The sequence below is a fragment of the Bidens hawaiensis genome, unplaced genomic scaffold (assembly GCF_021521415.1).
Source record: "Bidens hawaiensis isolate Kalapana, Puna unplaced genomic scaffold, B.hawaiensis_p1.1 tig00002338_1, whole genome shotgun sequence".
In the NCBI taxonomy this organism is placed as follows: Eukaryota; Viridiplantae; Streptophyta; class Magnoliopsida; order Asterales; family Asteraceae; genus Bidens; species Bidens hawaiensis.
The window spans coordinates 695,940-768,028 of NW_027491126.1; the positions used below are offsets into that span (position 1 = coordinate 695,940).

At 38.4% G+C, this 72,089-nt stretch overlaps 4 protein-coding genes and 1 pseudogene across 5 annotated transcripts in view; all 5 read right to left on the minus strand.

Moving 5' to 3' along the window:
* Window positions 1-12,750: 12,750 nt before the first annotated feature.
* Window positions 12,751-15,504, minus strand: LOC143618734 (laccase-2-like). Its single transcript, XM_077090831.1, has 5 exons — window positions 15,174-15,504; window positions 14,933-15,084; window positions 14,598-14,842; window positions 14,387-14,518; window positions 12,751-13,969 (listed from the first exon to the last, which is right to left on the minus strand). The coding sequence occupies exons 1-5, from the start codon at window positions 15,285-15,287 to the stop codon at window positions 12,885-12,887; spliced, it is 1,728 nt and encodes a 575-aa protein (XP_076946946.1). The 5' UTR covers window positions 15,288-15,504; the 3' UTR covers window positions 12,751-12,884.
* A 5,006-nt stretch (window positions 15,505-20,510) lies between these two features.
* LOC143618074 (transcription factor PCL1-like) lies at window positions 20,511-22,119 on the minus strand (annotated as a pseudogene).
* Window positions 22,120-35,747: 13,628 nt separating this feature from the next.
* Window positions 35,748-36,182, minus strand: LOC143618661 (uncharacterized). Its single transcript, XM_077090776.1, has one exon. The coding sequence runs from the start codon at window positions 36,180-36,182 to the stop codon at window positions 35,748-35,750; it is 435 nt and encodes a 144-aa protein (XP_076946891.1).
* A 17,951-nt stretch (window positions 36,183-54,133) lies between these two features.
* On the minus strand, window positions 54,134-56,091 carry LOC143618085 (putative protein phosphatase 2C 24). The gene is made up of 4 exons (XM_077090417.1): window positions 55,637-56,091; window positions 55,037-55,351; window positions 54,631-54,736; window positions 54,134-54,567 (listed from the first exon to the last, which is right to left on the minus strand). The coding sequence occupies exons 1-4, from the start codon at window positions 56,048-56,050 to the stop codon at window positions 54,245-54,247; spliced, it is 1,158 nt and encodes a 385-aa protein (XP_076946532.1). The 5' UTR covers window positions 56,051-56,091; the 3' UTR covers window positions 54,134-54,244.
* Window positions 56,092-66,184: 10,093 nt separating this feature from the next.
* LOC143618735 (methylsterol monooxygenase 2-2-like) overlaps window positions 66,185-72,089 on the minus strand; it is a 6,870-nt gene continuing 965 nt past the window's right edge. Inside the window, exons 2-7 of one of the 2 annotated variants that reach the window (XM_077090832.1) lie at window positions 71,975-72,089; window positions 69,715-69,860; window positions 69,504-69,623; window positions 68,258-68,470; window positions 68,084-68,164; window positions 66,185-66,473 (exon numbers count right to left, since the gene is read on the minus strand). The exon at window positions 71,975-72,089 is cut by the window's right edge and continues 23 nt beyond it. In XM_077090832.1, the coding sequence (XP_076946947.1) occupies window positions 66,395-66,473; window positions 68,084-68,164; window positions 68,258-68,470; window positions 69,504-69,623; window positions 69,715-69,860; window positions 71,975-72,089 (754 nt within the window). In that variant the 3' untranslated portion in view covers window positions 66,185-66,394. The remainder of the gene's footprint in view (window positions 66,474-68,083; window positions 68,165-68,257; window positions 68,471-69,503; window positions 69,624-69,714; window positions 69,861-71,974) is intronic. The other variant, XM_077090833.1, reaches the window with a different exon arrangement.

The window sequence follows — 72,089 nt, forward strand, 5'->3', positions numbered from 1 at the left end:
GTTATTTAGTTGAAGACTCACTATCTTGACATAGTTGGATTAAGAAAAACTGTAAAGTTCAGTACTTGATGTGCTTTGTGAAGAAGATGATCACTTCCTTTGAAGAGTAAGACGATTGTATTGGTGATCCCTACCATTTTAAGGAGATAACCGGTTAAAACAACTCTCGATCAATGTATCGGGAGAGGACCTAGACTAAATTACTTAACATTCACTTGAACCTCTATAAATCTAGGTTCTATCATCTCTAACTCTTAAACTTTTTACTTATTTATGTTTGTTTTTATAAGTTATAAAATAAGTTTAACAAAGTTATTAACTCACTAAAATTGTTTTAGAATCAATGAAAACCTACTAAATCCCTATGTAGTTTTCTATTTGCTTGATTCAATTTGACTTTCTTGAATATATATTAGGCGAAAATTAAGAATATTTTAATAAGAAAGGTTGATAATAAATATGATGGTGACAAGTCGGAAAATCCTAGATGAGTATATTAAAAGAAAAAAATTTATATGACACCCAAGTTACTTACTATTACAGGGCATGGGTTTGTGCAACCTTTCCCTTTTATGTCTCTCTTTTTTTACTTTATATATATATATATATATAATTAAGTTCAATGATAAATCATTTTGGTCTTCTAGTCTGATGGCTAAAGATGTCTTTTCTAACACTTGAGATGCTTATTAACTCACTAAAATTGATTCTAAAACAATTTGTTCAAGTCTCCTTGCCAACAAGTTGTTCAAGTCTCCTTGGCAACAAGTTATTTTGTGAGTTATCCTTCTATATGTGTTGTTTGATTGTGGCATTAGCTTTTCTTTTTTCCGTTTATTATTTTTAAGTATGTCTTATTTGTTTTAAATATGATAATTCGATGAATTTTTTTTAGGTTTAGCTTTCGTTCTTGTAATGAACCTAACTGATACCGACCGAATTCGTATCTAATTATTGTTGCAACGCCTTTTTTTTGTTTTTTTGGTTTTAATCATGTTAACTTGACGGAATTATTTTTGTGGTTTAGTTGTGCCACCATAACACACGTAGACGATACTGACGGAATTCGCGTACCGACTAAATAAACTATGTTTTAAGTATGTTATTTTTTTTGTATAATTGGCTATACGAGCATCACTACTATCTAGGCGTTTACAATTAACTTTTTGTGCTCAATGATTTACTGGTACGAACCTAACCGAGAGCGACCATATGCGTGTCACTTTGATTTTAAGACGTATGTGTATCGATACTGTTTTGGGTGTTTAAAATATATATATTTTTTTTTAATTTAGGGTTAGTGCCGTAACAAACTTAATTAATGCCAACCGAGTTCGTGTTAACGCGATGTGTTTGCTACCTAGTTTATATTTGAATCACATATACATACATAATTAATATACTTGTTGTAACATATTTTATTAGCAACGTTGTTTTAATTAGTGTGTTAAATATAAATCCAAAGTCAATCAAATACGTATATATATTTATTTATGCTAATAAAATAAAGGGTAGAAACGTGGAAAGTAAAATATTTGTGTCTGGTATATATATATGTGTGTGTTATTCAGAATATAAATATATATACACCCGACATATTTGAAAGTAGGTTGCAAATGTGGAGCACTTCAAGTGTACATTGTACACTCATGTAGCATCTTGTTAGTTTCTATCTATCTATATATATATCATTTTGTTACTGTCTATAAAAAACATCATGACATCTCACTCTCTGTCTCTCTAAAGAGTGAGTATGGAGAAGAAATGGAAGGTGTCAAAGGCTGCTGAATGCACCCATTCACCACCACCATCTTCATCTTCATCTTCATCTTCATCGCTCTTTCGAAGCTCATCACTGAAATCTTACCCAACCAAAACCTCTTCAAAATCATCATCGAAATCATCATCATCGCAATCTCTTCCCAGAGCTAAATCCGCAAACTTCACCAGCAAATGCAGCAGCTTCACCAAAGAACACAAGTCAAGGTTCTACATTCTCAAGCGTTGCATCACGATGCTTGTTTCCTGGAACAAGCATCACAACGATTCTTAGATCTTATTTGTTTTCGCGATATCATTTACATTAATTTCTTCAAAGGGGCTTTTGATTAGACTACTAGTTTCAGTGATGATAGGTTAATGTCGGGGCATAACGCATAAATCAAGAGGTCCCCGTTTTAAATCAAGACATTATGTCTCTAATCAATGGTTTACTTCATGACGGGACGGCTTGGTGGAGGCCCATAGGGTGAGTTACCCTTGATTCAAAACCTATCAGTTGATATCTATCTAGCTACTATGTTTAAAACTTTAAATTGCAAGTTCATACCTTTTTGAAGTTATTTAATAATTGTGGACCGTTGTAATATGTGGCCCACCCATATTCTTTTGTATGTTACTATGTGTAGGTGTGGTCGTGAAAAATTATTGATGTCAAGTTTGATACATTTTGATTTTTATGCAGAATAAAAATTAATATAAGTTTAAATTTAATGTTATTAAAAGGTAAGCGACTCCCTAACAAACCCAACCATCCTATGTGTGTCTTTTTAAGGACAGGAAAATCACATGGTGAGTAAACCAAAAAGATGAAAAATAATTAAGTAGGTGGATCGACAGTCTGCAAAATTCTACTATATAAGTTTTAACGGATTAAGAAAATACTGTCTTTAAAGGAATCCATATGTAAAAGAGGACATTCATGTGGAGTATAAGGAGACACATGGAATAACAGTGTAAAAAATAGCAATAATTTAAGGAGCCCTACTTTTATATCGACAAACATTTAAGAATTTTTTTTCACGTGATATAATTTAACAATAATTGATTTAACTCAAATGTTTATATATATATATATAGAGAGAGAGAGAGAGTGAGAGAGAGAGAGAGAGAGAGAGTCGGGCACATATACATGTACACTATATGTTTCCAAATGCGTGCATGTTTTGAATTAATACATGAGAAACCATGCACACATGTGGAAACAAATTTCATATAGCAGAACTCTTATGTATAATTTTGTGAACTAAATCACGAGCCCATGCAAACTTATTTAAGACAAATACTCTAATCTCTTCAATTCCAACAAATTAGTTGCCCACAAACACTTTATGAGAATTTATGGACGTTGAGGGGAAAAAGAAAACCAAGAGTATTTATAGGTATCAAACAAAATACTTATTTGAAAACAATTGACCATAATAGAAACTTAAACGATAACTTGAGAATTAGACTTAGAGCCCCAGATATAGGGCATAGTCATGTTGTGATTTTGATTCTATTAACACATTTATGAACCTAGGATATGGGTTGACCCATGTGCCTGCTTGCTATCAATATACAACGATCCGAATTTTTGAACTTTTATAAAATAAAAGAAAGAGAGGGGGGGGGGGGGGTGGCAGACTTATTTGTTAGATCCCAAACGCTAATGTTTTTAACCTAGAAAAGGGAGTAGCCTCCACCACCCTCCTCACACAACAAAATAATTGGCTAATGCAATATTTATTTTACAAAAATAGTTGCATTAGATGTAGTTGAATTAGACAAAAAATAATATTTTTGTCAAAAATTGGTTGGGCAGAGGTGGCTAGGATTAATATGACAGAGAAGAAAGATGAGGTGGTGGTGTGAGACTCACATTTATTTTATAATTAAATTAAAAAATGTCACGTCAACAATAAACGTATGGAGTTAGGGCCCTGATAGTTTGGGAGTTACAGAGGAAAATAACTTAAAAGTTGGAGGTGGTGTCAAACATTTTTGTTAGTTAATTATGAGTGTTCTCGGCCAACAAATAAAAGTTAAGAGTATTTAAATCTAATAAACTAAATGGATATTAAAACCAAAACGAACCCACACAAATCCGTTCGTAGACGTCCATGCACATGAATTTGTTGTCCAAACAGCATGTGACCACCAGGATCGTATAATTTGAGGTCCGTTGCAAACTTTTCGGTGAGTCCACCTATATACCCGTGAAATCGTCACAAACGCCAAGTGTCTTTAATATGATAAGAGACATTCAGTCTTATATGATAAGAGACATTCAGTAAGACTATTCATAATGCTATTGGTTTATGCCCCTTTAGGTGTCACATCATCTGCCACATTATATTCTTATAAATTCTTAAAAACCTTCATTTCATCCTCAACTTTACAAATATCCTTACCATTCTTAGTTTTGACATCATCAACTACACACTACACACAACATTTAAATAAAACATTCTCTTTACTTAATTGGGCTTACCTCATCTGCAAAAAGCAACAAAGGCTTGGTTGCTTCAAACACCTAAAAACATAATTTTCCAATAGTAAAGATTGGTAAGGACAACAAGGACATGCAATTATGTACTTTTAAGGATGCGTTAATGTGAATTCATGAAACAAACTAAAGTTACAAAATATCCTTTATATTATTCCATAAGAAACTTCAATATATATATTTATATATATTAAATTAAATGTGAAGTTCACCCATACCACGTCGATTTACCAATAGTTATTGAGAATCCAAGAAACAAATTATTGATCCATTTTCTGGAAGCTATCGACTGCATTCCTCAACGTCTTTCTACTTTTTAATAAAGATTTTAATGTCAAATCATTATCTTGTTCCTTATCTGATTAACATATATTATTGGGGAACTCATTAGATCTTTGTTGGATCATGCTCCACTCTTATACGTATACTTGGATATACTTCACCTATCCAACACATCAGTACATTAATCATATCATACCCGGTTCCATATCTCTTTTATACACGTATATCGAAAATCGAGCTGCCCTATAAGGCAGCTATACGTACCATACTACGTCTAATACAAATGCGTACACGTACTAACAGATCGTACTCACCTGTGTAGTAGTATAATATGAAATCAATAGAATGGTTGGTTGATAACGTAAACGGTGTGCATATAATCTCTCCATGTGTTATCCGTAAAATAACGTTATTTATTAGTTAGTATAACTAAGGGAAAATTCTGAAAATAGTCCAAAATAAGAGAGATAAACTGAAAATAGTCCAAAGTAGGTTCCATTCTGAAAATAGTCCTTCCAAATCTATCTCCCACGTGAGATTGGGATTCGTGACGTGAGATTTGGGTATCCTATCAAAAACTGACACATGTCCTTTCACAGATAAAGTTTCATAGAAATTTCACTTGGCCGATAGTTTTCAAGTGAAAATAGTTTTCTGAAAAACCATAGGTTTGGAATGAAAGTTGTCCGTCGCGTGAGGTTTCAAAGTCATCATTATCCGCGTTTTTTTGAAATGCATCTCCTCGGACGCATTTCAAATGAATTTCGTCAGCTACGTTAAATTTCAAAAAAGTTGAAAAAAAAAACGATACGTTTACAAAAAACATAGTATTTGTCCGACGATTTTTAATAAAGTAAAAAAAAACCCGATTAGTTTACAAAAAAGTTTAATAGAAACTGATTATTATTATTTATTGAATTTTATCTTCTTAGATAATTTTCAAAAAAATTTAAAAAAACGATAATTTCCCCACGAATTTAATCTCTTTAGATGATTTTTATAAAAATTTTAAAAATATGGCAAGTGTTAAGAATGTGGTGGGTGGTGGTGGATGATGGCGGTGGGTGGTGGTGGTTGATGATGGCGGTGGGTGGTGGTGGTTGATGATGGTGGTGGATGATGGCGGTGGGTGGTGGTGGTTGATGATGGCGGTGGGTGGTGGTGATGGTGGTGGATGATGGCGGTGGGTGTGGTGGTGGTTGATGATGATGACGGTGGGTGGTGGTGGTTATGATGGCGGTGGATGGATAAAAAAACTTTTTCTAATATATATTCTTTTTATGCAAAAACAGATAAGTTTCATCAAAAAACCATCGAATTAAAATACTTCGTAACATAATCTATCTTTTTTGACAACATGTCTTTTTATGCAAAAATAGACGAAATTCATTTGAAATGCATCCGAGGAGATGCATTTCAAAAAAACGCGAAAATCATCTTTTTCGAAACCTCACGCGACGGACAACTTTCATTCCAAACCTATGGTTTTTCAGAAAACTATTTTCACTTGAAAACTATCGGCCAAGTGAAATTTCTATGAAACTTTATCTGTGAAAGGACATGTGTCAGTTTTTGATAGGATACCCAAATCTCACGTCACGAATCCCAATCTCACGTGGGAGATAGATTTGGGAGGACTATTTTCAGAATGGAACCTACTTTGGACTATTTTCAGAAAACTATTTTCACTTGAAAACTATCGGCCAAGTGAAATTTCTATGAAACTTTATCTGTGAAAGGACATGTTGTCAGTTTTTGATAGGATACCCAAATCTCACGTCACGAATCCCAATCTCACATGGGAGATAGATTTGGGAGGACTATTTTCAGAATGGAACCTACTTTGGACTATTTTCAGTTTATCTCTCTTATTTTGGACTATTTTCAGAATTTTCCCTATAATTAATGTATAACGGCTAGCTAGGTTGAGGATGAAATATGATGTTTTGTAACTTCAATTTGTTTTAGGGACATATGTCAAACTCACCATATACTTATAAATTATAGTTGTACATATTCATTAAGAAAAGAAGTGTGAATTGTATTCACCCGATCCATTTTCACTCGACTTGTTTTGACCTTACTAATATTTTGCCACTACACATAAAAGTTCTAGATCCGTCACCAGATGCAATGACATGTTTGAATATGAAGTCCAAGAGATTAATGGGGAAGAATAAGAAGTTTAGGAAAAAAAAAACTAGAATGGAGTATAATGAAATAAATAATGGTTTGGCAGAGTTTTATGAAGAAGAGGGATAATAGAAAGAGGCATTAAGAAAATGAGAAAAGGAAAGAAGAAAAGATCGAGGTTGAATAAGATGAAAATGGCAAGAGAGATCGAACGAACAGAGGGCTAGGGCTTTTGAGGTACCCGGTGGAGGATAATGTGACGGATGATGTGAACGAAGAGAATATGAGGTGGAGGAGGCAAGGAAAAAATGAGTTGTAATGTGTGGCATGTGGGAAGAAGTTTAAGAGTATCCCCAATGCATAACTTAAATTAAGCCATTGATAGCTATTAGTAGTAGCTCATAACCGCTGGAGACCATTGCCTTTAGGGCTTATGAGGTGCCCGGTGGAGGATAATGTGACGGATGATGTGAAGAAAGAGAATATGAGGTGCAGGAGGCAAGGAAAAAATGAGTTGTAATGTGTGGCGTGTGGGAAGAAGTTTAAGAGTATCTCCAATGCATAACTTAAATTAAGCCATTGATAGCTCTTAGTAGTAGCTCATAACCGCTGGAGATCATTGCCTTTAGGGCTTATGAGGTGCCCGGTGGAGGATAATGTGACGGATGATGTGATGGAAGAGAATATGAGGTGGAGGAGGCAAGGAAAAAATAAGTTGTAATGTGTGGCGTGTGGGAAGAAGTTTAAGAGTATCTCCAATGCATAACTTAAATTAAACAATTGATAGCTCTTAGTAGTAGCTCATAACCATTGGAGATCATTGCCCTTAATAGCTGATGTGTGGTTAAAAGAATGTGTTTTTGATGTCTAATATCGTGTGGTTTAGCTATTTATATATATCGAACACAATTACTTTGATATCGTTTTATGATTGCAGGTGTTCGGTGCTTAATGGAGCATAATGGAAGCTATTGGGATGATACTTGAGAGTTAATACAAAGATTAACGAGGCAAATAGTCAAGAAATAGAGGAAAAATGAAGTAATCGTGTTCGATATATATAAATAGCTAAATCACACAATATTAGACATTAAAAACACATTCTTTTAACCACATATCATTAACCAAGCCCTTCTACAAGGGCTTCGGTTTTTGTTGCTTTTTGAAGGTGATCGAGGTAGGCCCAAAATAAAATAATTTTTTTTATATAAATGTCGTGCGTAGTGGTTGAGTGATGAGGTGAAAATTAAAGAGTGTAATGATATTTGTAGGGTTGAAGATGAAATTGAAGTTTTTAAGGATTTGTAAGGATATTATGTGACGGATGACGTGACAATTAATGATGTTTAAGTGCGCACATAACAACATAGATAGTTTAAGGGACAAGGTATAGTTTGTTGATGTTGGTTATTATGGAAAAGGAGTGAGTAGTGATGATGAGGAGAGTGTTTAAAAGCAATGTTAAATAATAAAAAAAATCTTGGAGCCATAAGAAAGACGAAGTATGTACGTTTATGATAAAGTTGAAGAAAAGGTAGACTTGATGGGGTATAATTATAAGGTAGAAGAAAGTGGAGGTACATAGGAAAGAAACTGCTACAGAAGATGAAGATGAGGTGGGGAAAAAACTAGGTTTTGAATCCAACGTACGAATCGGTTCTTACTAAACCCGACCCGCATGTATGAATTGGGTTTCAGTTCTTCGGAAAAATCATACTTGGACTTGTCGGAACCGGTTCCACCTCTACCTAGTCAAAACCCTGACCCAACCCGGCTCGAAACCCGATAAAAATCCGGCAAACCTGGTCAAATACTCGACCATACCCGGAATCGGTTCCTAACTGACCTGATTTTTGACTTTTGTTGACTATACTCGGAATAGGTTCCTGCACGGTTTCAAGTCCAGAAAGTACCAGATTTATGCATCTGTAAGATGAAAATAAAAACACAAGCAAAATGATAAACCCGAGATAAGTACGAATTGACTAAAAGTGGATGAGACACATGATGACGTTTTGTAACACTAGGTGTTGTGGGCAACATGAACAGGCGTTAAGCGTGATGTGGAGGGGCTTTACAGTCCCAAACACCAAGCCGGGGCTTTATGGGATGGGCTTCAAATATTTACCGGGGCAGCATATATGGGGGGGGGGGGGGGGCAGCTCACACACACACACTTATATATATATATATAATATAATATGGTAAGGGGCTTTAAATTCACAGCAGGGTTTTAGGTAAAAAGCTTTAAAGTCCAACTGTTTACATGATGGTGACATGAAAGACTTTAAAGTGCTTCTAAAAAGCTATATGTAGTGGATGAGCTATAAAATGGGACGACTTGCGTCATGTGACGACCAATTAGCAAATGGTGAATTTTTGTTTTAGGGGTGTAATGATGTTGTAGTCCCATATATATATACATACATATATATATATAACACAAAAATATTATTATTAGCACAAACACACAAACAAGCGACAAATAATCTTAACTACGAATATCGCCCCACTACGAATAAGTTAACAAATAGCCTAAACAAGGAACCATCTTGTTCACACAATGATAACAAAGGTATAATGGGCCTGCTATAAATATTACGGCAGTAAAGAAAACTCATGTTAAAGTTACTAACAAAAAGGAGATGAATTCTAAAGCGAAAAATCTCCCTAAAGGAAAGAAACAAAAGGTATAACTATCATATTTTTCATTATATACAAGAGTTGTATCATCTCTTCTAATAAAAGATTACCTATTTTTGCCACTTGTCAATCTCATAGTCATCCTTACATTTTTTTCACTTATTTCAATATATGGTCCTTATCTTTTAAGTTATTTCAATATATTAATTCAAGTTTGTTGTTATTATATGTAAATCCTAATCAATTCAATCATTAACATTAATGGTGAAATAAGAAAATAAGAAAAATATTAAAATTGACGTTGTTGGTTTGTTAGAATAAAATTTTATACGGGTAATTGCAAATTAAAGCAAATAAAAGGTTCATCATTGTCGAAGAATTTGGATCTGTATGGTAAACTAAAAAATGTTTTTTAAATTGAGATTCAAGCAACAATGCATAATTTTTTATATAAGATTAGTTTCAAATTTGGATTTAAAATTTTCTCGTATGTATTTGAACTCAGGAAAATGTGTATTTTCTTTATTTTCTTGAAATGTTTTGTATAAATATTACAAACATGAAGAATACATATTACATATATCTTGGTGTTTAGCATTAAATTATTGAAGTTGAATATTATAAATATAATCTATATGTATACCGATTTACTATATGAAGTATATGTCATTTATTTATATGGTTTTTTTTGCTATGTATAAAGTGTTTAGCAATAAGAAAATCAATATTTAGTTTCCGATATTTGATTCTATAACTCAGACCAAAATGCTTCAGAAACATATATTTTCACATTAATATAAAAAAAATAATTAAGCCGGTTAAAAGTCATTTACCATGCTTCCAACAAATGCAAAATCTTTGTTTTTTTTCTATAAGTTTTTAATATATATATATATATCGATTAATTAAATATTTTAACAACTCCCGTAATATTAACTAATAGAACGAAATTAGTATTCAAAATTTAAACATACCTTATCAAATACTTTCAACTATTATAAATAAAAATCACTACCTTCACTTTATGCAAATTTGAATCTTCTAATATTTTGTTAACTTGGAATAATCACTTTTATTTGAACATGACTTTAAGGTTAGTATGTCTTTGTCATATTCCATTAATATGAAATGAAAAGAAAACATTTTGTTATATTTTATTTTCTGGTTTTATATGTTGCTTGATTATATGATTGTTAATTGTAAAATATAAATCAAGTAAAAATTTGTCATACACAGAATATTAATGACACCAAATTTATCATGATCAATCAGTCTCAAATTTTAAAGATTATAAGGATGACTAAATCATCAAAGTTTAAGTAATCTGGTTTTTTGAATAATCATGCTTTTGGGATAAACATGAGTAGTTGATTTCAAATGACATTATATTAATTGATTAAAATGTATAATATTTTATGTGTATGAATAATTTTTTTTTTGTTAGTTTCATGTGTATTATCATTTAGATGGGGTTGGTATGTACTTGAAGAATTTTATTTGTCATGCGGACAACTATACGTGACTATATCAAGAGTTATAAGCATACATATATGTTACCTTATCAAGAGTTACAAGCATGCATGGACTAAAAAAATGATTTGTGATAAAATAATGTATACCAACCAATACAAACAAATTTAGTGTACAAGGAAGGTTTTACTTATTTATAACATATTTGTGTAATCTTAGTTATGTAGTTTATGTAATTTTTAATGTAAATTATAACTGTATAAAAAAATATGATCATTTTGTTAACTATATTTCACTTAATGGTTAAAGTATAAAACTTTCATCAATTACCCGTGTAATACACGGACCTCAAACTAGTTTTCATATATGTGGTGTGCTCAATTACATAAATTTAGTATCGTTTTTGAATTCATTGCAACTAGAGACGTGACATTTCAAAAATATGTCATTTTAGTACTTTTTTCTAACGCCGTCTATTTTGTCCGTTAAGTCAGGGGTAAATTGATAATTTTGTTTAATTTCTAGTCTTTTGAGACTATGTGTAGTCATAAAGCCCTACCACCAGGCGTTATGCGTCACGTGGCGCCCAGTCAGAGTTATGGTTTTTTTACAAAAACAGAGTGTAGTCATAAAGCCCCACCCCCAGGCGTTATGCGTCACGTGGAGTCCAGTCACATTTACACTTTTTTGCACCCACCACCGGATCTATTACTCCGGCCACCATGAAAACCCACCACCGTATCCAATCATTCCTGCCACCATGAAACCCACTGGATCCATTATTCCGGCCACCATGAAACCCACTTGATCCATTATTCCGGCCACCATGAAAACCCACCACCTAATTCAATCATTTCGGCCACCATGAAACCCACCATGAAAACCATCGGATCTTGACTGCATTTTATGTATAAAACAAAGAAGAATTTGTTTTTTTTTAATTTGCGTACCTTCACCCGCGTTATGTATAAAACGCCGGAAAAAAAAACCCAAAACGCCCGGGGGGGGGGGGGGTTGGGGTTGGTTATCCTCCAAAACGTCTGCATAACTCCCCGAGTACGCTTGGTCTGAGTAAGTATCATGTTCATACCTATGGTTTATTCAATTAGGCAACATTAGTACTTTATTTTAATATAAAATTATTGCTACTAGATACTTGGATTAGTTTTGAATTCATAGACAAACTAAAAAAAATACATATTACATATTGCAATTAAAAGATCATCTCTAACCTTAAATGAATATATCACCCATTGCTCATCGATCCTTCAAATCCTAACCATTGTTTATCTTCAAGTTCAATTAATTAGAATATGGTGCTTTGCCAATGTGGTTTGTCAACTATCGTTCAAACATCTTGGGCATTAGAAAGGTATGCTAAAATATTAGTTTTGTTCAAGTCTGGTCTAATTAATCGATCTTGGTACTCCAATTTCTGACCTAGTTGATGTTATACTGAAAGATGCGAAGCTAAGGGTTTGTTATTTTGCTTGATTATCCGATGTGTCAAAGAACTACTTATATTATACTCAGACTTTTGTTCACTTTTGCCATTTTGACACGATATGCTTGTATGAAGGATTTTTGAATTTTAATCATCCCAACTTCGACTTAATGGCTGGGACTAATTCCAACTAGAAATGTTTACAAACAATATTAACTTTGAACATATATTTTTTTTTAATCTCATACGTCTTTTCCACGTCTTCATAAAACTAGTGTGGTTACTTTTTAGTAAACAAAGGATTGCTTGCGAAAATAACTTCTATAATTGGGACTATGTAAACATTTTTTGAACTGAGATTAATTCCTGCCAGTATATGAAAGTCGGAATTATTAAAATCTAATCACCGTTTAAGCAAATAAGTGTTGAAATTTGCATATATTATCCTTCTAAGTTTAATTAGCATATATTTGTTAATGCCATAAACATCATAAACTGATAAACATATCTTTACATATATTTCACAAAACAATCTCTTATTGTGCATCACATCTGAAAAATAAAAATTGAAAACATTGAATGGAAACACAATCACTCTTTAGAAACTCGAAGAAACAAAAGTCTCATGAAAAATTGGAGTCAAATTCAACACTTTGGAAGATCAGAAGGTGGTGGAGGCAACTTCTGGTTCGGAAGCTTCCCATCCATCACTGCCCACGCCATTCTCAACCCCCAACTCAGGTGAATCTCAATATGACAATGCATAAACCACACACCAGGATTATCCGCCCGAAACCGAATCGCCACCCACCCACCAGCAGGCACACCAACTGTGTTCCTTTCAACCGGATCGACAAGATTAAAGTTAGCCGGATCAGTCGCAGAGTTAAAGTTTCCAGTGCCTTGTCCCACCACATAAAAGTTGAAACCATGAAGATGAAGAGGATGGTTTTCGGCCCCGAGAATGCTGGTGCCTTGCATTACCAGCTCCACGGTGGCGTTGTATGGTAGCACCACCACTTTCGTGCCATGGGTAACCCTGGTGTTGTTGGGTGGAGTCCCGGTGTAGTTGAATTGGCTAAGCGGGAATGCTGGGAAGTTGGTAGCGAATACTTTATTCGTTTGCCCGAAAAACCTCGCTTGAAGAAGCGCGGTTGTAGGCAATGTGAAGGAGATGTTGTTAACCGAGGCTGAAAACTTGGTGCCATTGGGCCCTTGACATGTTTGGTTTTTCGGGCACGGGTCGCTCCCAAGCCCAACAGTGAAAAAGTAACGGTTATCGACAGTTTGTGGCACTTTACTGGGCTGCAAACCGCGAAATTTGTTGGTCCAATTTGCTACATATGAAGTGGCATTGATTGCTGGGAGTGGTGGTAGAGGTAGCCCTTTAATAGAAGCATTAGAGAATTGCATGTTATGATTGTTGTATTCTAGAACACCTACAACGGTAGTGTTATCGAAAGTTCCTGCAGCCGCGGTGGAATAAGGTCGGGCCGCCATTAAAAACCGGGCACTTGAGGTGATATTTTTCGTCTTTAGAAGAACATTGCTTGTTTGGCCCGGTGTGATGTAGATAGTGTCGGTTTCAAACGGCTTCAAGTAGGTTGCGTCGGCATCAACAACCGTGAACGTATGGTTTGTAATTTTGAAAAAGAGTTCGTCGTTGAGTGCCGCATTGATGATACGGAGAAGGTACGTCTTCCCAGGCTTCACGTTAAGCCGAAATGTTTCTGCGAATAGATTAAAGGTTCAATTCGTTAATTAACAAGATCAACACGAAAAATATAACAAATATAAATGACCCATTTTAACACACACAATATTTATTTTAAGTTTTTAGGTGGTTTAGGAGATTGTAGAATGTCTATAGGTGGTTTTTGAAACATGGGGAATATTTGAAGTTTTCTATTTGAACAAATGGACTTCAAAAAGATTAAAAATAAATTTTTGTGAAGTCCAACTAGGATTTCTTTTAGGTACTATATATATATATATATATATATGTACCAACATGTTTAAAAAAGTAAAAAACCATCTCTATAAATACTTTTTTTCTTCCAAGCCAACTATAATTCAAAAAGCAATTCTCCATTTCCACTTCTAGCTAGTTAAATGGTATAAATGTATAATGAAAAAGAACTAGGTACCCTTTGGTGAAGAACAATTGTATAACGGTCCAGGCAACCCGTTAATAGTATACGCGTCTGAATTGTTAGGGCCAGCACCGGTCTGAAGGGCCTGGTTGATCACCGCTTCTGTATCGGCTTTCCACCACTCTCCTGTTAATCAAACAACTTTGTTTAGCCAAAGAGAACCGCATTGGCTCATATATTTAATAAACGAGGCTTGGTCAATTACCAAAGATAATTGGGACTTCCTTGTAAGGTTTAACAAAAGGGTATGAAGTGTTAAGCCTAGGGAGAATAATAATCGGCCCATAAAGGGTAGCTCGAATCCATGAAACATGGGCATGGTACCAAAGTGTGCCTGTCTGTCCGATAATGGTGAAGTTGTAAACGTATGATTGGCCTGTTTGAATCGGGCATTGTGTTATGTATGCTGGCCCGTCAGCCCATCCGCTCCGAAGTTGTCGAATTCCATGCCTGCCCTCATCAAGCATTTCAAATCCGTGTCATTGAACTCAAACTCGGTTTATTTTGTCAACATTTTATAAAAGAAAACCAAATGCATACCAATGGATACTGATATTGTTCGGGACATGATTGACAACTTTAATCACCAACCGGTCGCCTTCCCTAGCAATAATCCTTGGCCCCGGGAATTTCCCATTGACGGTTATTATGCTTTTCGTATTACACAATCTCGTCACATTTTGCAACCGGATCTAAAAACCATAAAAGTTTTGTAAAACATCACACCTGTAAAGTATAGTTTTTTTATTATGTGTATTCTTTTACATCGAAATAGACTTACGTTAAACTTATAGTGTCGGGTAACGCCGGTGGCAGCATTTGCCAGATCAGGGCAGAAGCACATAAAGCATGAGATGATTAAAATAGCAGGCAAGAAAGTTGATGGTACACCCATGCTGATTGTGTTTAGTAATAAGTGGAATGATGGTTTGAATATGTTGGAGAGTTATTGTTTTTATAGGGATGTATGATCATATACTTACCTACTGCATGTGGACCAATAGAGCCATAGAGTGGTGTTAAAGTCAATTTATCTGATTTTGACTTATATTCAACTGTCGTCAACTCATCTGGTTGACTATTTTGCCCTTGTTTAGGGTTTTGAGAGAGACATATTTTCTTTTGTTGGTGTCACCTTAGTTATATGACATTCTATCTTTTCTACTAGTATTTTAGATAAGGTATGATTAGTATTGGAAAATTCCCTCAAAGGCTTATGATTAGTGATAATTTCTTATATTTATATAGCATTTTTGTCATGTTGTACAAAGAGTTATGCATATATGTTTAAAGGGATGAAACTTGTCAATTGCTACTAACCATTAGGATATATATCGTGGCTGTAACAATCAAACCCATTAATAAGATATGATCACCATCGGTGACAGTTTCAGAAAGGAACCTCTAACAACAAAAGGTAGGTGGTTAAAGAGCATGCAATGAATCTAGGGTTGTCAGTTGTTTCGAGGTCGAAAATAGGTGAACGTAAACCCAACTCATATATTTATTTGTGTCGTATTGTGTTGGGCACACTTAAAATAGAGTCGTGTTTATGTTGTGTTTCGGGTCGACTCATTAATATCCGTTGGCAAAAGTGAGTAATATCTAGTGATTTAATAACAAGTTAATCAACCAACAACTCAAAGCTTAAATGAATATTTTTGTAAATGGTATCTTTTTAATTATTTTTCTTCTCTCTCATTTTCAATCAACAAACTTAATATTGTGTATTTAGTTCGAGATTAGAGGAGCCGGATGGAAATGATGGGAGAATCACTAGTTAGAACTAATGAAATAAAATAGTCGGAAATGAAGATTTAAAGGTGGGTAATTAATTTCACTTAAAAATGAATAGTTTTAGCCATTCGTTTCATTAAAAGTGTTCATATTTTCTTTTTTATTTGTCCCATTATAAATATTCACTTTCAAAATTTATTAGACAATTTCAAAATTTACCCTTAAACAAACACAACTAACATTAATAAAAAATATTGATAAACCCAATTTTCAAGGGCATTATTGTCATTTGGTTAGCAAAAAAAAATAATCATTCAATTTATCTTAAACTTTATATTTTTCAAACCATGACACTTAAAAAAGGGACGGAATGAGTGATACTTTAATTTTTGACATGTTCCATCTTTAAGATCTAAATGTGAACCTTTTAAAACTTATAAGTAGGTTAACACATGTATTTAATTCGTCATGTTCGGGGTTGATATGTTTAATAAACGGGTCGCGTTAGCTACCAGCCCATAATGTGTACCATGTTTAAGGTGGTGTTAGGAATTATCATGTTGGCTCGTCTACTATATGTACGTGTTGCTTTGTTGCATCTTCATAAGTAGTGAACATCGTTTCATTGAGTGAGAATTCGGTACGGAATTAGTTTATAATGTCATCATTTAGTTTGCCCTAGCTTCATCATCAATAGACAATCCAAAAAACATCACACATTATCCCTATCACAAAAGAAAACCTTATAATTTCCATAAAACTTCTCAAAAATGAAAAAAGGATAACAAAAAGTTAAGATGGCATTTTGGGAAAAGTGAGATATAGTTGGATATGGCAAATACAAGAAAAATAAAAGATAAAACTTACAGTTGGAGTTCAACTATTAGTCTTGTTAATCAAGAAAATAAACGAATAGATTTGTTAGCCAATCAAATCTTCTATTTTCTTTATTCACAAAAGCATGGAACCAATGATGAATGGTGTAGGGTTAGACTGGTTAGGTCGTGATGGCGTAAACCCAACCAAATAGGGGCCTTAGCAACTTCCATCTCAAATAACAAAGAATATGACATCGTACCCACCCTCTTTTCAAGCAAAAGTAATCAAATAATGATATGGTCCTATGGAAGGAAACCCAAATGTTATGCATCACTCCAAATTTAAAAATGGTGAAAACCGAGATATACAAATAGGAGGTATGTATTTGAAGGTTGAAGTTTGTTGTATGGAAAGTTTTCTAATGTTAAAGCAAATCCTAGCCGGATAGAAGATCGACTCTAATGGATGGATTTTATGAATGATATTTGAGAGTTATATGAGAGTAATGATAAAACACACAGCGTTAGTATTTTAGTGTAATTGGATTAATTGGCTGATCAATGTAACCATGATAAACATTAAGCAAGTTCGGGATGTGTGGAGTGCACGCTTGCTTTAGTCTACTATGATGTTAGGGGCGAAGCCTCTAACGAACGGGGGTCGCTGCCCTCGGTTTGCGGGATCCTAGGGGTGCCAGCCCCTAACAGGGTCCAAGGGGCAGAGCCCCTGGCTAGGGTTAAGATTGCTTAATTAAAAATTCACTGGAAATATAATTTATGATTATGTAACAAATAATCATAAGAATTATTTTGGAGGCATATTAATTAAAAATTAAAATTTGAATTATTACTGTCTGATGCAGTAATCCACATCTAATTGCTCCTGCATATGTATATATAGATGACACTCTTCTCAATTGATCGTCTCTATGGTTCATCTTCTTCACATATTCATACTAAATTCTTGTCTTAGAGTTTATCCGATTAAAGTATTTTGGAGAACCACCAAAATAATTTTTAATCTAAAAAGTTTTCACACGACTCTCTAAATAATCCAGGTTCCCAACACATAGTTAAAGAGTGTTTGTTTATTGATATGGATCATAATGAGCATTGTTACAAGTATACAAGCTATTTATAAGCACAATTCAGCATATACAATCGTACTATTATTCCTAACGGTTGACCACATCCAAGGACTGTCCTTTTCTAGATGTGACAACTATTCTTGTCTTTAGTGAGTCGATGTTTTACTTGTCTTCTCTACATCGATGCTCTGTCATGGGTGTGGATGCCGTTTCTAGGGTGTTAACCCTTCACATATGAACAAGCAAATTAAATCCTTAATTGATTAAAATAGGTATCTTTAAATATTGGAATCTGATATCATATTTTTTGTAATTAAAAAGATTTAACGTCAGAAAAGCCAATCCATTAAAAGAGAATGACGTTCACCGATTGATATATGTTGCTAAAGGTGGTTATCACGCTAAACCATCATTGATACTCGGATGGGAATCGGATCACTGATGAGATATTTAGTTATTGATTACCTACAACGTTTTTGACATCACGTGTGGATGTTCACTATAAGAAACTCGAGTTAGTGACGGAATATTCCGTTAGAAACGGCCATTTACGACGAAATTTCCTTGGTAATTCTTCCGGATATTCTTTCAGTCCAACTTCTTAATTCACCCACAAAATTTAACATTTGCAACGGAATACCGACGAATTAATATCCGTCCAGTTTTGTATTTGTGGCGGATTTCCAAAAAAAAATCTTTTTATTTCATTATCCTTTTCTGCTTAAACAAATTGATTATTATTTTAATATTATTACTATTATTAAATTCACAAATAAGCCATATATCAAAAAAGTTATTTAACAAATTTTATTATAATATTTATTTTTAACAAAAAAAAAACATCAAACGTTGAGGTCGATTACCAAGCTCATGTTCCTCTTCCTAAAGTGAAGAGATGAGATCATTAAGCTCATGAATCGGGCCTCATAAAGGGCGGGATCCTGCGTATGTTAAACAAATTAATTAGTATAGTTTTCCACCTTCTTCTTCCACAAGATAGTGTGAACTTCTACCTTATGCAATACATCTTGTATCAAGTTTCATTTTAACTTAACTGGTCAAAAGTTAAACCTTAACAAGATATGAAGTATGAACTAAATAGTTAGTTTTTAATTAAAATAGGATGGCATGATTAATCTAAATTAGATACTAATTAACTGTTATGTGCCAACCTTATGTGTTTATGGAACAAGTCATTCGTTTGTTTTTATTAATTATGTCATGTTATTTTTAATTAATCATGTTGTTGAGTTGGTTAAGGATGGATAATGGGTGGTTAAACTCTCCCATGTTCACCATGTTTCAACAACAACTTAGGAGTCACGTTCTAAGTGGTTGTTTATTTGTAATCCTTATTTAAGGATCATTTCCGAAGTTAATGAGGAAGAATAAAAATATTATGATTTGATCAATCAAAGTCTCTTCCAAAAATCTACGATTTCTATTCTGGTTTCTATATAATTTCTTTGGACCATTTGATTAACGAACAAGGTTCGTAACATTAACTGACTAGATTAATACGTAATTGGTTGATTACAAGATTATTTGCGATGGTAATAAATCAATATTTATCAATACATTATAAATATAAACGAATAATAAATATGTGCATTACTAGTCTTGAACTCTTGACGCGTTTTGTTATTTAATCATATTAAATGTGTGTTGGATAATTTGTTTAGTGTGTGACCTTCAAAGTATCATATGTTAATAGCCAGTTGAATATATGTTGTATTTTGGGCATGCAGATCCAACAACTACAATGACAACCTTTGACTCAGTTACATAATCATTTTGTTAATAATCAATTTGTTTAATCTTATAGTTAATATAATCTTTTAGGGGTTTTATTTCAATAAAGTTTGTAAGAACATGTAAGACTAATTGAATCAATTACATAATCTCTTAGTTAATAATCCACCAAACATACATTAAACTAACTGAATCAATTATGGATGGAAATCCTAGGAACAAGCTACAAACATATGATAGAACCCCTAGGAACAAGTTACAAGTCTCTATTGATGTGTTGCAAGTTGCTACAAATCAAATTAAATATCGAAATTAAAAGTTGTAACATATTAGAAAACGAACAAAATTCATAATACTCCCAACGGTTGTTTTTATTCCCACCTGTAATTGTCTTCTTTTATGTTTAGTTTTGGTTTTTTTTATTATTATTCTTTTCGATTAGTTTGAGTTTTTGATTTAGGCTACTTTCTTTTATTTAGTTGTAGGCTTCAACCCCCCCCCCCCCCCCCACCCACCCACCCACCTCACGTATTCATAACTTCGGAGACACTAAAGGAATTTTAAAAGGTTAAAATTTTTGGTATTGGTTAGATGATTTTTAATTGCTAATTATATTAGTTTTTAAATTATATTTAGATTTCATATATACCTTTAAAGTACAGTATATGTTTATTTATTTATTATTCTTATTGCTCTTGCTTCTATAGGGTGTGCGCATATTTGTGCCTTTTATCAGGTAGATATGTGAGGCCTTTGCACCTTCAATTATCTACACATACTATTAATCTATATGTTGCAATTCATGGCTATGAATTATGCTAGACAAAGGTCAACTTGGCCTGCCGATCGATCTTCATTTTACCAAAGACTTACAGCAACTTTCCAGTTGAAAACATACAAAATCTACCACAAGTAACCGGATTACTACAGACCGGCAAGGACACATTAAGCCCATTAGATTTTTCAAAACGTACTCTACACAACTTGTAAAGACGAAAAACGAAGTTTTATTACATTTCATAATTTCTTAAAAAACAAATGGTTGAAGGATTAACAAAAGCAACAACTAACCATATATTAGAGTAGTTTCAGTCACTCTTATGATAACCATTTATGCTACATTTTAACATTAACTCAACTCATGGAGTTTGTAACACTGAATAGTTCAAATTTGTATGTACTTGAGCCATTGGATTAAGAAGAATGGATCAATCAAGTTGACTTCAAAATGTCAAACTAAAGTACCTAGTGGTTACAAAACAGATGCACCCACAGATTCAGATATCTCAAGTACATACACATTATTATTACATCAATGTTTCAGTTCCAATATGGACAAGTACTTCACCTCTGTTCTCGCGTGAATAATTAGACGTGACCAATATTTATTCGTGTCTATTTATTGTTCATATGGTGCTGATACGGGACAAATTTATTCCCGGACCAGTCTCTTTGTTGCATCATCATATTATATGAAAAAGAATGCGACTCAAACCCATTGTTATTGTATACACCACCCCCAGGATGATGCCCCATCCGGGGCATCATTTGCGGTGGGTGTGGCATTGGGAACGAGACCGGAGCGTGACTGTTCCCGTTCCCACCGCCACTCAACTCGTGTAAGCTCTGAGGAACCGGAGTTGAGGCGAACAAGTGGTCAGAAGACGAGGGTCCCTCGTTAGATAACCCCTGCATACGTTTTAAATAAAGCCTGTATTTCTGAAGATGACTCGCGACATTATCTCGCGTCAAACCTTCTATTCATCAACTGCATTATCGTTTTGGGGACCGCGTTTTTAACTCCTAGATGCGCCACCACGTCGACAAACCGCTTATGCAGTTGTGGAGTCCACACGAGGCGGGGTCGTTTGGACGCCCGAGTCGACGAGTCATCGGCTCGCAAAGCCGAGTCAGTTTCCTCTCCGACTCCGCCAACGGCTCCAGGACCACCACTATCAACCCGCCTCAATTTCCTCGAATCTGAAACGTCTGCGGTCAGATCAACCGTTTCATCGCCTTCGATAACCGTCTCGTCTTTATATTCACCAAACGACTTAAAGGCGTTAAACTTATCGGTCGGTTGCTTCACCGACTGCCCTCGGAGACTCGATAGCATGTTCTGAGAGGCGCGGTTGACATCTGTCATGCTCCGGCGGGGCTCTGGCGCTATGCTGAAGGCCGAAGCGAGCTCCGCCGGTACAAGACACTGTGATAACGGCGTTAAATCATTGACGCCGGGCAACCCATCCTCCCACTCCAAAACCTGATCACCATCACCACCATCATTGCCACCAACAATATTGTAGTCAGTGATTCTCATTTCACCACCCATTATAACAAACAAAAGAAAAGTCACGTAGATCACAATCTCAATCAATCAATTGGATCTCAATTCCTAAATTTACAAAAGAAATGTTGGATTTTGAGTGAAAAAATGAAAGTGTTGGAAGATATTTCGGGGGTGGAAATGGAAGTACAATGATTGTTTATTAATAGAATGTTGCAAAAGTGCAGGATCTGATTCCAGATGCCACCGTGGAACTCTTGCCCACACATTTTCGATTCTTCCCAAAATATCTATGTCGATCCAAACAACTTTTTAATAAAATTCCCCTTTTCATTTTGAAGAATCTTAATTATTATATATATAACAGTGTGTGTTTTAAATAACATATACTATATGTTTTGTTTGGATCGTTACATGATAAATATCTCCAACTTCTGTTATGTCTCTTCAGAACTGTTCTTACCAAGTTAATATCATTAATAAAAATTAATAAAAAAAGTTCGGCTTATAAATAATTTTTCAAATGAACTCAGATTTTTAGGGTGTTGCTAAATGTACCAGTTTTCATGACATTGATGCCTCTCGGGGCATCTGAGAATGATTCGAGCCGTATTAAGGGAAACTCTCACATACTGTTTGTCTTTTTGTTTTTGTTTTTTTTTTTGTTGGTGGGGGTGTGGGGGAGCCCGACAGGGTCCCACCACTGACTTGGCCCGGGCCTAAGTGAAAGTGAAGTGGTGGGCCTACCCATCCCAACCAGGGGTATGCTGGGATTCGCGAAGAGCAGCACCTTACGATGTTCTTGACCAATCGGATCCTGGCGTACCAGTAGGGTACCAGAGGAGTTACTAATTGATGACCGTCATTTTAGTCATTCAAAAACCCAATTAAACTAAATAGTTAAAGTAAGTAGGGTATCGTATCCACGAGGAACATGTGGTCAGTATTACAAATTTGTTTGATTATTTTAATATAAAATTATAACTAAAATGGAAAAACGATGTCAAGCAAAATTTGAAAGATTGATTTAAAAACAATATTATGAAAACGCAACCTCCTCCGGGTTCCAGGTTCTAGGTTTCACACAAAACTCGTTTGATTAATTAGACACCACATACATGATGTTGGAAATTAGTTAAAGTGGCTATTGAGATAGGCTTTTGTCACCAAACCTATACAATTCAATTACCCAGTCTACTAGTATCAAGTCAACCCCCTTTAGTCACCCAACCAGCTTCTAGGTTTTGTCATCAACCGAACGTGGTTGTAAAGAAAGAACTCAAAACACTAACAAACTGTTTAATTAACTAATACTTCAATTTGTTAAATGTTTTTCATCACATAAACAGATCCAATATACAAACAAACAAAATTGAGTGCTTAACCTCTATAAATCATTCACATAGAGGAAGTTACAACGATATTAGCCTTGCATGATCATGATTATAGCTTCTTGATTTTTGTGCAACCCCAGCCAAGGGCTGCGGCTTTCTGCCCTTTGATTTGCTGTTGTTGGCCTTCTGCCTTGCGTCACACCCCCTAGGGCTGCCTCCCCTCTCGTTGTCGATATATGCTCTATTTAATATTTTAATTCATAAGGTGATCACATGGGCTTGAGTTTAGCCCACCAACAATATATTGTTTTGTCCGTGATGATATATTGTTTTTATTCCGTGGACTACATAATAAACTTTTAGTGAGAGCATGCATCCACTTATTCACTTGAGATAATGTCACATGATATCTCCATTCTTGCAATTAAACGCTTTCCTGCATAAAAGAATATAACACATTTTTAACCAATCATATCCAAGATAATACTTGATTTTAATTATTTTCATTTATTGTGCAAATGTCACGATCTGTGACACATTGTTTCTTTTCTTTTATATATTTAATTTCAAGAACTATCTAACTCAAGTGTGAAATAATAATATAAAATAACATGATATATGATAGACGTTTTTACTCGTTTTAAGCACCAAACACCTTCAACCATAACAACACTTAAAGTAATCGTGTTTGGTATATATAAATAGCTAAAACACACGATATTAGACATTAAAAACATATTATTTTACACACTCATCACTAATCATACACCCCCTGAACTTATTAAATCAATTACTATTAGCTCTTAACATTATTTACGTACTCTGGAATTAACAAATTTACATAAAAAATTGTGGCTAAAACCAAAAATATGTGCACATTGTGGCTGTGACCCAACGCGAATTCTTCCGGAATCGATGAACAAAAAAAAAACTCGCCGAGAAGAAAAACTTAGCTTGCGACCACGAGCTAACGTGAATTTGACAGGAATCATTAGACAGTATCAAAGGTAAAAAAACCAGTATTACAACGGTAAACCGACGCAAATTAAAAAACGAAAACAAATTAAAAGCAAACAGAAAGCCAACCAACCACGTGAGGCCACGTAGTTACGTCGCCAAACTTCTTAATTACTATTACTATATATATAACAAAATAATAATTTGATGATCCAACCCAATAAAAATCTAGAGTGGAAAATTATGACCCGAGTGAATATATTTTTAAGTTCACCTTGTGGTAGGAAAAGTGTGACATCTATCTACTATACTATTAAAACAATAATTATTTTCATAAATAATATGCATTCTCATAATTTCTCGTTAATAAAATAATTGAAAATTATATTAAATTATATTCGACATATTCTAATCTACTGTACTATTAATAATAATAATACAAGTGTTCCTTAAGGGGTTTGGGTTTTTTTTCAAAGTTTCATGATAGTTATTTGTTATTTTGGTTTCATTTCGGTTTTGGTTTGTGTTAAGTTTTAGTTTTTATAAAGATGTTTCGTTTCAGTTTCGTTTCGATTCGATTTTGTTTTGTTTTAGATGGGTTTAGTTTTTCGTTTTGGTTTTTGCAGTTGTTTTTTGTTTGGTTTCAGATTTATCGGTTTTAGTTTTTCAGTTTCATTTCATTTTTTTTTAGTTTTATTGGTACTTGGTTTTAATTTGGTTTTCGGTTTTAGTTTTTCTTTTTCAATTTAATTTCGTTTCAATTTATATTTAGTTAGTTTGGTGTTTGGTTTTAGTGCCCATTAAAAAATGAAAGAATATGAAGTGTTCACAAATTAAGTGAAAGGTTCACATGAGTTTCATAATCTCAAGTAGCTCAATAGTCCAACGAGAATGGCCCATTATGCAAAATATAAACACAGAAGGATAAATAACATATTAGAATTAACTTGCTGATTTTAATAGCCTCTATTTTAAATCTCGCTTTAGGCCTCCAAAACATTAAGCCGGCCTAGTGTAACGATAGTATGACAATCCCCTTAAGCCAGAAGGAAGTACAACTATTTATATATTCTAAAAAACAAGGTCAGTGGAAATAAGTCACAGAACATTTTGTATCCTATGCATCTTAGTGTATCCCACCAATAGCAAAGCTATGGTAGGGTCTGAGGAGGGTAAGATGCAGACAACCTTACATTACTCTATATCTTGCAATTAATTAAAAAATCGGGAAATAACTTAGCGAATTTCTTAAAAACTACAACTTTTGGTGAGTTTAGAACCAGAAATGGTAGTTGAAAATATAGATGAATCAAAGCTATAATTGTTCGATTATGTAAGGAATTGGGGTTGTGGTTATCTTTATAAAAAGTGAGAATATTCATCTTTTTGTTATCCATTAGTTATGAAAACTTTCACGTTTATAAAGGTGATAGGATTAAAAAGACACAGAGACAATGGTCTAGTGGTAAAATAGTACTCTGCCATGGTACAAACACTAGTTTAAGTCCTAGCCACTGCATTGGTTGTAATAAATTCACCTTTTTTCTACTAATGCAATTTACTAATATTTGTGTGTTGTACACTTGTACTACCTGTATATTGCATTTGTGTGAAAGCTGAAAAGGTACAAAATATTGTATTAGTGAAGTGTGTGTTGGACTATCTATATATTGGACTAGGTTAGGTACTTGTGTGCAACACGGATTGAAACAAACAAGTTTATTTAAATGATGAGTTGATGACATGATTCGAAATACAAAAAATGTGTTAAACTATATATGTATTATCCATTTTTATCTTTGGTATCTGTTCCAAAACTTTCAATGAACTAATTCTTCTTAGATTTCATTTCTTCATTTATTTTAGTTCTAGAAGAATGACTAAGCTTTTCCCGGCTAAAAGTGTGTTACAAAATTCACAAGCTCCATAGTAGTTTAATCAAAGATAAAAGTTTATTTAAGATCGGTTTTTAGTATGCCAAATATAGATATTTAAAGCACACCACTTTTTATAAGTTTTGAGATGAGCGGGTCGGGTTGACTCGCAATCATTTTATTTCTAGTTACTTCACTTATAAATAAATAGTCCATCGATTTCGATTTTCTTTACAAAGGAAATTCAAATTATTTGAATCATTTGAGATAAAAGCAGTGTTTTAGAAAACGGGACCGGTCGGTTCAACTAGGAACCGCCAAAGTCATTGGTCCGGTTACATGCAAATAAATTGAAAAATAATAAATCGGCCAGTTATTTGCAAATTGGAAAAACATGCTTTGAACCAAAAAAATCCTGCTGGATGACATTACATATTTTTAAACTGAGTAGTTATACACAATAATTCATGCACTACCTAATAACAAATTTTATGTGCGACATTTTATAATTGTTGGCTTCCCTTTCGATTTCTCGTTGGGGTAATGTAGTAGGATGGGGTAGGGTTTTTTATAAGGCGCCAAGTGGCACCGTTAATCGAATTAATCGAAGAGAGACTATTGGTTATTTTTTGTATCCTCGGTTAACTGAATTGAATCATTCGTAAATTCATATATTTCCAACATAGTTGAGTGTTGTCGGTACGTGCATAAGATACATAGTTGAGTGTTGGCTCGTTTAATGTACTCTACACGAGTTTGAGCCAAGCTTAGGTTTATTTAAATGTTTTCTCAAAATATATAAAAAAAATTAAAAAAATATATATAAATTAATTAATAAATTATAAAGAAACCAAATATGAGAATGGTCGAAGTTTAGACTCATCATATGTCAAAACTAAAGTCGGCTTGTTTGCACCCTATTCTTCGCGATCTCGTGATATTCGTAATCCTGTAAACAAGGAATGGATTGCTATAAATCATTGAGTCGATATAGCAAAATCAATCGCCTCGCCTTATATATATATACTGCCGAACGACACAATCAATCAAACCCTCAATCACACGTACACCAGAATAATAATACGATCAGAACGTACCCTAGAAGATGTCAGGCGGTTTCTTAGGCCGGGTGAGTGTTTTGACTTTCACACAATTGTGTTTGTTTGTTTGATAACAGTCGTTCTTTCTTGTAAACATACTTTTTGAGTTTTCTTTGTATTACACACGAGAAAACAAAGTAGATCATGTTGCCATGCAGGATTGGAATTTTGCAACTCTTGGCATGGCAATATGGCCGTATGTCCAATTCAAGAATATGGGTTTATTAATTTTGTGATGATATAATAATAGGAGAATAAATAGTTTGAGTTTGAAGGTATCTTTAAAACTTGGTTTTAAATTTGAGGCAGGTTTAGGCATTCCCTAAATCCCTCCCAAACCTATATTAATTGTTTCGGTTTTCTCATCAGGTTCGAGTTTTATTGTTATCCCTACATCACATGATGCTATCTCTAATGCTATCTTATGCATTATGAGGCGGTTATGTAGTTGGCCTATATTTGAACAAATTGGACTGTATTTTTTCAAATCCCATTGAACAAATCTGACCATCAACTAAGCAATGTGTCTGGGTTTCTAAACAAACAATGCCATCGATAAACAGATCTGGCATGGATGACTAGAATTTTTTCTATTCTAGTGTTTAAAAGTTAAACAAATAATAATAGTATCTCTAAATAATTTTAATTATAGTATTTTCTAACTAACAAATGTTTGGCGTACCGGATGCGTGCATCAGGCTTATGGGATTAAAATGCATGGGGGGCCGCCATTTGTGTGGGGCAGACGTTTCAGCTACTCATGAATCATGACTTTGTGTTAAATTAATATTGCTTTAGTAGCTATGTTCTATTCAATTTGCTAATTTGTTTTTAATTATAAAACTTCGGTTTGGTGTATAGGTGGACATGACAAAAGTTAACATGGATGTCATGCGGCCATGGATAGCTCACAAGGTGACTGAACTTCTTAAATTTGAGGATGAAGTTCTTATTAACTTCATTTATGACCTCTTGGAGGATGAGGTAATATGTTATTTTATGCGATTTACTAAGAACTCAATGCATTTACCAAGAACTCAATTTGCGCCATAATTATGCAACAAAATCTACTATTCTACTCATATATTTTATTGCTAAGGGGATTTTTAGACATGGGTAACAAATCATATATAAATTACTCATATTTTGGTTTGGAACCAGAAAAGTTCTTTTGATATTGAATTGGTTGGTTTTGGGCAAGTACCATAAATAGGTAAAAAAAACCTAACATACTTGTTTTTTTCTCACAATAGTCCCTTTATTTTTTTTATTTTTATAGCATGATAATGTCTCTACATGTTAAGTTTTAACAAAATTGTGAGTTTTTTAACAGCTTGAAACTGGTAGATCCAGATTTTAAAAAACGATTGTGATCGATAAATAATATAAGCGACGTTAAAAAAAGATCGTAAACCACTCTATATGTTAAATTTGAAAAAAAAAATGTGAAATTAATTAAAACAGCTTGAAACCAGTAACTCTAGTTTTGTTTTGTTTTTTCTTTTTCTTATAAGAAATATAAGACACGTAAAATAAAGACTAGTCAGCCAAAAAACCGAATGTACCGGTTTTAATTTGTTTAAAATAATTTCACAATTTTGTTCAAATTTAAGGTGCCAAAAGTTGTGTGATTTTTGTGAGAAAAAAAATACAAAGTATATATATATATTTATTTTATGATACAATCTTATTATTTTGAATTGGTTTTGAACATTCTTACCCGATGAAGGGAATGAGGTCGTACATATCATGACTTAATAAAACGTGAACACAAGAGTGATAGTTGGGGCATTTCATGTTTTTTAGATATTCATATCTGAGTATATTTGTGTTTTCATACATGTGACTTGGTCTTTTAACTTATTGACTCTAAAACCAAAACCTTTTCACCTTTTAATAGCCATGGTTACATTCATTAACCTTTTCCGTCCCTAACACTTTGTTAGATTTTTTGTGTTAGTTTATACTAAATGACCAAAATACCCTTGTCTAGTAAATTCTTTTGGACTGAACCATGAAAACTAAACTAAGAAACAGGGTTATTTTGGTCATTTCATGAAAATTGAAAGAAAAAATCTAATAGAGTTGGTGTTATGGACGGACATGATTAAAACATGAAACCATGATGATTTAAGGGTATAACGCTTTAAACTTAGACTTAAGTAGTTAAAATGGCCGAACCAAAATTAAAACTTAACACTAGATATTTATCCGTATTGATTTGTAAGATGTCACATATTTTGTTGAATGCAGGTAGTTAACCGTAAAGAGATTCAAAGTTTGCTTACTGGATTTATGGAAAACAATACCAGGAAATTCATGAAGGAACTTTGGACACATCTTGTTAATGCCCAACAGAATGGGAGTTGGGTCCCAAAAAGGTTCTTGGATGTCGAGGAGGAAGAAACTACAAAGAAACATGTATTTTTAGTGAACTTATGCTTCTTTTTGTATTTTATAAATTATAACTTTCAGTAAACTTATGCTACTTTTCTCATGACATTAGGCTTGCTTTTGCAACTATATGGGTTAATGTTCATTTCTCAAACTATTGTAGGAAAGAGAGGTTGATGATGTGAAAGCCGCTAATCTGGAGTCCCCCTCGAGGAGGCGCGCCCAATCTTTTAGCAACAAACGGAGAGATGAGAGGAACCGTTCAAAGAGGTATACAAACACGCCCACTCAACTGTTATATTTCTGCCAATACTTCATAAACACTTAATTTTTCTCCAACTCTACAATAATTATTACAAATATTCTTATATTTTCTTCCACCATGCTTCAATTGATTTTTAGTATATTACTGTTTATTTTATTTTTCTTGTGCAGAGGTACCCGTTTGAGGTCAATTAGCAAGTCCACTAATTCCAGAAGTCATTCAAGGTGTGCAGTCATCCAAATCTTAGCCATAATTGTTAAATGATTTTAATAATCCTTTTACTTTGTAATAATCTTTATGTATCTAATAACCCTTATATCAATCAGGTCAAGACGTTTATCAGCATCTCCAGAACCCTTAAGGCACTCTGTTTCTCTTAAAAGGAGGTCTCATTCTCTTTCAAGACGATCTTTTACACCACGTCGAGGGGGCTCACGTGTGCGGTCGCCATTTGATGCAAGTGCACGTGGACAATCCCCTTCTTCTGCAAGGCGTAAGTTGCAATCCCCATCCCTTGCAACTTCACCTCGCTCCTCATCCCCTACATATTCACGCGGACGATCACAATCACCTTGTGCCTCATTCCCTACACCTTCACCGTGCTTCTCATTTCCTATATCTTCACCTTGCTCCTCACCCCCTACATCTTCAAGCGGAGGATCACAATCACCTTGCTCCTCATTCTATATCTTCACAAGGGCGGTCACCTTTACGTGCAAGGCGAAGGTTGAGGTTCCCATTTTCTACATCTTCAAATGGACGGTCACCTTTACATTCAAGGCGAAGGTTGAGGTCCCCATCCCCTACATCTTCAAACAGACGGTCACCTTTACCTGCAAGGCAAAGGTTGATGTCCCCATCCCCTACATCTTCACACAGACAATCACCTTTACCTGCAAGTCAAAGTTTGAGGTCCTTGACCCCTTATTCTTACCGATACAGGTCACAGCGGACTGCATCTTCTTCCTGCTCTACGCAGTTTGGATCTCTTCCACTAGTCCATGCCAGGTCACCATCGCCTACGAGGCCGCAATATCGAAAACCTCCGGCTGCGAGGCAAAGGTTGAGGTCCCGGACCCCCTATTCTTACCGTTACAAGTCACAGCCCACAACATCTTCCTCTATGCAGTCTGAATCTCTTACAGTACATGCCAGGTCACTATTGCCTATGAGGCGACAATTTCGAAAACATCCATCATCACGACGTCATCGGTCTCCTCCAATTAAGCGTAGGACCACATATCTTAGCCGTCGGAGATCCCCAAGTTCCGGAAGTAGGTCTTCTTCACCCCCTCCCTTATTGCGAAGGGGATCACCAAAGCGCCAACAGAGATCGCATGCACGGCTTTCTACTTCTGTTTCTAGACACAGGTTCTTTACACTTTCTAATTATCTATTTTAATTTTTTAATTTGTTAATCTGTGCAATGGCTGTAAGAATATTATTATATCATGGACCATTATATAGACAAAGAGCAATTGCTGAGAGTCGTTCTCCTCCAAATCGACTCGTTCATAGGTAAATGGATCAAAAGTGCAATCTCTACCTTGTCAATTTGGACGAGAACGACTCTCATGTTTGGTTAATTTATTACACTTGATATACGTTTCTAACGGTTTTGTAATTTGACAGTAAAAGCAATGGAAGGATATATGCATCATCACGTAATAATAATCGTCATTCCCATAAAGAAGAATACGAAAAAAAGTTAAAGAAAGAAGAAAAGCCCAAGCGACGGGATGTAAGGCGTCGCAAAAAACATATCAAACGATCATAAAAGTTAACCCGAAGGCGCGCAGGAATGTGTTTCGATCATCTTATTAGTCAGCATTGTCGGATAAGAGGATCCTTAAAATTAAATTATCGTTTAAATAACTTTTCTTTTTGATTATGTGCTGGTGTGTAAATATGCTGGTATGTAAACAATCTGTGATATTTGTTTTGACTATGCTCTTATTTTTTATTGTCTGATAAGTAGATGTGGCAGTTTGACACATTTTATTATTGATGGGTTGGTCCTGATTATGGTTTTTATTCAATTGGGTTAAATGGGTCAAATAGAATAGTTTAGTTAAAATGAGAACGTGTTAAATGGGCCGTGGAAAATTAAGTCATTCTGTCTTTTTTTAGTGCATGCTAGGGGTTAGAGGTGTTCACGGCTTGGTTTAAAACCCTCGAACTCGTCATTGGTTTGGTTTTAAAGTTTTATAACTTTTGGTCGGTTTCAAATCGTCTGGTTTACAACTTTTTCTGAAAGCAGTGTAAAACCGGACTGGATTGGACGTTAAGATTTGACAATATATTTTGATATTAATATATTAAGTGTTAGTTTGTGACTTGGGAGTTATCATAATAAATGTTAAACTGGCTGTGTATAAGTTGTATTAAAACTAAACATGATGGCCGGTCAACATTCTAATGTATTTAAGACTTGAAAAGTTTATTTGCTTACACGTTTACAACTTTATCACAACTCGTTAACTTATCTACGACCTATTTAACACATTTACAACTTGGCTACACTAGTAGCTATACCCTGCTTAACCTGTATGACCTGGTTTAACAATTAACACATGCATAACAATTTTGTAAAGATTACGCTAAACAATGTTGACCTTTTTTGTATGGTGGATGCTATCACTTAATCATGTTTGACTATTTATAAAATATAAAATGCAAGTTGGTTTGACACTTCTGTAAAAGTTCAATAATTATTATTATTATTATTATTATTATTATTATTTAGAATGGTATTAGCTTGGTGGCGGTGGCGTTTATCCTAAAGGGTTATAACACTCACAAAAATCTCCTTACCTAAATTCGATCATAGAGCAATGGTGTTCTCCCCCTTTAATGACAAGCACTTGTTGGATTTAAACCTGAGACTCCCAGAAGGGAAGCCTTATGGCATAATTAACCCCTTGACCACCGGATTAACCTGTGATGATGTAAAAGCTCAATTATTAAACCCAAATGTTCACGAAAATTGAAACATTTGCGTAGAAGACAAGTGGGTTCGAACACCGAACCGTTTTGTAGAAGTTTAGTTATTTGAAAAGGGTAATTTGTCTTTAAATGACATTTTCTTAGCAAATTTCCGTGTTTTTGACATCTTTTGTTTTATTTTATACTTGGTTTAAGATGAAACTGAAATATTATGATCATTTGGTGTGTATATATACAAAGTTTAATTTTATATATGAAATATAAAAAGTTATTTAGTATAGAGTAACTTGATTACATATATAAAAATTAAAATTAATTGTAAAAGCAGGTGAAGATGTGAAGATTTATTGTTTAGAAATAGAATTGGGATTTTTGAGAAAAATTTAGATTGAGGTGGAGGTGATACAATGATATGTGACGATTTTGTGAAGGTTTGTTGTCGTAGATGCTCTTTGCTTTGATTACATTTGTGTTGGGCTAGGGTTTATATCGGCATATATGTTTATGTATAAGAGAGCAACTAACTCATGTTAGATCAACTCATGCACATAAATTACACTGTAAATGGTGTTTGTGGGTATATTTGGTAAAACTAGCTGGTGATTGTTGGTTGAAATCTGGTAGCTGTAGTTTTTTTAGAAATATTTAGGTGTTTGGCAGGGTTCCTTGAGGTTTTAATATAACTAGTTGGGTGTCTGGGCAGTGCGGTGGAGTGGGCGTGCAACCTAACATCAACAACACAATATATCAGTGTCGATATATGATTCACCCGATGATAATGCGCATATAACTCGAATGTAGACATGTAATTCGTGCAAAGGCAATGTAATAGGTGGCGAAATCAAGAAGAAAAGCTGAAATATATAGTAATTTTAAATATATAATTTTTTAAACCAACCTGTTTTGATCTGAATCTCGTTCCGACCCAACATTGTTCTAAACTGAAACCTGTTCTGACCTGACCCATTTCGACTCAAAATCGTACCAACACGAAACGAACTAGATTAACCCTTTTTGCATCAACTCGTTCTGACCATAATTTGGTCTTACACATGACCCGAGCTCGCCTGGCTCGACTTGTTGCTGATCTTAACCAGCTTTCACATAATATGTTAATTTTTTAAAGTTAAAGAAGTATAACAATATACCATACACAAATTAAAGAGAATAAGATGTTTATTTTTATGATGTAATTAATTATAAAAAAATATTAATGTGTGAAAAAGTTGTTTGCCTCTTAAAAAGTCATAAGATAGTTGGTTTTGAATAAGAGTTCAAGCACCAAACTTGTGAAATTTTAAATAATAATAGCTTGTAGCTTTTTAGCTTCAAGTTTTTTCTCATAACCTAAAAGTTTCGATCTTCTCAAACAAAACACAGTTGTTTTTTTTTCGTTTTTTTTTTAATATGAGTTTTTTCTTGAAGCAAGTAGCTTTAAAAGCTCTTAAAAGCTTACTACCAAACATATCGTTATATTTGACGATGAGCTTTTAAAAACTTTTAGCTTCAAGTTGTTTAGAAAAAGCGTCTACTCAATAAAAACATTGTTTGATTGAAGAAATTTTAAGCTTTTAAATTATGAGAAAAACCTTCATGTTGAGTTACACCAAAAGAAGTATTCAAGGCCATATTCATACATACCTTATATTAACCCACGATAAATCCACAATCTCCTAAAAGGGTTTTACATTAAAAAAACGTGGCCCTATAAACAACCGCCCCTCTCAGTGCCTTCAAACTGTTAAACCATCCATGTAACTCTCTGATGGGAACCTAATTGAATGAGTCAATGGAATAGTTATAAAAATGGGATTCCAAATTGATTCTCTCAATCAAATGTCTTCAAGCTTAACTTAAGAAATTACCCCAAATTATTTCTAGGTCTAATTTCAGCAACTATTTCAAAGGCTAAAATAAAGGGGGAACTTCTAGCAATCCACAAGAATAAATAGGCATATAGTCATCTCTTTTCTTTGTCGAGTATTTTGATTATCGTGTTTTGGTATTTGGAGATCTGCCTATCTCGAATCAGGCTATCTATCCTTTGTTTTTCCTATTTTAATTAATCTAATTTTCATATTCTATCACACGCACATTCTACAATTACATGCAAATTCAAATGTAGCAGGATGACACTTGTGATCATAGCATCGAAATCTATGGACATTCGAGCATATATGAAATTTAGGCATAGATCGTCACCTTCAGGAACAAATCATCTTTCTGGATTTTACCCTAATTAAGTCCTATAGATATCTCGCCTTATTAATTATAAAACTACATGAAAACTGATAAGATATCTCCAGTGTGACTGAATATTAAGCTGATCATACCAAGCCACATAAGTGTTATTGGTATTGCAGTATTGCTATATTGTTCATGTGCAACCACTTGAACCAAAGCTCAAGAACATATACAACCAATAATTACATCAAACTCATAGGGAACACGAATCAAAACTCTAGAACATAGTTAATTATATCAATTAAAAGAATGAACTTGAAACAATCAAAACTCTAGAGCATATATAACCAATTAGCATCAAACCTATAAAATTGAAACATGAATCAACACCTTAAGATATCAACTGATCATTAAGCAAGGTTCATTTTTCGTTCAACAATTTTTCTTTATTATCAGTGGATCTACTTCGATCCATCCAATATGAACAAAAGAATGATTTAAAAAAAATAAGAACTCGATCTTAATAACAAATCTTTAGAAACACGACAAAAGAATTTTATGGTCATTTATATATCCCAAGTAAAATTCAGAATTTATTGACAAGAACATAAATCTGTAATTAGAAGAACTTCCTTGTTGTTGAAATCTTGTTTCGTGGCGTTTGGTTATGCCCTAACCTGAGCTCAAGATCAACTTCTGGCACTGATGATGGCGGATCAACCGTTGTATCTTCTTGATGAACGTTTCTTGAATCAGACAACCCTTCACCAAAAAGTGGAAGTGGTTTATTTTGCCCATGTTGAGAACTCGAAAACAGGTTGCCCATGGTGGCGGCACCAGCGGGGTTTGATGGTGGTGAGGAAGAGGATTCTTTAAGCTTAGCCTTGTGCTTCCGGTGGATGTTCATATGGCCTCCAAGTGCTTGTGCATTTGTGAAGCCTCTTTTGCAAAAATTGCACTCATATGATCTACCAGCTGCTACGCTTGTTTGATTCGAACTTTCATCGGTTATTGCATCATCGGAGCTTTCAGGGACCGAGTTATCTGCTTCCATCGGGACAAAGAGGATGAAATCACGGTGGTCAACTCAGGAATGAAGATGTTTAGGGTTTACTATATATATATGGTAACTTGGCCTGCAACTAATATCCTCCATTTGCCGTTATCTAGACTAGAAGAATCTGCTGTTTTACTTTAATATTATATTTTCTGTAATACTTTTCAACGTTAAAATAGAACACTTTATCAGGTTAAGATAATTGGTAAGAAATTATTGTATCTATTTAGTAGTATTTGGTTAATATATTAGTTTAGTTGGTGAAATCATAATAAAATTAATAGAAGTTAGGAGGTTATAACCGGTCATGTAGTTAGCAAAAATAACAGGTTGAGGCCTCATGTTGAAAAGTAATAAAGTTTGTATATATAGTGTAACTTTATAAGACTGTTCGTAATGTTACAACTCATTATTCTGACATGCACTCATGCAGGCATAGTTAGCAAGTCATATAAGTTTTTTATCCATTCTTTCAAAAATGCATTTTTACCTCCAACACCAACATATATACGCATCCAACCTACTTTTTTAATTTATTAGTATGCTAGAATAAAAATAATCTTTAGATTTGCGAAGCTTGTATAATGTTTTCATCAATTTGTAAACCTTGTTTTCCGTTCCTGGTTTCATGAAACCTTCAGGTTGCTCTACATAGACTTCTACATTAATTCACCATGTAAGAATGTTGTTTCGTTCTTGAGGAGATATAATATGCATCCTTCATAAGCAGCTTGCGAGTAGTAATTGAATGGTATTGAGTCTGTCTATACTTCTTCTAGTCAATTCGATGTCTTTGTGCCTATCCTTTTTGTGTGAAAATGTGTGCTTCATGTTTGGGTATTTCGCCAATTTTGTGCATTTCATCAACTAAAACACCCATTCAAGCCAACTGGTAAATTGGTTATTGTTTATATTTTTCTTCTTTTCTGGTCTAACTCGTCTTCATCTCCTTTTGCCATGCAGTATTTCTAGTTACTTCTTTGTGAATCATTTGTTCTTTGTATGGCATTAGTCAAAGTTCATTACCATACATGTCACCACGTGGAATTATAATGTCTCCGTTGTTAGAGCTCTTTCATATACTTCTTCTAAACCATGTAGACCTTTAATTCGTGTGCCATCAAATTTTTGGTCTAAAACTTGACTTTTAGTGTTTTCATATATTTTTGCCTTAGATGAAAACAAAGGAGATCCATTGTGATTGTGATTCGTGGCTAGGTTGGGCGTTTGGGGCTTTTGTTTCGTCGGGGATCTTCCCTATTGCTCTCGCTACATTATCATCAGTTGTAATCAGTTCTCCTTCGATCACAAGGTCTACATATTTGGGTCCTTTATCAGTTGTGAGATGGTCCTTCCAATCCCACGCCTTTTTTTCTTCAAATTCTGCATCACGACTCACCGTTATTTAATTTTTACTTGGTAATTATACAAACAATATGCTTTGCCTACTGCCGGTTTCATTACCTTAATATATTGTACTTTAAGTTCGGTCATCAAGTCCCTCATGTTTACTATAGGAAGTTTGGCATGAGCAGTACACCCAAAAACTCTTAGTTGTTTTAATTTTGGCGTCGTCTTCTCAATGCTTCGTACGGTGTTATATTTTCAAGTGCTTTTGTTGGTGTGCGATTTAGCACATACACAGCGTGTCTTACTCCTCCTCCCGAAAGCTTTTGTGGGACATTCATACCTTTTAGCAGACACTGTCAAGTTCCAATCATGGTTTCGTTCTTGTTCGGCCACTCCGTTTTGCTGTAGGGTGTTGTTGTAGTATTTTAAAAATAAGTTACAACAAAACAGAATTAGAGTTTTCTCATTATTTCTTGATAGGCATTTTAGAAACCTGCGGCACGGATAGAACTATCATCAATGATTCAATGTAAATATTATTGACTTGAATACAATGTTAAACAAAAATACATTGATCAGGTAAGTATTACAACTAATTTTCTTAATTAGAAACATATAATAAATCTGTTTTAAGGTCAAAATCCATCTTGCATTCTTGTTACTCACATCCCGTTTTATGTCACTCTCAAATTACGTACATCCGGTAATCACACAACTGTCGACCATCCATATTCTTTTCGTGTCTTTGAAAACATCAATAAAGACACAAAGTTGTCCCGTCAAACGTACCAATAAATCTATGTGAATTGTCTTTTACTGTGTTAACATTTGAACACGTCACATCTTTGATTCAATGACAGTATATTATTATTATTAGTAATATAACAAAATGTTGGAGAAGTCACAATGGTCAATTACTTGGCCGTCCTCAAGCATGCCCACTAATGGTTAGCATGCCCTCCAAAAACCAACAGGCTTCATGTCAAGGATAAATTGATTGAAAGTTTATAGCCAACGGTTATTGTTGGGTTGATTACAAAAGTATAATAAAAAAATGTAGAGTATTTTTTTTTTAAGTTTTAACACTTAAAATTTAAAAAATAAAAATAGAAGATAATTAAAGTGTTCTTTGATGTAACATGATTAAAAACCTTCTCCATTTTGATAGAATGCTTGTTATGAAAAATACATATTCCATGGGAGTTGCTACTAAGTTATTGTTGTTTTCATATAAATTTTGAAGCTTGCAGATATGAGTTTTGCCTTTATTGTAAAAACTGTTTATTGTCTGAATCCTTTATCAATGAATCATTACATGTCTGGATTCTTTTACAGGGTCGGCTCAATCGGGCTATATGGCATGGATCATTCATATTGTATTAAAATATATAAGAACACAACCAAAAATGTGTATGCCTTAAAATAGTAACAATGTCCATCGTCTCCAATACATGTTTATTTTATCAATTGCAGCAGGGCCGTCTCCAAGAATTTAAATATCTCGGTCGAGCCAAAATAAAAAGGCTCGTAGGCTTAACGAACATTTTTTATTCGCTAATGCACATGATAATAAAACTTTTATCGACTGATTTATTATAAGCAAACATTTTGAGCATGAATTTATCTCATAAACCATTGCAAATAACTTTATTTTAACACCAACAAACATATTTATGTAATATATATAAAAATTTCGTCCCCCCGAAGCTTGCGTGCCCCGGCCGGTGGTGCGGCTCGCACACCCTCCGAGCCTCCCCTGAATTGCAGCATCAAGCTTTTATAGTTCACTGGGTCGGTACATAAAACCAAAATTTTAGATTAATCTGTATGTACTATCTAGCTATAACTTATGTTATGAAGAAAAACTTACCAACGTGCTTGAGAGTTGTCAAAAGTATACATAGTTTATTTACAATTCAATATTTTATAATTGGTTTATATTTGTGTTTAAATGGTGTGTATCTTTTGTTTGAGGAATAAATTGGACGTTACATGACTTATCAGTTATCAGGTTTATTGTTGGGCTTCAAGCTGGTTGGAAGGCCGGATATTGGACTAAAGCTCATGTCAAGGCCCAAGGCCCATTATTAGAAAAGAGAAGACTCATTATTATGTGGTCCAGATTTTTTGGATTTTCATATAATTAAGTGGTGTTAGTTTTTTGAGATTATCATATCGATGATCCAAGTTCTTTGTAAATTAATTGGTTAAATGGCTTAAATCGGTGGTGTAAAAGAATTCTATTATAATAATAAGTTTCTGGTTATCTTTCTGATTTGTTTGGTGTCGTGTTCAAGATCTTTGAAGAAATATAATTTGTGACAAGAGTTAATATTACTCACAATATGTCCATCATTAATTATGATAAATTTACCAATTTTACGGATTGCAACAAGAAGCTTTTGTAGATTATTGGGGCAGTGAGTAAAACCAAAATAGTATTCTAGATTTCTAGTTTATTTTTAGCTGTTAAATTAAAACTTTATAACTTGTGTTTAGGGCCTTTAGGCTTGTAAACGAACTGTACAAGGGCATGTTCGTGTTCATTAATTTAACAGTAAATGAACACGTACACATAATCGGACAAACATATGGTGTTCATATTCGTTTGTTTAAAAAAACATGTATGTGTTTGTTAAATCAAAATGTAAACGAACAATCCACGAACATATGCGAGCATAAACGAACATATATAAACAAAACTGAACAAAGATAAATGAATATATTTGAACATACGTAAACGAACACAAACATACACAAGAACATAAATGAACACAAACAAGAAAATATAAAACATTAGGTAGATGATTCATTCAAAAACCACATCAGTATAAGTTGTCAAATGTACATGAATACATGATTCACTAACGAAACATGTGTTCGTGTTTGTGCGTTTAATTAAATGAACACAATTGTTCATGTTCATTCATATATTAAATAAACGAACTTCTCGTCAAACAGTTTACAAACAGCTACTGATTGTTCGGTTCGTTTACAGATCTATTTGTGTTAATGCATAATGTACAATTCTGAATTCTCTTTTAACATGAAGTATGTAATTTTGGTGAGTTTAGAGGAGGATATTCAATTGCCAAACATTTATAGAAGTGCTTGACCAATAGAATTACTTAAGACACGGCCACCATTGAAATGCATCTAGGGGTATAGACGTTTTGAAATTACGAATGGTCCTTATTTCTACAAAAGAAAAGAATGTAGAGACATAACTAAGTAAATCTATTATTATACATGTAACCACCACATGTTACCTATTACATGTTGCATTTGATGATCAAACGCAAAAGTCTATGTCACAAGATTTATTTCATCATAGTAAATCCTAAATCCTACATAGCAAGCAAGACATAATTTCAGAGTTTATATTTACTTTGAAGGAAGAACGCATTTTGTAATTGTGAAGAGGTAGGTCCCAGCAGAGACCAGTTGGTCCCGCAAGACTCACCTTGAATAGGGACGTCTGCGCAAAGGCCATCTGCTCCCGCAGGACCCACCATGCTCATAGAATCTTACGCGCAGTACGCAAGCTGTACACGCAGGGAAAGCCTCCCAGTGGTGAAGTACCCCGCCTGTTCCCGCAGTTGCGGATACAAGCCATCAGGGAAGGCTACCCGCAGACAGCAGGGCTACACGCACAAGGCAATAGCTACTTCAGTAGTCACATGAAGGAATGAGCAAGGCGGGAACAATCCCGCCAAAATGAGCCAGTCTGTATGATTCTGAAAGATCTTTTGTACTATACCTACCAAGGTATGGATAGGACAGACGATCTGACCAGAACAACCCATGAGCCAATCACAGGGTGACAGCTCACCGACAACAGTACGAGGAGGAGCACCCTCTAGTACTGTTTGTCACTATTAGCCGCTGCCTACTCACCAACTCTTACTGACGGGCGTGCGTAGCCTACAGTTGGTAGAATAGTGTTACTGTTCGCCGTAACCTATTCACCAACCAGTATGGCCTGCGTATAATCCACAGTAGGTGGGACGTGCATAATCTACAGTTGGTGGAATAGTGTAGCCGACTTTGTTACTGTTGGCCGTAACTTATCCACCAACCAGTATGGCCTGTGCATAATCCACTGTTGGTAGAACAGGGATACTATTCAGCCGGCTGTACCTGCTTGAAAACCTACCTTCGGCTATAAATACTCCAACATCTTGGAATGGTAAAATCATCTGCTATCCAGTTATCTAGCAATCTCTTAATATACTCTTATATTCAGAGCAACCTAGTCTGATTCTCACGCCGGAGGGTGGTCACAAGGAGGAACCCCCCCCCCCTTCTCAGTGACGAGCTTACGGTGTTTGTTTTGCAGGTCTCCTGAAGAACAGCCTTCTCAGCTAGATCTCATCCGTGGGAAACATTACTTAACCCCCAGATTATCTATAATCTGTCCAGGGTTCACTTAGTGTTTCTTCATTGGCGCCATCCGTGCATAAAAGCTAGAACTATTTTAGTTTTTTCACAATTTCTGAAGAAATGGTTAACGTTACTCCGGTCCAAAGGCCAGTAACCGACCAGGAAACCCCGGTAACAACCCCAGCAACTGGGGGGAACACCGGCGGTTATACAATCCTTACGAACACTACCCCGACTACCCAAGTCGGGGCAAGTGCAGTAAATATTCCACTGGGGTTCACCGATACCCAGCTGGAAAAACGAACGAGGGTCCCTCGCCAAACACTAGATCAAGTGAAGGCGTGGGCCGAAGCACGGCAAAGAGAATTCCAAGCCGAATTGGATGAACGCTTGCGTTCAGCTCAACAGGCTGACGAATTCGCCAGTACTCGCCAACACCTCAATATGAGCAGTGACTGCGAGTACTCGGACGACGAGTTGGAGTCCGATACCGACGCAAACCCTCGCCATAAGGCGAAAGGGAAGCGTAAGGAAACGGACGTCCAACCAAAAAGGAATTTTGGGGAAGCTTTTAAACCAATCGCGGAGAGAAACCCGCGTGACTTCTCCAACACCTTTAGACCAACTGTTACAAATGCAGGAAAGTCAAAATTCGCAAGGGACATTGCGGAAGCAATCGCCCCGAGAAGTGCCAAACAAATGTCCAACATTGGCACTTATGATGGTCTATCCGACCCAGACGACCATTTGAACAGGTTCATTGCGGGGGCTACCGTCAGCAACTGGACGGAACCCACGTGGTGCTACATGTTCCAGATGACTCTAGTCGGAGCGGCCAGGGCATGGTTCGATCGTTTACCGATCCACCACATATATGACTGGGCGGACTTTCAGAACAAGTTCAGCCAGCACTTCAGCCAACAGAGGAAGTACACTGAAGAGCAGTGGACGATCCTCAACTGCGTGAGAGAGGAGGATGAATCTTTACTAGACTTCATCACTCGCTTCAACTCCAAAAAGCTAAGTCTCGGCAACATAAGTGAGGATCTGGTTCGCGCCGCCTTCATCCAAGGCGCCGAATACCCAGAACTTATCCGCACATTGACGGGTAAGGATGGCATGCCATCAACTTGGGATGCCATCATGACGGCGGCAAAACGCTTTGCCGAGACGGAAAAGCAACTGGGAAGGGATCTTCCCCAGAGTACACACCTCTACACGCAGAGGACAAGAGAGAACAATGTCCGGATCGCCCGGCAGAACAAAAAGAGGAGGCTAGGTATTTGGCAGTCAAGGGTAAACTTTGACACCTCATCCAGCTCTCGCCCTCTTATTGGCGGAAGGGACAACACACACCCTTCAAACCGAAAACACCGGTGGACGCCACTCACGAAGAGCGTCACGGAGATATTTGCCACGGAAAAATTGCCATGGCCAAAAGCCCCATTGATCCGGCAGAAACCTAATGCGGATCAAAGCAAATCCTGTGATTTCCATGGGACAAAGGGTCATGGTACTGAAGAGTGCACATCCTTGAAGGATATTATTAAGACATTTGTCAAGGATGGAAGACTTGCACATCTCGTGGCATCAATCAGGAAGGGAGGAAGGAATGACAACCGGTACAGAGGTAACGGACGAAAGCCCGTCGACATCAGCATCAACATGGTTCATGGCAAGGTCGGAGGAAGAAAAAGACGAATGACAGAACCATGCGCGTGGAAGGAAGCTGAGGTGCGCTTCCCGCGAGTGGCAGGAGGCCCCAGCAAAGGAGGCCCCATCGTCATCAAAAGCCAGCTGGGGCATTACATCACTTCCCGCACTCTTGTTGACAACGGCGCTTCGTCAACAGTGATGTACAGACAGTTCTTTGACAAGCTGGATGATGAAGACAAAGAACGCCTGGAAACGGTCTACGCTTCAATGGAAGGGTTTGACGGCAGTACAGAAACCCCCCTGGGTATCCTATCTTTCCCCGTCACTCTTACAGATGGAAAACACTCCCGCACAGAGGATGTGGACTTTGTCGTGATGAGGAAGCCACACCACACGTACGACATCCTCTTCGGGAGAGACGGGATGGCAAGATTCAACGCCGTGGTATCTTCAGTCCACGGCATGATGGGATGGCCAACAGCTGAGGGTGTGGCGATGATCACTGGCATTCCCCAGGTATGCATCGCATCTGTCTCATCTAAACCCAAACCCAAAATGGCTAAACCAACCATCACCGAACCGGAAAAATGGGCCTTCAATGGCAAATACCCCGACCAGGCCGTTACCATTGGACCAACAATCGTTGATCCCACCCGCACCTTACTCAAACGCTTACTGCAGAAAAACGCTGACATCTTTGCGTGGGCACCAGCTGACATGACTGGTGTACCCAGAAGTAAGGCGGAGCATAAGCTCAAGTGCGATCCGGCTGTTACGCCAGTCGTACAAAAGCGCAGAGTAATGGGGCCTGAACAAACTAACGCGTGTAGAACCCAAGTCAAGGAACTCCTTGATGCAGGCATCGTACGCGTTAGCAGATATCAAACATGGGTTGCAAATCCCGTAATGGTACCGAAGAATGACAAACAATGGCGCATGTGCATAGATTTCAAAGATTTGAACAAAGCATGCCCCAAAGATTGTTATCCGTTACCAGAAATTGATCTTAAGGTGGATTCGTTGGTACCATTTCGCCTTAAATGCTTCTTGGATGCGTATAAGGGGTACCATCAAATCCACATGGCCGTAGATGATCAGGACAAAACCGCATTTCGGACGCCCGATGGTACATTTTGTTATAAAATGATGCCATTCGGACTTAAGAATGCAGGGTCCACGTACCAACGACTGATGGACAAAGAGTTTCATGCCCAAATCGGGAGAAACTTGGAAGTCTATATGGATGATTTGGTCATCAAAAGCCCCGAGCCAGAAGCGATGTTGAAAGACATTGAAGAAACTTTCAACACGCTCAGAAAGATAAACATGAAGCTCAACCCGAGCAAGTGTTCATTTGGGATGGAAGAAGGGAAGTTCTTGGGAGTCATTGTTACTAAAGATGGCTTCAGAGCGAACCCTGAAAAGGTCGAAGCCATTATTAAAATGGAATCACCTACCACCATCAAACAGGCTCAGACACTGAATGGACGACTAGTCGCACTTAATCGCTTTTTGGCAAACCATGCGGATAAGTCGTTTCCTTTCGTGTCAACATTGAGAAACTGCTTAAAGAAAACGCACTTCCGCTGGACACCAGAAGCGGAAGCAGCTTTTCAGGAGATTCGGTCACGCCTGATCGAACTCCCAACACTTACAGCACCACAAGCGGGAGAGGAGTTAATCCTATACCTTTCCGCAACAGATAGAGCAACCGGAGCAGTCCTGCTAATAGAACGAAAAGGCATCCAGATGCCAATCTATTATGTTAGCCGTGTACTAACAGACGTAGAAACCCGGTACTCTACCCTCGAAAAATTGGTCTTAGCACTCATACACGCTTCACGCAGGTTAAGACGATATTTCCAGGGCCACCCAATCACCATTCTCACCAACTTCAAACTCTCAAACGTTCTAGGCAAACCCGAATTATCGGGACGTCTAGCCAAATGGGCAATTGAATTGGGAGAATATGCAATTAAGTACAAGCCAAGACCAGCCATAAAGGGCCAGGTCCTGGCCGATTTTATTGCAGAAGTCCCCGCTTCGCGGGAGAAAGAGTGCCAGGAGGAGGCTCAACCCTCCCCAGCACAGGACATCAATGATGTCTGGCGACTCTACACTGATGGAGCAGCCAGTAACGAGGGTTCAGGCGCAGGGTTAAAATTAACCAACCCAGCAGGCCAAGAATATACTTACGCTATTCGGTTGGATTTTCCAAGTACGAATAACGAAGCCGAATATGAAGCATTCTTGGCCGGTTTGAGAATTGCGCGTAAGATGGGAGTGAAAAACTTGGAAGCCCACGTGGATTCCATGCTGGTGGCCAACCAAATAAATGGGACGTACACGGCTGTGAACGACACAATGGCCCTGTACCTCGCCCAGGCAAAAACCCTTATGCGTGATTTTAGTGATTGTAAAGTCATACACGTCAAGCGCAGCGAAAACAAATCTACGGATGCGTTAAGCAAGCTTGCATCACTAGCCTTCACCCACTTGGGAAAGGACATCCGCATTGAACTCCTCGAAGCACCATCTGTCCCGCACAAGGAAATTTGTGTCATCCAAACTGGTACAGAAACGTGGATGACACCAATAATAAATTACCTTGCAGCAGGAACACTACCAGAATCAAAAACACAGGCAAGAAAACTACGCTGTAAAGCACTGAATTATCAGCTCGTCAATGACATCCTTTACAGACGTAACTTTCTTGGCCCACTCTTGAGATGCGTGGACAACAAAGATGCTGACTACCTCCTAAGGGAGGTACACGAAGGCATCTGTGGAGTACACGCAGGTCCTCGCGCTGTTGTAGCCAAGCTAAACAACGCGGGATACTTTTGGCCGGGGATGCATACGGATGCACTGGCATACATCAGAAAATGCAGGTCTTGCCAGCTTTACGCACCCAACACGCACCGCCCGAAGAATGAACTTGTCCCAGTCACTTCTTCATGGCCATTTCAGAAGTGGGCCATCGATGTGACAGGCCCATTTCCTACAGCAGCAGGAAATGTTCAGTTCCTAGTGGTAGCCATCGACTACTTCACCAAGTGGATAGAAGCAAAACCTTTAGCCCAAACAACCGCGAAACATATCAAAAAATTTATTTGGGAATTTATTATTTGTCGTTTTGGACTTCCACAGAATTTGGTGAGCGATAACGGCACCAACTTTGCTGACAAGAAGCTACAACAGTGGCTAAAAGAACTTCAAATCACCCACACCTTTACCTCAGTGGCACACCCGCAAGGTAATGGTGAGGTGGAAAGAGCAAATAAGAGCATCGTCGAAGGCATCAAGAAGAGACTATCGGAACACAGATCCGGCTGGGTGGACGAGCTTCCGCACGTCCTTTGGGCAAACAGAACGCTGAAGAAGGCCAGTACGGGAGAAACCCCGTTCAGCCTCACTTATGGCACTGAAGCCATGGTCCCGGTCGAAATTGGTCTACCCTCACCAAGAGTCTTGATTCAGCCAGAAGACAATGATGCGGAAAGACGGTTGGATCTTATGCTAACCGAGGAACGCAGAGACTTAGCCGCAGTGCGTGAAGAGAACTACAAACGACAAATGCAAAAGTACTACAACACGCGGGTAAAACTCTGCAACTTCAAGATAGGAGACTACATACTGCGTAACAACGAGGCTTCAAACCAAGAGCGCCCGGGAAAGCTGGCCCCGGTTTGGGAAGGGCCATACATTATCAAAGAAGTCCTGGGAAAGGGCGCATACCGGCTCGAAAGGCTCGATGGCACTCCCATCCCAAGAACATGGAATGGAGCTCAATTACGCAAATGTTATATGTAGATCAATTCCAAAACTTGTAAAGAAAAGGCCTAGAGCCACTTCTAATGGAAATGATTCTCCTTTCATGTGTTTACCTTTATACTTATGAACTTCCCACTGGTCGGTATTTACCGCATAAACGGGAAGAAGTAAGTCGTTACGTGTGGAAGGCGGCAAAACCCGCATAAACACAACGTTAAAAATAAGGGAAACCTACACGCAGGTATGATGTAAGTAAAGTTTAGCCACCCTTGTAAGTGCAAGTGACGGTCTTACCCGCACAATCACGAACAAGGAAGCAAAACTTCAACCTATCATCTACCACGTTCAAAGGTTATCCTAAAAAAAAAAAAAAAAAAAAAAAAAAAAAAAAAAAAAAAAAAAAGAGGAAAACCTACACGCAGGTCAGATATGGGTAAAGTTTAACCATCCTACTAAGTGTAAGTGACGGTCATACCCGTACAATCACGAAAGAGGAAGCAAAACTTCACACCTATTATCTACCACGTTCAAAGGTTAACTTATCCTCAAATAAGGTAAACCTACACGCAGGTCAGATGGTAAAGTTTAGCCATCCTACTACGTGCAAGTGACGGTCCTACCCGCACAATCACGGAAGAGGAAACAAAACTTCACACCTATCTACCACGTTCAAAGGATAACTTATTCTAAACACTTGGAAAATTGCTAATTTAAACTTAAGTATGTAAGTCATATAACGTTTATAAAGCAAGGAATCCAATGAATTAAGCGGTCTTAGCCGCGCAAAGATTTACATTTCATAAATATTCGTTACAAGAATGGCCGGGTAACTACCCGCCTACAAGAAAGTAAATCTATACAAACTAAATCTATCCTAGTAGCGGGAAGGGATCTTCAGGATCAGGCTTCAGGGCCACTTCCACTTGGACCAGCGCCGTCAGTAGAGCGTGGCTGTTCAAGGTAAGCCTTAAGGATAGGTAGCCCGTCATCAGCAGCAGCAATTTCATTCACCTTCTCCACCACCGGATGCGGGAAGGCGGCGTATTGATTTACTGCTTAGTCATATATGGCTTCGGTATCTACATTGTACAAAGGGAAGTTGGATGGCGGGACGCCTTTCTCAACAAACCCTAGACCAAGCAGAAAGCCCACCCGTTCCCCATCCTCGTGAGAAGCGTTGAGGGCTGCGCTCATTGCATCGTCGTAGGATGTCTCTGAGAAGACCCGATGCACAACCTACATAAGAAAATATACAAGTGTCAGCACCCTATCTACAAAGAAAAGCGTGAAGACATGAAGATAGACATACCTGAGACAACGCTTCTCGAAGAAGCCATTCCTTGGCAACCAGAGCTTCTTTAAGGGCGGCTTGAGCTTGGGTGCAGGCGCGTTCGACTTCGCTTTTGTTAAGGTTGGCAAGTAGAACTTCCTTTGCGGCAGCCTCTTCGACGCCCTTAAGCTTCCGCTCGGTATGGTCAAGCACGCCCCTCTGGTCCAAGATCTCCTGGAGCTTCTTGGCATCTTCCATCGCCAAGGCATCATGAGCGCGTTGGAGAGCCTCTAATTTGGCCTTGAGCTCCTCGTTCTCCATGCGTAAAGGCTCAGCAACGGCCTCAGCCTTGGTGGCCCTCTCGGTCGCGTTCCTCGCAGTCTCCTTAGCTAGCCGCAGCTGTTCGTTAACAGCTTGGGCAGCCTTGGAGCGGGCCTCGAGTCGCGCTTGAACCTCAACCTCGAGGGCCTTGAAGGCCTTCTCCTTCTCCGTAAAAGCTGCGGACAGCTTTTGGTTCTCCTCCCGAAGAGCCCGCGCTTGAGATAATTCTTTGGCGCGAGCTGCTTTCAACTTGTCGTTTTCACGACAAAGCAGCTCGACGCGCGGCTGCATCCGGGCTTGGAGAACCCGAAGCTCGTTGGTTAGCCTACCCTCCTGGTAGCTAGCCATGGCTTCCCCCAACGCACCATGGGGAGCAGCTTGGCGAGCCCATTCCACGCACTCCACAGGGGTACGGAGGGTTGTTCCTCGGCGTATGTTCCATCTTGGAACATACACTTCATTGGAATCCGACACTGCAAAAGAAACAAAGCAGTTAGGAAAAGATGATAAAAAATACAAAAAGGCCAAAAGAACCCTACGCACCTGTAGGGTCGATCACAGGCCGATAACCACCGAACCCATCACCTGAGCCTAAAGGAAATCCATCCAAAAGGTCAGGCAGATGGGAAGGTAACAAAGAGTGGCAAGAAGCCCCGCGCGTACCTGAAGGTTCGGCCGTCGAGGCCGATGGCGGGGGCGGCATGGTTTCCGCCGCAGATGATGGCGGAGGCATGGGGTCCGCCGCGGTCGCCGCCGAAGATTCAGCAGCAAAAGTAACCGCCGGCTCTGTGAAGGATGCTGTAAAAATCGCACTCACAGCCGGCGGTGACGTCATCTCGGCTGGAACAGTCGGCTCAGAATGAGCAACTGAACCAGCGGAAGCAGGCGCAGGCGCCTGGGTCGACGCCTCAGGTAGGCTGACCAAGCCTACCGTCATTGGCGGAGAGGTTGTACTCGGCCCCTCACCCTGGAATGCGCCAACATCCACACATGCGTAAAGAAGAAAAGTGTTAAAAAGACTTGAAGATTAAACTACGAAGATAAAAGCTAAGAGAGTCGTACTTACGGGTTTTCTTGAGCTTGAACGTACGGACGGGCGGGGACGAACCCGATGGAGCCGGTCTCTTGATGCCGGTCACCGTCGTCGTCATTGGTTCTCCGGAGGTAACAGTCGTAGCCTCCGGAACAGTGGTCTTCTCACCACCGGGGTTCCCCGCCACCTCTTCACTATCTGACTCAGTGTCAGATAGGAGCACTGGATCGGCTGTGGAGGCCGCCTTCTCCTTCCCTTTCCCGCCGGCAGCCCTCTTCTTCCGCACTAACGGAGGACCATCTGCGGATTCCTCAGAAGAAGACAGGGTGTAAGGAATTCCAGCAGCTGGTACAGCACTGAGGGGTGGAGGAAAGAATAACGCCTTACCTGGCCGCCGGTGGCCTAGGATCTCGTGGCCCAGCGGATAGACCTCCACAAACCGATCCGCTGTTTGCTCCAGGATGGGCAACTCGTTCTCGTCAAGAGCACGAGTACCCACCCGCACAGGATCGTCAGCTTCCCGCTGGTACAGGAGCGACTCCAAATTGTTCCCCTCTAAAAGAAAAGAAACAGTTAGAAGACAAACTCATATCAGCAAGAAAGACAAGACATACCATAAGGAGTAGAGTTCAAACCGTATTCGAGAAGGATGGGAACCTGAGACGCATCCTTCCATACCCGGCTCATCCCCAGCATCACCATCCCGGACTCCGCAAACCGGTAAACCGGAGATTGGACCCGGGATATCTTTGCAAACCATTCCGCCTCCTGGTAGTTGGTGGCGTGGTGGCTCGGAATTGCTTGGCCATTTTTAAACTTCATGGCAATGGGGATGGCGCGGGCAGAAATGTAGAAGAACTCCCGCTTCCACGATCGGAGACTGCGCTCGGTCGCGCAAATCTTCAAACCCTTGATCCGGGTTGTCAGGGTGTACCACCCCTGGATGCACCTCCAAGTATAGAAGGTCATCAGGCGGTCCACATAGGGCTCAATGCCCAGAATCCGGCACACCCACTCGAAATGGCGAATCTTGGCGATCGCCATGGGGTGCAACTCGGTCAGATGAACACCGTGCCTCTCAAGGACACGGTAAACAAACTTTGTCAATGGGAACCTAAGATTCCCATAGACAAAGAATGCTGCATAAACCCCGATCTTGCCTCTGGGGGCATCGTACACGGTCTGATGGGGTTCAGGAAACTCAGGCTCGAAAGGATCGAGCATGAACTTCCTAACAACATACCGGTACTGATCGCCGGGCAGAGCACACTGGCACTCACCAGCAGTACTCCTGTCATCGGTGGTAGACTCGAGATCATGTGAAGACATCTTGCAGAAAGAAAGCGATTTCGGGAAAATGCTGGCCTGAAAAGGGGAGTATTTGCCGGAAATCGCTAAGAAAAAGAAGAGAAGGGTGAAGGTGTGAATTAAAAAGAACCCTCTCCCCCTTTATATACTAATCGCAATTAATGCGGTGAATTTAATGCGGAGGAGAGAGAAATCGAGGGTGCAATGAAACTATGACGCGTGGCAAAAAGCAAGCTGGCAACAGCTGTAAAAAGTACGCGTGCCAGAAATTTCGCGGCCACGCGCCCGAAAAATCGCGCCCACGCGCCTGAAAAAGCGTCTGGAATGACCATGTACTGTCACGTCACCATAACTTCCTGCACGTCCTGACACAGTCAGAAGAAACCGTCGCACGACGTTTCAGATGTTTGGACTGTTCTTATCCTCACCAACCTTTCGAATTTCAAAATTCAAAATTCAAAAATATTCAAAAATAAGCGGGAAAATACCCCTTACCTTGGCAACCAAGTAACCATAAGACGGATGCGGGTACAGTGTTAAGGCAAAACCCTTCACATACCTAGCACCCGCAGGGAATTGAAGCCAAGAATACCCCGGCAACAAAGTAACTATAAGGCGGGTGCGGGTACAGTGTTAAGGCAAAACCCTTCACATACCTAGCACCCACAGGGAATTGACGCCAAGGGTACCTTGAAAGTAAAGTAACCGTAAGACGAGCGCGGGTACAGTGTTAAGGCAAAACCCTTCACATACCTAGCGCTCCGCAGGGAATTGAAACCAAGAAGGATCTTCTGGGCAATGCTTGCGGAAACGGAAGTAACATCCCCGCATAGCGGGAACGTCGAGAACTACATTGTTTGAGGCTCCAGGATGGAATTGGTGGTTTAAACATAATTGATCACTATGTTCAAAACCACTAAAACCTCAAGGAGAATCCACACAAGTGAGACTCAACGCTCCTGACTTGCGAGAAGGTTACATACCTACCCGCATCATACCCAAAGATCAAGCAAAAAAAAATCGGGAATTTTTGCAAGTGACATTAGGAAACCCGCGGGAAGAATCCCCACGGAGAACCTTAAAACTAAAAACCCTTTTCAAAACCCCTTGCTTAAAGTCCAAAAGTTCACCTCACTTTATTAAACATTCATGAGAAGAACATTGGACTGGGGGGACTTGAAGAGGTAGGTCCCAGCAGAGACCAGTTGGTCCCGCAAGACTCACCTTGAATAGGGACGTCTGCGCAAAGGCCATCTGCTCCCGCAGGACCCACCATGCTCATAGAATCTTACGCGCAGTACGCAAGCTGTACACGCAGGGAAAGCCTCCCAGTGGTGAAGTACCCCGCCTGTTCCCGCAGTTGCGGATACAAGCCATCAGGGAAGGCTACCCGCAGACAGCAGGGCTACACGCACAAGGCAATAGCTACTTCAGTAGTCACATGAAGGAATGAGCAAGGCGGGAACAATCCCGCCAAAATGAGCCAGTCTGTATGATTCTGAAAGATCTTTTGTACTATACCTACCAAGGTATGGATAGGACAGACGATCTGACCAGAACAACCCATGAGCCAATCACAGGGTGACAGCTCACCGACAACAGTACGAGGAGGAGCACCCTCTAGTACTGTTTGTCACTATTAGCCGCTGCCTACTCACCAACTCTTACTGACGGGCGTGCGTAGCCTACAGTTGGTAGAATAGTGTTACTGTTCGCCGTAACCTATTCACCAACCAGTATGGCCTGCGTATAATCCACAGTAGGTGGGACGTGCATAATCTACAGTTGGTGGAATAGTGTAGCCGACTTTGTTACTGTTGGCCGTAACTTATCCACCAACCAGTATGGCCTGTGCATAATCCAGTGTTGGTAGAACAGGGATACTATTCAGCCGGCTGTACCTGCTTGGAAACCTACCTTCGGCTATAAATACTCCAACATCTTGGAATGGTAAGATCATCTGCTATCCAGTTATCTAGCAATCTCTTAATATACTCTTATATTCAGAGCAACCTAGTCTGATTCTCACGCCGGAGGGTGGTCACAAGGAGGAACCCCCCCTTCTCAGTGACGAGCTTACGGTGTTTGTTTTGCAGGTCTCCTGAAGAACAGCCTTCTCAGCTAGATCTCATCCGTGGGAAACATTACTTAACCCCCAGATTATCTATAATCTGTCCAGGGTTCACTTAGTGTTTCTTCAAATTGAATATAACGAAATAAACAAGAATTAACAAAGATGAAAGATAATCAAAGGCACAACAGAAACGGACGAGAGATATGAATTGATAACCCCCTAATTCCAATCTTAAAACCTTTTTAAGGATCGGTGGGGAGTATAAAGCAAAGGCTTATACCTTGTTAAGGTAACGCTAGGCGCGTTCCATTAAATCCAAAGCTCCAAATATCTTACAGTAACCCGATTTTAACACTAAAAGCATAATTCAAATACTAAAGTTCCTGTATCGTCTTTTATAAGATCCAAGCTATGGGCGACATGATTAATCATCCCTATTTTATGCATCAAACCATCTCCAACTAGGTTTATACAAGCGTTGATGCCCCTCCACGTTGGCTTGATCGAATGAAACTTCATGAACAACCCTCCTTATCTCCTCCGTCGGTCGCACGTTCGTCGCACATTCCTCACATGTAACCATCAGTTTTCACTCACCCTCTCTCCTCGTCACATCAGTCCCACCCATCTTCCCATTAACTCTCATGTCTATGCGGGGTTTTTCTATATTAACAAAAAAAGTGACGAAAAAGGTCTCGCTTACATAGATCATATCATCAAGACTTTTACATAAACTGAACACTTCAAATAGCATCACACAATTAAGAGTAAAGAAAACACAACAATTAATTTCATTAAAAAATAATTACAATGTTCTAAACTTTGATCGATCAGAAATTTAGTTTTCCCGCAAAAACACTACAAATTCAATAGTTCATAATCCTTCATTTTCATTTCTTCCTCAAATCTATAACCACCACGCTCACGTTATCAGCGCTCCGTCGTGCCAACGCCAACTTTGTCAGCAATGTTGACGCGTCGGAGCACGCTTTGTCCCAACCCTCTGACCCCGCCTCTTCCTTCTCCATCGGGTCCTTTTTAGTCACCGGCCCCTTACCTTTTAAACACATCCTCGCTACTCCACAAGCCGTTTCGTTTGAAACCACGTCCCATAATCCATCACTCGCCATTATTAAACACTCATCCTCTGACGTTCGGTCAGTAACCGTCACCTCCGGCACGGATATTACATAGGGCTTCAAATAACTATCACCTGAAAATGGCATAAATGAAATCATAACACCCCCTCATAAAGTCGAACTGATTTGAAACTCACCGATGGCTCTTGACATTGCAAGAACTCCTAGAACCCTTGCGCCTTCCCAATATATCACCCTTCCACCAGCGGCTTGAATCCGATTAAGCTCATCTGGACGATCTGGCTGCAAAATTAATCAGATCTAAATAGATGAGAATCATGCCTATACATTTCATTGCCACTACAAGCAAAATCTGCAAGTTCGTTTGCGTAGCAAAGAAACTCGAGTTTGATGAAAAACGGGAATCAACGAGTTAAATCTACTAAGAGTTTACTCGTCACCAAAAGGAACTTGCATAGTTTGTTTGCCGCACCCGCAAACATTGGAAGTTCGTCTACTAGTTGAATCCTAAACCACCTACTGATCTAAAATAAATGCCTAACCTCAACTATCATCACAACTAACTAACTAACCCTAACTAACCTTGTGATCGTTCGATAGAGCCACCGCTTTCCCATTTCGACACAGAACCGCTCTCGAATCACCACAATTTGCAACAATAATCTTATCAGGAGTCGTGACAGCCACAACCGCCGTAGATCCAACCACATCAGACTCCGGAGCTTGAAGGTCGCATCGACAATTACCACCTACCGCATTATTATTCCAATCGGTTACTTCTTTATCCATTAGGTTAAAGCTTCGTTCCATAGTTTTCTTCCACTCCATTAATTCCGCCTTCTTGAGAAGCTCTTCCTTCAGCAACAAGTGCAACCGATCCTTACACCATCTCGCCACCTGCAATAATCATATAAATTAATAATTTCATAATTTTCAAATTATTGATTTAATATTTTTTTATATTATATATTATACTATGGCTGGTGTGGTTCCAAAAGTTAAAAGAACCTAAGAGCGAGCCAACGCGCCGAGCCGGCGCCATGAGCAAGATAAGGTTGGTTACAAAATTGAGCCATAGGTCATTTCTAATTTGTTAGCTAACTTTATTCAAGCTTTTAACGACAGCACTACAAGCCTAGTTACGAGCCGCGAACTTTTTAAATAGTACTAATTTATACGTACGTGTGAACAGCCATGGCCGTCATAGACGCCAAAATAATGTAAACTAGACGGTTGAATATTCATATTATCATCTCCGGTTAAAAACGACGGATGTACGGCGACGGCGTCTTCCATATCCCGCCGCCGTCCGCACACCGACGCGACGCCGTACTTCGGCGGCGTTTCAAAGTCAACAAAAGACGCAGATCCGGTAGGTCTCAAAACAGTTGCTACAAACGGCGTAGGCTTAACAACATCGCCGCTGTCATCCTCCTGTTTCCGTTCATTCTCCGTACAGTTACAGTTATGAAACGACGCAGTGTTGCACTGAGAGAACGTCGCCGGAGATATTGAAAACCTCGACCGTTTTACTCCGTTTTCGGCTTCGTGCGGCGGTACTCCGGCGGAGGCATAATTCGCAGGGCGGAGCTCCATACGACGTCGTTTTCAGTGAAAAATATAAGCGTCGTAACTCTCCGATCATGAAAAAACCGGTGAAGTTCAATTTAATAACTAATTATTTAAAGTTATGTATTGAATTGAAAAAAATCAGCATAATGGAGCTTAATACGAATGGAAGGTTTTTTTGGTGAGGCGATGGGGCAGGGGATGAAGTGAACGAGTGACGTGTGGGAGTTTGTTGTTCCCCGGGTAAGAACCTATGCCGGTGATCTGGGCCGTTGGTTAATGTAAGGCCCAATGCGATTGAAACACGGGATGTGGAGACTTAATTCACGGGCTGACACGCATGTGGTTAGTTTTTGGGAAATTAATATTTTTTTGGGAATAAAGAATGGTTAGGAGTCTCTAGAACGACACGTGGTCGAGGTTGTGAGAGATTTTTGGTATTTGTGTGGGGGTGTTGAATTCAATTGATTACATTCCCTTCACATTAACACCCCGACCAAAGGCGGATTATACATCGGGGCGCCACATATTGTTTCATTACTCGTGACACTATTGGGTGTCAATATTTAATAAATATATTCATTCACGCACGCGCAACGTAAACACAAAATAACATAAATTAACATAAATCAATATATTATAAGACAAAATATTCGAACAATAATAACTTGTCTTGTTACATTTTAATCTAGGTCCAAAAGTAAAAACGTCCTACGTGTCCACAAGCTCCAAAAGTAGCTACAGCAAACCTGAACATGTGTTAAAATAAACGTCAAACACTTGCGTGTTGGTGAGAAATCAAGTTTAATAGATAATAGATAACAATAAGCACTGCGCGCAACACGTGTATGTCTGGTGTTTAACAAGGGTGTAATCAGATTGTGATCAAGCCTAAATAGATCATAGTTCATAGTTCAATCCGTGCTCCCAAATGAGCACAAAAACAAGAAAACATCTGTGCAAGTGTAAGCAAAGAAAACCGTAAACGATAGGTCTCCCGTGTTCATCCAATGGATCCATGAAAACTTCGGAATAGGCCGAACAAAGCGGTTAATGATACACACATACAAATAAACAGCCAAGTAAACGTCCTCAACACATGGGATACTGCGCGACTAAAGTTCATAAACAAGTTTAAGACTCTAAGTTTGTATGAACACATGAACATCCCAAAACATTAAAAGCAAAAAGGGATTAGGTACGAGATTACTCACTTGATAAACGGTGCGGTGAAAGATAAAGCAAGAACCAACTTTAAACAAGCACAAGTTAACCTATAAATAAGATTATTGTTTTAACGGTTGGTTTTAAGTCTTGATTATAAGTTAACATAATTAATAAGTGACTTAAACAAATTATTATATATATTATATATTACCGGAAAAGCAGGTCAGAACAGGGAGGAAGACGGAGGCAGAGAGGGAGGCGACAAAGGATCAACGGCAGAGAGCAAGGAAGAACAGGAGAGTTTAAGTGCTTTGTGAGTGTAGTGTTAGGAAAAATAACATTATTATTTATAGGGAAACCCTAGGGAACACAATCCCTAGAAAAGGGGAAAAGATCTCCAAAAAGCAAAAGATTCCAAAAGCAAAAGATATCAAAAGATATAGCAGCTGCAGGGGGCAAGGAAAAGCTGACAGGGAACAGTAAACAGGCATGGAGGGTCAGATAAAGGTACTGGTCAAGCATGGAAAAGCAGATCTCAAAAGATAATGTCAGTCACTTTTTCTGTCAACCAATGGGGTTGGTGCGCATGCTGCGCCAAAAGTGGCTTTTCAGACATAAGATAGGTCAGGTCAACAGCACAGAAGATAAGACATCACAAAAGTAAACGGCTAGATTAAACAGAAGAAAACTCAAAGGGTTTAGCGCGGGAAAGCTCGAGCGCACGCGCGAGGGCGAAGGCAGACAGAGAACAGTCCACAGCGCGCCGCGGAAAGAACTAAAATCCTTAGCGCGTCGCGGGAAAACTACCATTCTTAGCGCGCTGCGAGAAGAACTACAATCCTTAGCTCGTCGCGGGAAGAACTTCCGTTCTTAGCGCGCTGCGAGAAGAACTACAATTCTTAGCGCGTCGCGGGAAGAACTACCGTTCTTAGCGCGCTGCGAGAACAGTTCGCCTCGCGTATCGCAGGAACAACTGGTCTTCGCGCAGGCTTCCTTGTAAGGAGTCTGGCGCGTGGAGCTGCGCAGACAACCTTAGGCGGGAAGAAACAAAGGACACAAAAATAAGAGAAGGGGTTCAAGGCTTAAGGGCGGGACGACGACAAGAGAGAAAAGAAGGCGGAAAGAGAGAAGAAGAGGGACGGGACGGCGGAAAGGAAAAGAGAGGAAGAGGCGGGAAGGAAAATATATTATTATTAAAAATAAAGTATAAGTATAAATAAATCATAAAAGAAAGAGATTGGATCGGAGAAACGGGTACCTGGGTCGGGTCGGATCCGGGCAGATGTCACAGTCTCCCCTACTTTAAGAAATTTCGTCCCGAAATTTATCTCGAAGTAGGTTGCGCAGAGAACAGGTGCGGGTACTTGATCTTCATTTGATCTTCCCTTTCCCATGTAAACTCGGCTCCGCGCTTGGACTCCCAGCGAACTTTCACGATAGGGATACGACTGCGCTTGGTTTGCTTAACCTCGCGATCCATAATCTCAACAGGCTTCTCAACGAAATGCATGGATTTATCAACTTGAACTTCATCAAGTGGAATGTGAAGGTTCTCGTCGGCTAAACACTTCTTGAGATTGGATACATGGAACGTTGGATGCACATTACTGAGCGCGGGCGGCAGGTCAAGTCTGTAGGCAACTTTTCCCACACGCGCGAGAATCTTAAATGGTCCAACATATCGAGGAGCAAGCTTACCTTTCTTCCCAAAGCGGACAACACCCTTCCAGGGCGACACTTTGAGGAGAACAAGATCACCAACTTGAAATTCGAGAGGCTTTCGCCTACGATCTGCGTAACTCTTCTGTCGGCTTCTGGCAGTCAGCAGATGATCACGGATCTTGGCGATTTTATCGGTTGTCTCTTGAACAAGTTCGGGTCCTGTGATTTGAGCTTCACCCACTTCGCTCCAACAAATCGGGGAGCGGCACTTACGACCGTAAAGTGCTTCAAATGGGGCCATACCAATACTGGAATGATAGCTGTTATTATAAGAGAACTCGATCAAAGGCAGGTGCGAATCCCAATTACCTCCAAAATCAAGAACGCAAGATCGGAGCATATCCTCAAGAGTTTGAATAGTTCGCTCAGACTGACCGTCAGTCTGAGGATGATATGCCGTACTCATGTCCAAGCGAGTTCCTAGCGCAGATTGGAGAGATTTCCAAAAGCGAGATATAAAACGGCCATCGCGATCGGATATGATGCTCAAAGGAGTACCATGGCGGCAGACAATTTCCTTGACATAAAGCTGCGCGAGTTGCTCAACACGGTAGTTTTCACGAATGGGCAGAAAGTGAGCAGACTTAGTCAAACGATCCACTATTACCCAAATGCTATCATGTTTGCTAGCTGTCAAAGGTAACTTGGTAATGAAATCCATCGCTATACCTTCCCATTTCCACGTAGGAATTTCTGGTTGTTCGAGCAAACCAGATGGGCGTTGATGTTCAGCTTTTACCTTAGAACAAGTCAGGCATCTAGCTACGAACACAGCAATATCCTTCTTCATACCGGGCCACCAATAAGTAATGCGCAAATCCTTGTACATCTTATCAGCGCCAGGATGAACGGAATACCGAGATTTGTGCGCCTCACTCAGGATATCAGCGCGAAGATTCTCATCAAAGGGAATCCAGATGCGGTTGAGATAGCAGAGAATTCCACTCAGATTAGGGACAAAGTGCGCTTCCGCGCCACACGCTAACTCGGCGCGAAGGTTACCATTACTGATGGATGCGCGCTGCGCGTCACGAATGCGCGATTCAAGGTTGCTTTGGATCGGCGCAAAGTGAAGCTGCGTGCGCGGCAAGATACAGTTAAGCTAGCTGGGTTTACGGCTGAGCGCATCAGCTACCACATTAGCCTTACCAGGATGATACCGGATCTCACAATCGTAATCGCTGATGAGTTCGTTCCATCGGCGTTGCCTCATGTTGAGTTCCTTTTGATCAAAGATATGCTGAAGGCTTTTATGGTCAGTGTAGAGGATACACTTAGTACCATAAAGGTAGTGTCTCCAGATCTTCAAGGCAAAAACAACTGCACCTAGTTCGAGGTCGTGAGTTGTATAATTCTTCTCGTGAACCTTGAGTTGCCTTGATGCGTAAGCGATAACCTTGCCTCGTTGCATAAGAACACAACCGAGACCTTGGTTGGATGCATCGCAATACACGACAAAATCATCATTACACTCAGGTAGCGCAAGAACAGGAGCTTCACACAACAAACGCTTGAGCGTCAGAAAGGCTTCTTCTTGCTTCGAGCCCCAAATATACGGTTTACCTTTGTGCGTCAGAGCTGTTAAAGGCAATGCGATCTTTGAGAAGTTCGAAATAAATCGCCGGTAGTAACCAGCTAAGCCCAAGAAGGAACGGATTTCGGTAGGAGTGGATGGCGTAATCCAGTTCTTGATTGCTTCAATTTTGGATGGGTCGACATGAATACCCATCTTGTTAACAACATGGCCAAGAAACTGTACTTCATCAGACCAGAATTCACACTTGGAGAGCTTGGCAAAGAGCTGCTCGGCTCTAAGCTTTTGCAACACCAACCGAAGATGTTGCTCATGCTCGGCCTTGGTCTTAGAATAAATCAGAACGTCATCAATAAACACAATCACGAATTTATCCAAGAAAGGCCTACACACCCGATTCATTAGATCCATGAAAACGGCGGGTGCGTTGGTTAAACCGAAGGACATGACCAAGAATTCAAAATGGCCATAACGAGTTCGAAAAGCAGTCTTCGGAACATCTTCATCGCTGATGCGCAACTGGTGATAGCCAGAGCGGAGATCAATCTTGGAGAAACAAGAGGCACCTTGGAGTTGATCAAAGAGGTCGTCAATACGCGGTAAAGGATACCGGTTCTTAATGGTGAGTTTGTTCAACTCGCGGTAATCAATACACATGCGAAACGTACCATCTTTCTTTTTAACGAACAACACCGGAGCACCCCAGGGCGAAGAGGTAGGGCGAATGAATCCTTTAGCAGTCAACTCTTGAAGTTGGCTTGCCAATTTTTGCATCTCAGCGGGCGCAAGACGGTTAGGAGATTTGGCTACGGGGGAAGCACCAGGGACAAGATCAATACGAAACTCGACTTCACGAGCGGGAGGGATACCAGGAAGATCATCAGGAAAAACTTCAGGGAAATCACGCGCAACAGGGATATCGCGAAGCTTCTTTTCTTCAGCAGGTTTAACCACATGGGCTAAGAATGCAATACACCTTTTCCTCATGAGCCTTCGGGCTTCGGCGCAAGACATAAGTTTAAGACCGCGGGAGGGTTTCTCGCCATAGATGTGAAGATCACCATTTTCTCGAGGAATGCGAATCAACTTCTTGGCGCAAATAACTTCTGCGCGATTCTTCGAGAGCCAGTCCATACCAATGATCACATCAAAACTTCCAAGAGGCATGGGAATGAGGTCGATCAGAAAATCGTTTTCGTTAAGGTTAAGCGTACAATTTTTAATCACAGAGCTAATTAAAACAGTTTCACCATTAGCCAATTCAACTGAAAAATTTTCTTTTAAATCGCTGCGCGGTCGCGCAAGCTTCTGCTCAAACGCGCGAGAAATAAAACTTCGATCGGCGCCAGTATCAAAAAGTACAGAAGCATAAAATCCGTTAAGCAAAAATGTACCATTAACTACGTCATTATTCGCTTGCGCTTGGTGCGCGGTTATGTTAAAAGCTCGTCCGCGTGTCACTTGGTTCGAAATCTGGTTCACCGGATTCGCTTGCGTAATCTGAACTTGTAGTCTCGGGCACGCGTTCCGGAAATGAATGGGATCACCGCAGTTGAAGCACGATCTGGGTCGTGGGTTTTGGTAGGTTGGTTGTGGGTTCTGCGGGTAGACTGGTGGTATTGGCGCAATTGGATTGGCGGAAGGGACTCTACAGTACTCAGCAGAGTGACCAACGCGGCCACATCGGTTACATTGTCGACACGGGGTTTGGGTTGGGTGGTGAAGTCTACAGGTTGGGCAAAAGGGTTGGTTTCCTGTGTAAGGTTTCTTAGTTGGCGGGGCAGGGAGTGCGGGATTGGTTAAGGCATAGTTGTGGACTATAGGAGAAGTTGGGTAGGCTGACAGTGGGTTAGGAGCGTAAACTGGAGGTTGGTAGGTGGGTTGCTGGACAATGGGCGGGTTGGTAAGCGCATAGGCTTTGCGCCTGCGCTTGAGGTTGTTACGACTTGAGGGTTCTGGTTTGGTTTCTGTTGGTTCAGGGGCAGTCTTGGTGGGTTTGGTCTTCTCAGCTCCCCGCAGGAACAGGGTTCCTGCTCTGACATGGTTGTCGCTGAGCACAGCGGCCAACTCGATGGCGTCAGAGAGGGTTGCTGGGTTTCTGGCCCATACAGAATCTTGAATTTCCATGGGGAGACCCCCAAGGAATTTCTCTATGGCTCGGCGGAAAGGGGTAACAAGATGAGGGACAAGTAGGCTTAGTTCATGGAAGCGCGTCGCGTACTCGCGCGCTTCACCGCTGTATTGCTTAAGATTCCAAAATTCCTCCTCCAGGCGCTTAACTTCGTTGGGAGGGCAGAATTCTCGCGTCAGAATTTCCTTGAATTCCTCCCATGTCATGCTAGAAGCAGCTTCTGCGCCACGCGCATGGGCTACTCCATTCCACCATGTAAGCGCTCTAGATTCCAGGACACTGGAAGCATATAGGGTTCGTCTGTCTGAGGGGCATTGGGTGTGGAGGAAAGTGTTTTCTATTTTCTCAAGCCACTGGAGCATCACGGTGGCTCCTTCAAGACCTGTGAACTTTGGAGGGTTACCCGCGTTAAAGGACTTAATGTTATAACCGGAGGTATTGTTTTGGCTCAAAGCTTGGGCTATTGCGGCGGCCATTTCCTGGGAACGTTGCTGCGAACGTCTACGCGAGGCTTCTCTTCTCTGAAATCGGCGAGATAGCGGAGGCATTCTATAAAAGTTTTAATTTTTGGTTAATGTCTTAGCGCAAAGTTTAATCTTATAAAGCTTGGTTTCGCGGGGTTAGATACCATCAACAGTTAAAGTAAAACATGAATTTGAATGCAAACTTATTACAGATAACAAATTTGAATCGAGAATCGACAATTCATGTATCACCATGACTTTCCGAATTCTCAATTTAAAATGACTAGTAAACGAGTATTGGAGATTGACGATTCATGTATCACCATGACTTTTCAATCCTCAATATAAAATATACAAGAAAATGAGTATTGGAGGTTGACAATTCATGTATCACCATGACTTTTCAAGTCTCCAACCTCAGAACATAATCGTAAATGGAATTTGAAAATCAACTATTCATGTATCACCATGACTTTTCGGATTTTCAATCCCAACAAACGAATATGTAAGTAAAATCAATAAAAATCGAAATTCAGCAAAAATCGAAATATCGCGAAATAAAACATAAAACCATACGCTGCGTCTGCGCAAGCATATTTATAAATAACGAGTAATTAACAATAAGCGCGCAAACAAGAGATTTCTCTCATGCGCGAGAAGGGACTCTTAGGTATTCTAGGTCGTTACGTCTAACCACCTATCCTAAAGTCAACGAGCTCTGATACCAATCTGTAACACCCCGACCAAAGGCGGATTATACATCGGGGCGCCACATATTGTTTCATTACTCGTGACACTATTGGGTGTCAATATTTAATAAATATATTCATTCACGCACGCGCAACGTAAACACAAGATAACATAAATTAACATAAATCAATATATTATAAGACAAAATATTCGAACAATAATAACTTGTCTTGTTACATTTTAATCTAGGTCCAAAAGTAAAAACGTCCTACGTGTCCACAAGCTCCAAAAGTAGCTACAGCAAACCTGAACATGTGTTAAAATAAACGTCAAACACTTGCGTGTTGGTGAGAAATCAAGTTTAATAGATAATAGATAACAATAAGCACTGCGCGCAACACGTGTATGTCTGGTGTTTAACAAGGGTGTAATCAGATTGTGATCAAGCCTAAATAGATCATAGTTCATAGTTCAATCCGTGCTCCCAAATGAGCACAAAAACAAGAAAACATCTGTGCAAGTGTAAGCAAAGAAAACCGTAAACGATAGGTCTCCCGTGTTCATCCAATGGATCCATGAAAACTTCGGAATAGGCCGAACAAAGCGGTTAATGATACACACATACAAATAAACAGCCAAGTAAACGTCCTCAACACATGGGATACTGCGCGACTAAAGTTCATAAACAAGTTTAAGACTCTAAGTTTGTATGAACACATGAACATCCCAAAACATTAAAAGCAAAAAGGGATTAGGTACGAGATTACTCACTTGATAAACGGTGCGGTGAAAGATAAAGCAAGAACCAACTTTAAACAAGCACAAGTTAACCTATAAATAAGATTATTGTTTTAACGGTTGGTTTTAAGTCTTGATTATAAGTTAACATAATTAATAAGTGACTTAAACAAATTATTATATATATTATATATTACCGGAAAAGCAGGTCAGAACAGGGAGGAAGACGGAGGCAGAGAGGGAGGCGACAGAGGATCAACGGCAGAGAGCAAGGAAGAACAGGAGAGTTTAAGTGCTTTGTGAGTGTAGTGTTAGGAAAAATAACATTATTATTTATAGGGAAACCCTAGGGAACACAATCCCTAGAAAAGGGGAAAAGATCTCCAAAAAGCAAAAGATTCCAAAAGCAAAAGATATCAAAAGATATAGCAGCTGCAGGGGGCAAGGAAAAGCTGACAGGGAACAGTAAACAGGCATGGAGGGTCAGATAAAGGTACTGGTCAAGCATGGAAAAGCAGATCTCAAAAGATAATGTCAGTCACTTTTTCTGTCAACCAATGGGGTTGGTGCGCATGCTGCGCCAAAAGTGGCTTTTCAGACATAAGATAGGTCAGGTCAACAGCACAGAAGATAAGACATCACAAAAGTAAACGGCTAGATTAAACAGAAGAAAACTCAAAGGGTTTAGCGCGGGAAAGCTCGAGCGCACGCGCGAGGGCGAAGGCAGACAGAGAACAGTCCACAGCGCGCCGCGGAAAGAACTAAAATCCTTAGCGCGTCGCGGGAAGAACTACCATTCTTAGCGCGCTGCGAGAAGAACTACAATCCTTAGCGCGTCGCGGGAAGAACTTCCGTTCTTAGCGCGCTGCGAGAAGAACTACAATTCTTAGCGCGTCGCGGGAAGAACTACCGTTCTTAGCGCGCTGCGAGAAGAACTACAATTCTTAGCGCGCTGCGAGAACAGTTCGCCTCGCGTATCGCAGGAACAACTGGTCTTCGCGCAGGCTTCCTTGTAAGGAGTCTGGCGCGTGGAGCTGCGCAGACAACCTTAGGCGGGAAGAAACAAAGGACACAAAAATAAGAGAAGGGGTTCAAGGCTTAAGGGCGGGACGACGACAAGAGAGAAAAGAAGGCGGAAAGAGAGAAGAAGAGGGACGGGACGGCGGAAAGGAAAAGAGAGGAAGAGGCGGGAAGGAAAATATATTATTATTAAAAATAAAGTATAAGTATAAATAAATCATAAAAGAAAGAGATTGGATCGGAGAAACGGGTACCTGGGTCGGGTCGGATCCGGGCAGATGTCACAAAACCCGAGCTAAGTTATAACTCAAACAAGTCGCTTCTGAGATGGCGAAAATCGTGTGCAATAGATCATTGGAAATAGTTCCATAAATCCATTGCAGGACAACGACGCCAAGCCGTTCCCGCGAATCGACGGTGGGAGAATCAGTTTTGGGAGGGGTGTTGGGTTTAGCAGGGGGTGGTGGTAACCTACCTTATGAAATAAACTTACAAGCTGTGAAAGGGTTATGCCAAACGTAGCCTCACTTTTACTTGTCATACCTCACAACCATAAAATCAAATCAAGAAACCAAAATAATAAAACTCAGTCCGTTAAATTACTCTATAAAAATAAAACTATATAAAATGCAAAATAATAAATGGTATAGATATATAAGAAAAGGAGAGGGTGCTGGACTGCTGGTTTGCTCAATCACACATAATATTCAATATGTAACAAAGTTTGGTCACTATCCGAGTCTAACCCAACCCGACCCATGATAAAATTTACAGGTTTTGTTCTTGATAGGCATCACTCAAGACAAAAACTACAACAATAAACAAATTTACTTCTAAGAAAAGACGGGACCTTTGTCTCGATGCATGACGTAAACAGTCCAAAATCCGTTTTCGTTGACAAGCTGTTAATTCTCTTTACATTTAGCTTCCTCTTCATTCTTCATTGCCTTCAGTTTTCTGTACCCGGTGTCGGTACCAAATAGCCTGACAAAAAGATGTCACTATGTAGCATAATAGATACCAGAATACAGTTGGAAGAGTAATATGGTCCCATTTACAGATTAAAAAAACCAGGTTTCACGGTTTGAAACCGGTAATGTAAACTGAACCGGCTGATATATTAATAAAAACTGAGAGAGAAAATAAAAAGTTTGAATCTATATAAATTTAATAAAAATATAAAAATGAAGTATTTTTTATTACAGTATTGCCACGCTAGCAATATGTATAACTATTTTTAATTATAATAAATAGATTATTAATCTTAACTGATTTCGTACACTTTTTTAAGCACAAATTACGCGGATTTAATGCATTGCTTTAAAAAATTACACCGTTAGACCAGACATTTTCAAAAAAAGTAACACATTTGTCCCAGCTCATAGATAGGGTTAATTTTTTCTGTTAAATGAGTGTGAAATGACAAAAATACCCTGTGTTTAAAAAGAACAAAAAAAAAGACATTTAAATCCATTAATTAATAACATACATAATAGTAACAAACATTCGTTTTTCTTTCTTTAAAGCTTTACCATTTTGCTGAATTTTCTAAGATCTTGACATTGAAAATAGTACAAGACCGTGTAAAAAAAACCTCCAGACCCCAACCGTATTGGCTGGTTTGGTTTAGTTTATTCAAAAACCATAGCTACCGGTTTGGCCCAGAAATCCCGCAAAAAAACCGGCAGAACCAGACCTTGAGCATCCCTATAACGTCGATAGTGAATACCCTCAGCGCAAGCTATAAAAAGGTATTTATTTATTTTACCCAAGTCTGGTCCAAAGAAAATCATTCACTTGGCGAGGTTATTCATTTGTTGAACTATTATTTATCAAGTTTATATTGTACTTATGATTTATAAATGGGTTGGTTCAGGTTATGTTTTATCTTCCACGGATATGGTTTAAAAAAAACGATCACTACTGAAATAATATAAGATTTTGTAATCACTTTTTACACACTAAATACTTGGTAAATAAAGTATATATACTTGGACAAAAAGTGTTTCTTGTACACATGTCAACCCATAAAGACATTACTGATTTTGACCCATTACCCAAACCGCAAACTCGTACATAATGCACACAAACATTGTGTAAGAACGTATGCAAATTAGCAAACACACAAACCAAGCGCTCGTGAGCTACTCGAGATCGGCTAGTTAAAAGCTCAAACTGAGCCGAGCATAAATGAGCTCAAGCCCTAGCTCGAGCCTAAAAATAAGCTTGTTCTATAAACGAGCTCGACCCTCACTTATCGAGCTCCAGCCAGCTTGCAAGCCTAAAGGAACCTATTATTTGTATAACTTTTATTTAATATATTAAATACGCACATATATTGATAAAACTAACTGAATAATATACATTATGTTGTATATAAAAAATTTAATTATAAATATACAAGCATAATAATGAATGTATAACTGTATAAAAAATAAGTAATAAATAATAAACAAGCCAAGCTCGAGTTTGAAAAATTACTCACAAGCCAAGATCGAGCTTAAGAAATATAGCTCGAAACGAGCCAAGCTCGAGTTTAATCAAGTTCGGGTTCGGCTCGAAGATGATCTAGGAGGAACATTCTAGAATCTTACCAGTCCATGTAGACAAAAGTTGACGAGTAGTTACCCGACTTGGTGTATATAAGTCGGTGATGATAATCGTGAAAGTCGGAACTGTAATTTTATTGAAAACGACACTTGTCAACACGGCAAATCAAAAGATAAAAACAGGTCAATTGGTCATAAGTTTAAGCATAAAAGACTAACCCTCCGTATAATGGAAAGAAGTTTGATGGGCTCCATGGGAAATGATAACCACAATGGGCCTCGACAGTTTCTAGAACTCTCACTACCATCCACAACCAAAGTGTTATCAGATGTGGGCCCGTGATGGCGGGCCCAAATATAGTAGCAAAGCCCAAGAATAATATTTCAGCGGGGTGCGCGTATTCTGAAGTCAATCCAAAAGGTGTTGCGTACCTGTCACGTGTCGTATATGTATAAGCAAATGCAACGTTGTACCGCAGTAAAATAATAAAAAAATGCAACTAATATTAGATAGCCGGTTTACTTTTGAATGGTGATTTGGGTTGTGCTTTATCTTTAACAGGTCAAATAAACTACCTAAAAAGGAAATGGATCAAATTGATCAAACAGGTTCAAACTTGCCCATAATGTGGTTTCAATTCATACAACTTTTTAAATCGTTTTATTTAAATAGATTAGGTTATTATCGTGTAACATCATAGTTTTTAGGGTCTTACTATTTGCAAGAAGTTTTTTCCTTGTTGCAACAAATGATTTGACAATAGTTAACATGTACTTTCGCTTATTCAATATAACTTTTAATGTATAATACTCTATTTTATAAGAAGAATGAATATGGTATTGCGATGTGTTTATTTTATCTAGATGTTGATATAAGGTTTACTAAAACGGAGTTGTATCAAATATAATGAGTTGACAAAATCTTATATTTAATATGGCTCCGTTTTTTATAAAATTTATATTCAAATACAGATAAAGTAAATACATCGCAATGCCATATTTGTGATTTATAAAATATTATATTTTAACCTATAAAAGAACAAAAAAATGTTTTACCTAACGTCAAATCATTCAATGATTCAAATCATTTGGTATAACACGTAATAAACTTGGAACAAATTAACCCTTGTTTTTATAATTAGTTTTGAGTTAACCACAAAAATAGTCCCTTTGGTTTGTCAAAGTAACATCTTTATAGTCTAACTTTCGAAAGTTACATGTTTGAGATCTGTAGTTATCATTTTGCATTTTTAAAGTCTTAATGCTAACTTATATAAAAAATTTTGTTTAATTTTACAAAATCACAGTTTTACCCTTTTAGTTTAAAAAAGGGGGGGGGGGGGGGTATAAAAGAGTGTTCACCGGTCAACGAGCGAAACCATTCCAACTCTTAATAAAAACCACCCATCTCGACCAACCCGACCCGTTACCCAACCCCCCTGTGCCTTTTGCCACCTGTACTTACTCATGGTGGACACTATGAACATGCTTGTATAGCCATTTGGTATGCAGGATTCTGTGCCCCCAGTAAAATATAAAATCTTCCAAAATAAAGTAGAATAGTATTTGTGTCGACATTACTTTCCTGCGTAGCATAAAATAATGTGTCACAACAAAGGTACAAAACTAGTATAGTAACACGAAGACAAATTATACATTTTTATAATTGAAAATACCAGGATGGTAGTGGAAGACTACTTCGCATTCCCATGAATCTAAAAACTGGATATGATGCAATCATAACAGGCAGATTGACACAAAAATGGTACAACAGTAGGCGAGTAATGCATTTATCCTGAGCTTCAGTGGTGTTATTCTTTGCCTGCATAAGAGAATGTCATTAATTAAAGACATAAGAAAAAAACATGTCAGTAAAAGCATATCGAAGAAATCTCTATCGAAGTGACATCGAAACGAACATGACTGGCGACATGCAGTTTAAACATGTTGAAGAAATCTCTAACGAAGGATACATGCACACACACACACTGACACACATATGTATATGTGTGTGCGTGTGTGTAAATAGAGAGGGTAGGCTCAGCTAGAAAGTCAATTTTGCCCAAAAAAATGTGTGAGAAGGATTTTTAGGCATGGTGTTAAACAACGACATCATGCCTAAAAATTTAAAAAGCCAAGCCTGAATACTTAAAACAACATTATTTAATTTCCTTTTCACACTCTTTAACCAAAATTTACTTTAAAACTAACTCCAACCTATGTAAATATGTGTGTGTGTGACCATGTTCTCTCATAGGGTTAAATGCACACAATAGCAGTGTCCCTTATGTCAAGTCTTATTTTACTAACACACAATAGCAACATACTCTAGTTATTGCCCATTAAGGACAAACTTTCATCCACTTTTTCTAAGCAGACATTTTAACTACAAACTAGTTTGACCATCAAACTGTAATACAATACAAGTAGAATACATAAGTTACTGCAAATGAACAAGCTTAAAAAGATACAACACCTTAAGTAGACGGAATTCAAGTATGTTGTTATGCAGGGCCGGCTGGGAGGGTATGCCGGACAGACCATCAGCCGATGCACGCAATTTTTGGGGGGCAAATTTTTTATATATATTTCTTTTATACGTATATTCAAAAATATAAATGTTATAAAATATGATTGAATCATGATCATCTTATAGTTATTGGGCCAAAACTTTTTTTTATCGATAGTCCATTTAATCAACTTTACAGTGTTGGGCCCAAACCAAAAATAAAACTAAAAGAATATAAAAATCAATAGAAAAATAAAAAGAATTAGCGGCCGATTGAAATTCTTCCTTGGCTCATTCCTTCTTTGTTGTCAATAATGCTAGAAGAGCTTCACAAATTATCGGTTAGCCGTTAGCTATTACGGTATTTGATTTAAATATTATACTTTTACTATGTTTATTGTTATAACATTAATCGTTGTTTAAAAAAAATTTGATTATATATTTCGTTACTCGTTAGTGCCTACGGGCCTTTTCATTTCGGCTCGACCGAGATATTTAAAACCTCGGAGACGCGACCCTGTTGTCATGTTCCTAAAATGGATATTGGCCTAAAGTGTGTTGCTATTGTGGGAATTCAACCTTGTTTTCCACATAAAAATGATGTTGAACTTGATGTGTGTAAATTTTCCCAATGTACAGTCTGAAAAACATCAAAAGAACTGCAACTCAGCCTTGTATAACTTATTAACTTGAACTCAACAAAGGTTGTAGCCTGTATGTGGGGTCCATAGAGCCCAACTACATTAACCAACCGACTTTATTGACCAACGTTTTGTTTGTACAGAACATATGGCTTACGCATATACGATTACACGTTCAGCATAAGACTTCAGCTTCTTTTTGACAAAGTTGAATCTAAAAGCTATATATAGGCTTTGATATACACTTACACTTCAGTTTTTTGGATCCAGTAGAGCTGATTCTCCTAAGCCTGACAATCCTAAGCTTAAAATCTTCAGCTTTTACATACAAAAGAATTTTATTCTATATTGTTTAACCGGGTATTTAGTTTTAAATCATCAAGTCTACATTTGTTAAAGCTGGGACATAACATAAACAATAGTATAACTTTATCTGTCACTTCTGTCAACCATTCTCAATTATAACACTTAGTTTCTAGATGAGAAAACACTAGCATACCACTAATTTAAAGAAAACTAACTTCTGGTAAATTCCAATCATCAATAATGATGATTTCAACCCTCTCATTCAGCAGGCATGTACATCTACAAATTTATGCTAAACTGAATCATTGCCATTAGCAACATTCAAAGATCATGTCATAAAGGTTCAAGTTCAAATTATAGGCAACATGGTATAGTGTAAGGTGTAACTAGATTTAAACAGCTGAAGCAGCTCAATGCCCATAAAAGTTTAAATTAACTATGCCAATAAAACCATGCGTCAACTATTAAGTGAATTATAACCTGAATTTTGTACTTGCTGAACCATCCTGCCCTCTCTAAGTAAATGAAAGGAAGTCCAGATAAGAAGAAGACAGATTCATGAAGCAAAAAACTTCCAAGGCATGCCAACTGGAAG

What these genes read in the sequence shown, in the direction of transcription:
- LOC143618734 (XM_077090831.1), bottom strand. Translation starts at nt 15,287, where the DNA reads ATGGGTGTACCATCAACTTTCTTGCCTGCTATTTTAATCATCTCATGC. An exon ending in AACAATATCAGTATCCATTG is followed by an intron (nt 14,843 to 14,932) that starts GTATGCATTTGG and finishes TGATGAGGGCAG; the next exon opens with GCATGGAATTCGACAACTTC. An exon ending in GGAAGTCCCAATTATCTTTG is followed by an intron (nt 14,519 to 14,597) that starts GTAATTGACCAA and finishes TTTGATTAACAG; the next exon opens with GAGAGTGGTGGAAAGCCGAT.
- LOC143618661 (XM_077090776.1), bottom strand. Translation starts at nt 36,182, where the DNA reads ATGGAAGCAGATAACTCGGTCCCTGAAAGCTCCGATGATGCAATAACC.
- LOC143618085 (XM_077090417.1), bottom strand. Translation starts at nt 56,050, where the DNA reads ATGGAGCTCCGCCCTGCGAATTATGCCTCCGCCGGAGTACCGCCGCAC. An exon ending in ACGGCCATGGCTGTTCACAC is followed by an intron (nt 55,352 to 55,636) that starts GTACGTATAAAT and finishes TGATTATTGCAG; the next exon opens with GTGGCGAGATGGTGTAAGGA. An exon ending in TGCAATGTCAAGAGCCATCG is followed by an intron (nt 54,568 to 54,630) that starts GTGAGTTTCAAA and finishes TGCCATTTTCAG; the next exon opens with GTGATAGTTATTTGAAGCCC.